At 33.0% G+C, this 72,089-nt stretch overlaps 2 protein-coding genes across 2 annotated transcripts; one reads left to right on the forward strand and one right to left on the reverse strand.

Annotated features, from left to right (window-relative positions):
• Positions 1-4,756: 4,756 nt before the first annotated feature.
• On the reverse strand, positions 4,757-26,022 carry LOC139842789 (uncharacterized). The gene is made up of 15 exons (XM_071832893.1): positions 25,928-26,022; positions 25,799-25,859; positions 25,484-25,600; positions 25,153-25,398; positions 24,802-24,885; positions 24,233-24,592; positions 24,161-24,174; positions 23,858-23,957; positions 23,708-23,767; positions 23,533-23,619; positions 22,991-23,119; positions 22,679-22,901; positions 5,250-5,263; positions 5,068-5,157; positions 4,757-4,909 (listed from the first exon to the last, which is right to left on the reverse strand). Exons 1-15 carry the CDS (start codon positions 26,020-26,022, stop codon positions 4,757-4,759), a joined length of 1,833 nt encoding a protein of 610 aa, XP_071688994.1.
• Positions 26,023-28,602: 2,580 nt separating this feature from the next.
• On the forward strand, positions 28,603-29,212 carry LOC139842790 (uncharacterized). The gene is made up of 2 exons (XM_071832894.1): positions 28,603-28,781; positions 28,891-29,212. Exons 1-2 carry the CDS (start codon positions 28,603-28,605, stop codon positions 29,210-29,212), a joined length of 501 nt encoding a protein of 166 aa, XP_071688995.1.
• Positions 29,213-72,089: the final 42,877 nt, after the last annotated feature.

Below are 72,089 nucleotides of genomic sequence, written 5' to 3' on the forward strand. Positions count from 1 at the left end.
CCTTACGGATTAGGACAAGTCGCTTCATGTGGTATCAGAGAGGTGGTCTTAGCGAACCAGGTCTTGCATTAGTGTGTCTAACTGATAGTTGTTAAGATGCATTAGTGAGTCTGGACTTCGACCGTGTCTACATATCAAAAGTTTTGCTTATCAATTTTGTCGGAAATAATATGCTTATCATTCTTAGTCTAGACACATCTTATTGCATTAATTGCATGAATAGTGTATAGACAAAATTCATATCTTAGCGTATCGGCTAATTCATATCTTAGCATATCTGTTACTGTAAACTTTGCCTGACATATTCCGTAAATTCCTCCGTAATCTATGAAATCTTTTGATCTATATATATAGATATTCTATGTAATTAGAATACTACCCGATAGCCGGAAAATCATTTCATATCGAAAAATCCTTTATTCAATCGTATGAAATGGAATTCGTCATTAGTTCAAGTCCCTCGGATTTCGAAATGGAATCCCGCTCAAGCTCCGAAAGCAGTGTGACTGGAATGGATCAACCAATCAGCCATCATCTATTCTGGATGAATTGGGAATGGGTTCGTAGCCTCCTTAATCATTGGAGACAAGAAGAAGTCGATTCTTTCCATCCACCACATTGCCCTCTTGGCGAAAAACCTGAAGCACTTACCGGCGAACCTATCCGAAACACCATTTTCTCTCTCATTTCCAGAGTATCTCGTCATGATTATATACTATACCAAATTCTAGATCTTATTTATCCGCTTGTCCGAACCGACAATCACCCCGGTGTAATAGAAGAAGTCAACGAGCTTCGCGCTCGGGTAGTGGCTTGGAGAATATGGTGCAAAGATTACAAGCACCAGCAGCAGCACCGGCAGCAACAGTACCACCATCAGCAACACCAACAGTACCGTCACCACCACCACCAACAACGTCCGCATCCCACACCGCAACATCACAATCTGTACCTTAAACATCAACATCATACGCCTTGTAGATATCAAGGAATACCCACAACAACAAACGATGAAGTATTAATTCATAACTTTATTGAAGAGATATCTTTGCGGCGATTATGTAATCTCCAAAGTCTTAGAGATTATTTAATTCTAATCGTAAATCAAATGAGTGAACGGAGACGGTAGAGTAGAAACTTTGATCGGAAATGGTGCATGATTTACAAGCTAGACTTGTTTTACCAACAGCATCAACAGTACAGTCAGCATCGTCTGAATCAGTAGCACCTCTAACATCACAAGCTTCGCCAGTTCAAGAATCACCGTGGAAATCATTACAAATCAATAACGCGTATATTGTATCAATGAGTTATGAAGTATTAACTCATTCCCTCTGAAGAAATTATATGTATATTTTATATATATATATAAATTTTGAGATCAGAATAAATCTTTCCGTACTAAGCTATTATGTGTGAATCTTAACTACTCGGTTAATTCATATTACAAATATGCAATGATGTACGTCCTTAGTCAACAACTTAACCATCGTTAACTACAATCTCTGTTTTAATTCAATGAATTCCATCTCATAATAAAACAAGTGCATTAATCAAATATATGTTTGATTTTACACTTTCATCATCGATGTACTTGAAACTTTTCAAATAACATCATTCGTACCTTGCGAAGTTCACAAGAATTTCACGAAAATCAACATCATACATCAACAAATAACAAAGTATTGATTCATAGTTTCAATATCATTGAAGAAATACTTATGTGATTTCTAAAGTTTTAGGGATTACTCAATTCTAGTTTCAACCATAAACCAAATGAGTTTAATTTAATATTAACTCATTAAATCTATGTTACATCTGAAGAAAATATACACATATATATTTTCATAAAGACTGTAATAAAAATTCTTTTGTACAAAATATTAATTGTGAAAAAAAATTAACGGGTAGGTAATACCCGAGAGATATATATAAATTCACAATTAATATGTTACATTCTTTGAACCTGATTAAGCAAATCATCAACTATATTCCCTGCTTTCACAACAATATACATTCTTGTATAGAAATCAAGACAACCATACTCATACCAATCTAATTACATATTCTGATTTTTGAAATCTTAGAATTCAATTCGAGATATAATCGAAATCATCACTCTTAGATTCCTACAAAGCTATACTTTGACTTCAAAAATGTGTTAGAGCATCATAGGTATATTAACAATTACAATTTGCGTTCAAACCCTCCGAAATCCCTGAAGACACTTCAAATAATGAACAATCGAGATGATGATCCAACCACATATTACCCACAGTCTTGTACCTGAAAAACCCTCGAAACCAAAGTCATAGTTTAACACGTATCCGTGTCAGACCCTTTGGCATTTATTAGCTAATATAATTTTTCAATTCCTTTTCAAAATAGACAGTTTTGTCACAGCTCCAACAAGTCAACTTCGACTTTTCAATTGAAATAGTCTTATTATAACCTCGATATATATGATGCTCTTTCGCCATCGTTATCGGAGAATCGTTTATAATCCACCACATTAGCAGTAAACTTATCAGCAACCATAATGATCTAAGATATTTTTTTTTTCTAAAAAAAAATCATTATATTCATCAAAACCCCATCACTTACTCATCTGCATCTTGTAACGAGGATTGCCAAACGAATCATCGGGAATTAGCAATCAGTATTTTGAAATCTCGCAGCAAGTCTACGCCAACAGTTATATGTGTACATATAACGTCTATCTCCTGGATTTACATACTTCGAATGTGAAGTTTCTGAAAAACACCCTAATCTACGATTGAGTTCTCCAAATTTTTTTTGAAAAGCTGAATGAAGCAGCAGAAACTGTAGACAACCATAACAGTCAAAAGTTTTAATAGTGTGTTGGCAAAGCTCAGAAAAAGAGAAGGTTTGGAACTGGAAAACGGATTGAGCAAAGTATGAAGGAGGCTGTGGACAAATCACAAGGACGAAATCTACCTTCAAAGAATCCAAATGATTCAGTGTCTGCTGAAGTCATTAACGAATACCTTGCTACTGACTCTAAACCCTTGCGGACAATATTCTTCATTATCCTCTGATATTAGAAATTCTAAGATATCATCGTATCTTTCATTATAAATATCCTCCATATTTCTGAAGATATTCCATAATTATTTTTACCTGAAATCATTTACCTCTTCGCACTATCTGTATTACATCATAAAAGAAACTATTTTAGTTTCTAAATTCTGAAACCTTCGAGTTTAAAATAAGAATGTTTTTGAAGTAGTGTTGGGAACTGAAGCATGAGTTAGTATAATAAATGACACTTGATCAACGTGATTATATTACAATAAGTCATGCTGAGTTTCTAAATGAAACGTGATGATTCACAGATTATAACGTCACCATGTGCCATGTTACACGACTCTTACATTCTATCTAATATATAAACATATCAAGAACATAATTTCTTGATAGTTCTGTCTTTTCTCTTAAATTCTGGTAATTTAACCAATCAAGATCGTGCTGTTACAATCTTTCTTAGAACATTAGTTATGTTCATTCCAAACTTCATACCTACGAATTCTGGACCACTATTCGCTTGACTTAAAGTCGGGAAGAGAAAATAAAAAGATGAAACTCCAAAATATAAAGGAAATGAAGAGGGTGGATTTATAGTAAAATATCCGACAGAGCAATCAAAACAGATTATCGCATTTAATCAAAGAAGATCCTAATTTTCTTAAGTTCTGAAGAATCAAATCTTATTACAAAGATTTTCTCCAAAACCCTTGAACTCCGGAAATCAATCTTATCTACGTCAAAAGATATGACAAATCTACATTTACTCATTTCACTCTTTTGTATTAGCTTCACTCGTACTCTTCACATAAACGAATTATTTTATCCATATTACTCAATGATGATAAAACTCTATATATCAACTCATATTCATCATGAAAACATTCTTATTGTTACCTATGACGACCTCGATCAAATTTCGGGGACGAAATTTCTTTAACGGGTAGGTACTGTGACAACCCGAAAAATTCCTACCAAATTTACACTTAATCTTTATATGATTTAATGTTTCTGACATGATAAGCAAAGTCTGTAATGTTGAAACCTCAAAAACTTTGAACTGTGTTCATATAATCAATTACCCTTTGACTATTTCCGACGATTCAAGAACAATTAATTGTAAGTAGTTATGTGTGTATATATTTATATATAAATAATAAGTGGAAATATAATTTGAAATATTATATGTTGTTATTAAAAGTAATTATGTGAAATAAAAATAAAAATATGATATTATGATAACTATTATTTAAAATATATCTATATATATAAATAAAGTATATTAAATATATATTTTGTGATTTTGAATCTATTTAGTAAACGACTGTAACGCTAAATTTCCATTCGATGAATATTAAGCAAGTTAAATTCAAACTTATATGATTTTAAAATAAACGGTGATCCGAAAATAAGTTAAAATATAAAGGTGCTAGTGACACAGTGTTAAATCATTGAATCCCACTTTTGTTTAATTCACCCGTCCCTTTTGTCAAAAAGATTAAAAATATATTATTATTATAGTATTCTAATTTACATATTCTATGTATCCATATCTATATATAAACATATATATGGCACTTAAATATATAGACAAACCCATCACCACAACCACTTGAACTTTGCATATGTTTCTTTTACTTTCCCGTTGATGCTCAACAAACCCCACAACTCAAATTCTTTTAGGTTAATTATACATATAGATATCATATAGTTACACATCCCTATCACTTCCTCCCTCTTGTCCACACAACAAACAAATCAACAAATCCTTCACTGTGCTTAATTGATCTAATTGTTTGAGTTTATTGTTTCCAAGATTCACTTTCTGTTGCATATCACTATCATCTATATCTGTCTCTAATATCTATAGGATGCATATACATAACATAATATACTAAGATATGTTTAGGAATACCAACTAAAACCAACACACTTCCGGTCTAGATCACCGCTTCTCTTCTTTTGTTCTTGACAACACCTTGCACCACTTTGAACTCACCACAGCGAGTTCATCATCATCACCTCACCGGCCATCTCCACCACGAAACCACCTTCTACCATCTTCATCACTAAACAACCACCACCATTATACCTCTGCTTTCTGTTTATTTTCTGTTCGAATAACATCACCGAACACCACATCGATAACCACTAATGAATGACCACGATCAAATCATCTTTCACCATTGAAAACCGTTACCCACCACATGGTCACCACCTGCATCATTTAAACGAAAACAAATCAATCACCATAGAAAATTTGCTAGTATCTATTTTCTTTTTAATCGATGGAGAGGATTCCCCTAAAGACTCTGCCAATCCCTAATCCACTTGCACCAATCTACCTTATATGAATCTAGTTCAAGGAACCATTGTAGAATATCTCAAATTGGTGTCCCATTGTATGAAGCCTCCATCAAACATGATTGGAGTGCTGCTAATGCTATTCTAGTTGGGAGATCAGAATTAGTGAGGTTTAATATCACTGAAATGGGAGAAACAACACTTCAGGTTGCTGCATCCATGAAAGGTGATCTCAAATAGATGGTACAGTTTATAAATAATCTAGTAGGCATGATGACTAACAAAGACTTGGAACTTCAAAATAAGAATCTTTCACCCGCCATCCTCATCACCTCCACAACCATCACTTTTGTTTCTAAATTTTCTTCCTTATGTTTCTTGATTCCATCGTGTAGTGACCCGGACTTTTTCATGTTTATATATATTAAATGAAATTGATATTTACATGATTAAATGTTTCCAACATGTTAAGCAATCAAACTTGTTAAGACTTGATTATTTGAAATGAGTGTCATGTAGACAGTTGACCACCCAAGTTGACCGGCGATTCACGAACGTTAAAACTTGTAAAAACTATATATATATATATATATATATATATATATATATATATATATATATATATATATATATATATATAGTTAACATGATATTTTGATAAGTAAGTATATCACTGGGTATATTAACAATGAGTTATATACATAAAAATGAGACTACTAAGTTAAGAAACTCGAAATGATATATATAACGATTTTCGTTATAACAACGTCTTACTAAATACATATGTATCATATTAAGATATTGTTACACTATATTTAACATGATAAAATGATAATTATATATATATCATTAAGTATATTAACAATGAACTACATATGTAAAACAAGACTACTAACTTAAGAATTTCGAAACAATATATATACGTAACGATTATCGTTATAATAGTATTTTAACATATATATATATATATATATATATATATATATATATATATATATATATATATATATATATATATATATATATATGATGTTAAGATATATTCATAAACCATGTTATCATGTTAACATAAAAATTTAACATCTCATTTAAGTATAATAACAATGAATTAATTACATTTAACAAGATCGTTAACTTAAAGGTTTCAAAACAACACTTACATGTAACGACTAACGATGACTTAACGACCTAGTTAAAATGTATATACATGTAGTGTATTTATATGTATTAGTACACTTTTGAAAGATTTCAAGACACATATCAAAGCACTTCTACTTAACAAAAATGCTTACAATTATATCCTCATTCATTTTCATCAACAATTCTACTCGTATGCACCCGTATTCGTACTCGTACAATACACAGCTTCTAGATGTATATACTATTGGTATATACACTTCAATGATCAGCTCCTTAGCAGCCTATGTGAGTCATTAAACATGTGAGAACCATCATTTGGCAACTAGCATGAAATATCTTACAAAATTACAAAAAATATTATAAATCATTCATGAATTATTTACATGAAAACAAACTTACACATCCTTTATATCTAATCCATATACCAACGACCAAAAACACCTACAAACACTTTCATTCTTCAATTTTATTCATCTAATTGATCTCTCTCAAGTTCTATCTTCAAGTTCTAAGTATTCTTCATATATTCTATAAGTTCTAGTTTCATAAAACCAAGAACACTTTCAAGTTTGCAAGATTACTTCCAAGCTTTCTAATCCATTCCAAGTAATTATCCAAGATCAAGAAACCTTTGTTACTTAGAGTTGGTTATCTCTCTAATTCAAGGTAATACTCATATTCAAACTTGTGATTCAATTTCTATAACTATAACAATCTTAATTCGAGCAGAAATCTTACTTGAACTTGTTTTCGTGTCATGATTCTACTTCAAGAACTTTCAAGTCATCCAAGAATATTTTGAAGCTAGATCATTTCTTTTCACTTCCAATAAATTTACCTACTAAACTTAAGGTAGTAATGATGTTCATAACATCATTCTATTCATACATATAAAGCTATCTTATTCGAAGATTTAAACTTGAAATCACTAGAACATAGTTTAGTTAATTCTAAACTTGTTCGCAAATAAAGTTAATCCTTCTAACTTGACTTTTAAAATAAACTAAACATATATTCTATATCTATATGATATGCTAACTTAATGATCTAAAACCTGAAAACACGAAGAACACCGTAAAACAGGACATACGTCATCGTAGTGAAATCGGGGGTTGTTTTGGGTTAAAAAAAATAAAAAGTATCTTAATCTTTGAATTGGAAGTTCGTTTTCTGGAAAAATGATATTACATATGAACATGATACTATATCCAAAAATCATGGTTAAACACAAAGTGGAAGTATGTTTTTTCAAAATGGTCATCAAAATGTCGTTTTTTCGACGGAAATGACTACCTCTTTAAAAAATGACTTGTAACCTGTATTTCCGACTATAAACTTATAATTTTTCTGTTTAGTTTCATAAATTTTAGTTCATTATAAAACTATAGCAACTTGAATCACTCAAAACGGATTTGAAACGAAGAAATGACGGGTAAAACAAAATTGGATAAACTTGCTAGTTTTAACTACGAAAATTTTGTAACAAAACTAGACTAAACATATCCTAACTAATTTATATTGTATTATACATATTATGTAATCTTGGGATACCATAGACACGTATACAATGTTTTGACATATCATATCGGCCCATCTATATATATTATTTGGAACAACCATAGACACTCTATATGCAGTAATGTTTGAGTTAGCTATACATGGTTGAGGTTGATTCTAAAAATATATATACTTTCAGTTGTGATCTAGCCTGAGACATGTATACACTGGGTCGTGGATTGATTCAAGATAATATATATTGATTTATTTCTGTACATCTAACTGTGGACAACTAGTTGTAGGTTACTAACGAGGACTGCTAACTTAACAAACTTAAATCATAAAAAACTAATAATAAATGTTGTGAATATATTTCAATCCTACTTTGATATATATGTACACATTTGTTATAGGTTCGTGAATCGACCAGTGGCCAAGTCTTACTTTCGACAAAGTAAAAATCTGTGAAAGTGAGTTATAGTCCCACTTTTACAATCTAATATTTTTTTTGGGATGAGAATACATGCAGCTTTATAAATATTTTATAAAATAGACACAAGTACGCAAAACTACATTCTATGGTTGGATTATTAAACTGAATATCGCCCCTCAAGTCTGGTAACCTAAGAATTAGGGAAATGGCCCCTAATTGACGCGAATCCTAAAGATAGATCTATTGGGCTTAACAACCCCCATTCAGGTTATGGATGGTTTAGTACTTTGAGATTATTATACAGACGATAGGTTCTGTTTTGGGGATATTCTATGCATTAAGTTAATGTCGGTTACCAGGTGTTCAACATATGAATGATTTTTATCTCTATACAGTTTGCGAAATGCCTGATATGGGATGTGTTATAAAAATGAAATCTTGTGGTATATTATTATGATTTGATAATATATAGGTTAAACCTATAACTCACCAACATTTTTGTTAACGTTTTAAGCATGTTTATTCTCAGGTGATTATTAAGAGCTTCCGCTGTTGCATACTAAAATAAGGACAAGATTTGGAGTCCATGCTTGTATGATATTGTGTAAAAACTGCATTCAAGAAACTTATTTTTGATGTAATATATTCTTATTATAAACCATTATGTAATGGTCGTGCGTAAATGATATATTTTAGATTATCATTATTTGATAATCTACGTAATGCTTTTTAAACCTTTATCGATAACATAAAGGTTATGGTTATTTTAAAAATGAATGCAGTCTTTGAAAAACGTCTCATATAGAGGTCAAAACCTCGCGACGAAATCAATTAATATGGAACGTTTATAATCAATATGAATGGGACATTTCAGTTGGTATCCGAGCGTTGGTCTTAGAGAACCAGAAATTTGCATTAGTGTGTCTTATCGATTTCGTTAGGATGCATTAGTGAGTCTGGACTTCGACCGTGTTTACTTGAAAAACGATTGCTTAACATTTTTGTTGGAAACTATGTATTGTTAACATGTAAATATTATGTGATATATTAATCTCTTAACGTGTTTGATATTGTGTGTTAGATGTGTACCTCTAGTAAAAATCTCATCGACTCACCTAATAATAATGAAGAGTCGAATATAGGTTGGGAAGATTCACAAATTCCCGAAGAGGAACCGGAAGAGGAGGAACCGGAAGAAGAGGAACCGGAAGAAGAGGTTCCGGAGGAGGAAATATTAGGAACCATAGAAAAACAGATAAATAAAAGAAAATCCTCAAACAATGGACCAAAGTTAAAAATGGTCAATGGTGTTTCCGCTGAGGAAGAAAAATATTGGGAAGATTACCAATTTTCCGATGAAACGGATCTCGATGAGGATTCCGATGATGTTATAAAAATTACCTCGACCCAATTTGAAGAGGCAAAAGAAAATAATAAGGGAAAGGGCATCAAAATAGAGAAACCTGATTCCAACCCCGATGAACTTTATATGTATCGTCAACACCCGTATTTCTTAAGTTGTAACAATAACCCGGGAACCTCTAAGCCACCAGGTTTTTCTAAACCATTTGTGAAAACAACGGCTCGTATTAGAGGAACATCATATATCCCTAGAAAATTAGCAAAACGAAACAGGTCCGAAGAGGAAGAAACTAGTGAGTCGGAATAAAGAATTGTAATCATGAGGTGTAAAATATGTAAAATAAGTGTGCTTGTACTTTTCTTGTTGTATGTGAAAATTGCTTGTATTATTTGATAATTATCTTTTACGAATGTAATTCTCGTCTGTTTTACAGTATAAAAATACAATGGACGTTAAGGATAGACAACCAACAATTTTAGAAGATCTACCCGGGGACATGATTGATGAAATCTTGTCTAAAGTCGTTCAGAATTCGTCGGCACAATTATTTACGGCAAAATTAGTTTGTAGAACATTTGAAGAACGTTCCAGGCATGCCTTAGTTTATAAAAGGCTTTCATTTGAAAGATGAGGTATATCACATTGGGGACACCGTAAGTTACGCCGTGTTTTCTTTAAAGCGTTAAATGCGGGGAACCCAAATGCAATTTTATGCTACGGGTTAAGAACCTATTTTGACTCAACATATCCCAACGTAGGACTTCGTGAGTTAGAAATAGCTTCTAACATGCAACATAAAGAAGCATGTTATGCTTACGGGTTAGTGATGTTCGCTTCTCACCAAAGTGAGAAAAAGAACATCGAATTACAACTTTTAAATAAAACCTTCCCACAAGTGACGGATTCAGTAGTTGGGGTGAGAAATAAGGTTTTTAGATTATTACGGTGCTGTTGGACATTACGAAACCCTCATCCCTTTGACGATGTTACAACATGTTGTCTTGTCAATGGCCACAACGGTTATGTTTCACAAGACCAAGGATGAGAAGTAGTCTTAGTAAAACCAGAATGCATGACTTGTTTCTGGACTTATAAATTACGTGTTTTTATTGCCTTTGCTGAACTACTTGCGTATTAACTAGGATTGTTGTCACAACTGTTTTGTATCAAAGTTATTGTGTGCTATATTTCATACTATATGTATAATAGCGGTATTGTAAGTTTGTAAAATATTGTATAAAAGTTTGAACGCGAAATATTATTATAATCAGTTTTTCATATAGAATTGTAGTAGTTGAATTGTATATTAGCTACTAAGTATGAACTTAACGGGTAGGTACTACCCGAATTAAAACTATAAAATGCTAATATGAAGAAAAAACTTTTATAAATGAGTTCATATTATGCTACGAAATACTATTGACTACTCTTAATATTCTATATGATTAACTTAATTCTTTTGAGCTATTTTTGAAGGAAATGGCACCGACGACTCGTCAGAATTTGAACATGAGCGAGGAAGACTTCCGTGTTTTCTTTGCAGCAAACATAGCCGTGGTACAGGCTGCAATGCAAAACAACAACAATAACTCTGAATCTAGCAATACAAATAACGCCACAAGAAATCGTGTAGGATGCTCCTACAAAGAATTCATTGCCTGTAAACCTTTGGAATTCGATGGAATCGAGGGTCCAATCGGATTGAAACGGTGGACCGAAAAGGTTGAATCGGTGTTTGCCATAAGTAAGTGTACTGAAGAAGACAAAGTAAAGTACGCTACGCATACCTTCACAGGTACTGCGTTAACATGGTGGAATACCTACCTAGAGCAAGTGGGACAAGATGCTGCGTACGCACTACCGTGGTCAGCATTCAAACATCTAATGACTGAGCAGTATTGTCCCAGAAATGAGGTCAATAAGCTCAAAGTAGAGCTTAAAGGATTACGAACACAAGGTTTCGACATTACCACATACGAACGATGATTCACGGAGTTGTGTTTATTGTGCCAAAGAGCGTTCGAAGATGAAGAGGAGAAAATCGACGCATTTGTAAAAGAGTTACCAGAAAGGATCTAAGAAGATATAAGTTCACACGAGCCCGCCTCCATACGAAAGGCGAGTCGAATGGCTCATAAACTCATAAATCAGATTGAGGAAAGAGTTAAAGAGCAGGTGGCCGAAGAAGCCAACACGAAACAAATCAAGAGAAAGTGGGAAGAAACCAGTGACAAGGGTCACAATTTTAACAATCAACACAACAATCACACCAATTTTCGCAACAACAAATGCAACAACAACAACCAACCCATCAACAACTACAACAACCGTTTCAACAACAATAACAACCGCAACAACAACAATCCCAACAATAACAACAAGAGGCAGAAACCATGTCACAGGTGTGAAGGATACCATCCGACTGGGCTCTGTACGGCAGTGTGTACTAAGTGTAAAAGAAAGGGCCATGGTGCGACAAAGTGCGAAATCTACGGATCAATGGCTAAGGGAACAAATAATTTCGGAACAAGTTATGCCGACATTACCTGTTTCGGATGCGGGAAGAAGGGCCATTACAAAAATGCGTGTCCAAATCAGGGGGATAATAATGGGCAAGGCCGAGGAAGAGTCTTTAACATTAATGCGGTTGAAGCGCAGGAAGACCCGGAGCTTGTTACGGGTACGTTTCTTATTGACAATACATCTGCTTATGTTTTATTTGACTCGGGTGCGGATAGAAGCTATATGAGTAGGGATTTCTGTGCTAAAATAAGTTGTCCATTGACGCCTTTGGATAATAAATTTTTACTCGAATTAGCAAACGGTAAATTAATTACAGCAGATAAGATATGTCAGAATCGAGAAATTAAACTAGTTAGCGAAACGTTTAAGATTGATTTGATACCAGTAGAGTTAGGGAGTTTTGATGTGATAATCGGCATGGACTGGTTGAAAAAGGAGAGAGCGGAAATCGTATGTTACAAAAATGCGATTCGCATTGTAAGAGAAAAAGGAAAACCCTTAATGGTGTACGGAGGAAAGAGCAACGCGAAGCTAAATCTTATTAGTAATTTGAAGGCACAAAAACTAATAAGAAAAGGTTTCTATGCCGTTCTAGCACACATCGAAGAAGTCAAAACTGAAGAAAAGAACATCAATGATGTTCCCGTCGCAAAAGAATTTCCCGATGTATTTTCGAAAGAATTACCGGGACTACCTCCACACCGATCTGTTGAATTTCAAATAGATCTCGTACCAGGAGCTGCACCAATAGCTCGTGCTCCATACAGACTCGCACCCAGCGAAATGAAGGAACTCTAAAGCCAATTACAAGAACTTTTAGAGCGTGGTTTCATTCGACCAAGAACATCACCTTGGGGAGCTCCTGTTTTGTTTGTCAAGAAGAAAGATGGTACATTCAGGTTGTGTATCGACTACCAAGAGTTGAACAAACTTACCATCAAGAACCGTTACCCACTACCAAGAATCGACGACTTATTTGATCAACTACAAGGTTCGTCAGTTTATTCGAAGATTGATTTACATTTCGAATATCATCAAATGCGGGTGAAGGAGGATGATATTCCGAAAACAGCTTTTAGGACGCGTTACGGTCATTACGAGTTTATGGTTATGCCATTTGGTTTGACTAACGCACCAGCTGTGTTCATGGACCTTATGAACCGAGTGTGTGGACCATATCTTGACAAGTTTGTCATTGTTTTCATCGATGACATACTTATCTACTCAAAGAATGATCAAGAGCACGAAGAACATTTGAGAAAAGTGCTAGAGTTGTTGAGAAAAGAAAAACTGTACGCTAAGTTTTCAAAGTGTGCATTTTGGTTGGAAGAAGTTCAATTGCTCAGTCACATAGTGAACAAAGAAGCTATTCAGGTAGATCCGGCAAAGATTGAAACCGTTGAAAAATGGGAAACCCCGAAAACTCCGAAACACATACGCCAATTTTTAGGATTAGCTGGTTACTACAGAAGATTCATCCAAGATTTTTCCAAAATAGCAAAACCCTTGACTGCATTAACGCATAAAGGGAAGAAATTTGAATGAAAAAATGAACAAGAAAAAGCGTTTCAATTGTTGAAGAAAAAGTTAACTACTGCACCTATATTGTCATTGCTTGAAGGGAATGATGATTTTGTGATATATTGTGATGCCTCAAAGCAAGGTCTCGGTTGTAAATTAATGCAACGAACGAAGGTAATTGCTTATGTGTCTAGACAATTGAAGATTCACGAGCAGAATTATACGACGCATGATTTGGAATTAGGCGCGGTTGTTTTTTCATTAAAGACTTGGAGGCACTACTTATATGGGGTCAAAAGTATTATATATACCGATCACAAAAGTCCCCAACACATATTTAATCAGAAACAACTAAACATGAGGCAGCGTAGGTGGATTGAGTTATTGAATGATTACGATTTAGAGATTCGTTACCATCCGGGGAAGGCGAATGTGGTAGCAGACGCTTTGAGTAGAAAGGACAGAGAACCTATGCGGATAAAAGCTATGAATATAATTATTCGTACTAACCTTACTACTCAAATAAAGGAGGCGCAGCAGGGTGTCGTAAAAGAAGGGAATTTGAAGAATGAAATACCCAAAGGATCGAAGAAACACCTTAATATTCGAGAAGACGGAACCCGGTATAGAGCCGAAAGAATTTGGGTACCAAAGTTTGGAGATGTGAGAAAAATGGTACTTGGGGAAGTACATAAAACCAGATACTCAATACATCCCGGAGTGGGAAAGATGTACAAGGACCTCAAGAAACATTTTTGGTGGCCGGGTATGAAAGCCGATATTGCGAGATATGTAGGAGAATGTTTGACTTGTTCTAAGGTCAAAGCTGAACATCAGAAACCATCAGGTCTACTTCAACAACCTGAAATCCCAGAATAGAAATGGGAAAATATTACCATGGATTTCATTACTAAATTGCCAAGAACTGCAAGTGGTTATGATACTATTTGGGTAATAGTCGATCGTCTTACCAAATCAGCACACTTTCTGCGAATGAGAGAAGATGATAAAATGGAGAAGTTGGCGCGATTATATTTAAAGGAAATTGTCTCCAGACATGGAATACCAATCTCTATTATCTCTGATAGGGATGGCAGATTTGTTTCAAGGTTTTGGCAGACATTGCAACAAGCATTGGGGACTCGCCTAGACATGAGTACTGCTTATCATCCACAAATTGATGGGCAAAGTGAAAGGACGATACAGACCCTTGAAGACATGCTACGAGTATGTGTTATCGATTTCAGAAACAGTTGGGATCGACACCTACCGTTAGCAGAATTTTCCTACAACAACAGTTACCATTTGAGTATTGAGATGGCGCCGTTTGAAGCACTTTATGATAGAAAGTGCAGGTCTCTAATTTTTTGGAGTGAAGTGGGGGATAGACAGATTACGGTTCCGGAGATAATACAAGAAACTACCGAGAAAATCATCCAAATTCAACAACGATTGAAAACCGCCCAGAGTCGACAAAAGAGCTACGTGGACAGTAAAAGAAAAGATATAGAAATTGAGATTGGAGAGATGATCATGCTTAAGGTTACACATTGGAAAGGCATTGTTCGATTTGGTAAATGGGGGAAACTAAATCCAAGGTACATTGGACCATTCAAGATTATAGATCGTGTCGGACCAGTAGCTTACAACTTGAGTTACCTCAACAACTCGCGGCAGTACATAACACTTTCCACGTCTCGAATTTGAAGAAATATTTTGCTAAAGAAGATCTCACTATTCCATTAGACGAAATCCAAATCAACGAAAAACTTCAATTTATTGAAGAACCCGTCGAAATAATGGATCGTGAGGTTAAAAGACTTAAGCAAAACAAGATACCAATTGTTAAGGTTCGATGGAATGCTCGTAGAGGACCCGAGTTCACCTGGGAGCGTGAAGATCAGATGAAGAAGAAATACCCGCACCTATTTCCAGAAGATTCGTCAACACCTTCTACAGCTTAAAATTTCGGGACGAAATTTATTTAACGGGTAGGTACTGTAGTGACCCGAACTTTTCCATGTTTATATATATTAAATGAAATTGATATTTACATGATTAAATGTTTCCAACATGTTAGGCAATCAAACTTGTTAAGATTTGATTATTTGAAATGAGTGTCATGTAGACAATTGACCACCCAAGTTGACCGACGATTCACAAACGTTAAAACTTGTAAAAACTATATGATGATATATATATGGATATATATATATATATATATATATATATATATATATATATATATATATAGTTAACATGATATTATGATAAGTAAGTATATCACTAGGTATATTAACAATGAGTTATATACATAAAAATGAGACTACTAAGTTAAGAAACTCGAAACGATATATATAATTATTATCGTTATAACAACATCTTACTAAATACATATGTATCATATTAAAATATTGTTACACTATATTTAACATGATAAAATGATAATTATATATATCATTAAGTATATTAACAATGAACTACATATGTAAAACAAGACTACTAACTTAAGAATTTCGAAACAATATATATATACGTAACGATTATCGTTGTAATAGTATTTTAACATATATATATGATGTTAAGATATATTCATACACCATGTTATCATGTTAACATAACAATTTAACATCTCATTTAAGTATAATAACAATGAAATAATTACATTTAACAAGATCGTTAACTTAAAGGTTTCAAAACAACACTTACATGTAACGACTAACGATGACTTAACGACCTAGTTAAAATGTATATACATGTAGTGTATTTAGATGTATTAGTACACTTTTTAAAGACTTCAAGACACATATCAAAGCACTTCTACTTAACAAAAATGCTTACAATTACATCCTCATTCATTTTCATCAACAATTCTACTCGTATGCACCCGTATTCGTACTCGTACAATACACAGCTTCTAGATGTATATACTATTGGTATATACACTTCAATAATCAGCTCCTTAGCAGCCTATGTGAGTCATTAAATATGTGGGAACCATCATTTGGCAACTATCATGAAATATCTCATAAAATTACAAAAAATATTATAAATCATTCATGAATTATTTACATGAAAATAAACTTACACATCCTTTATATCTAATCCATATACCAACGACCAAAAACACCTACAAACACTTTTATTCTTCAATTTTCTTCATCTAATTGATCTCTCTCAAGTTCTATCTTCAAGTTCTAAGTGTTCTTCATATATTCTATAAGTTCTAGTTTCATAAAACCAAGAACACTTTCAAGTTTGCAAGATTACTTCCAAGCTTTCTAATCCATTCCAAGTAATCATCCAAGATCAAGAAACCTTTGTTACTTACAGTTGTTTATCTCTCTAATTCAAGGTAATACTCATATTCAAACTTTGATTCAATTTCTATAACTATAACAATTTTAATTCGAGTGATAATCTTACTTGAACTTGTTTTCGTGTCATGATTCTACTTCAAGAACTTTCAAGCCATCCAAGAATCTTTTGAAGCTAGATCATTTCTTGTCACTTCTAGTAGGTTTATTTACTAAACTTAAGGTAGTAATGATGTTCATAACATCATTCGATTCATACATATAAAGCTATCTTATTCGAAGATTTAAACTTGTAATCACTAGAACATAGTTTAGTTAGTTCTAAACTTGTTCGCAAATAAAGTTAATCCTTCTAACTTGACTTTTAAAATCAACTAAACACATGTTCTATATCTATATGATATGCTAACTTAATGATTTAAAACCTGAAAACACGAAGAACACCGTAAAACCGGACATACGCTGTCGTAGTGAAATTGGGGGCTGTTTTGGGTAAAAAAAAATAAAAAGTATCTTAATCTTCGAATTGAAAGTTTGTTTTCTGGAAAAATGATATTGCATATGAACATGATACTATATCCAAAAATCATGGTTAAACACAAAGTGAAAGTATGTTTTTCAAAATGGTCATCAAGATGTCGTTTTTTCGACGGAAATGACTACCTCTTAAAAAAATGACTTGTAACCTGTATTTCCAACTATAAACTTATACTTTTTCTGTTTAGTTTCATAATTTTTAGTTCATTATGAAACCATATCAACTTGAATCACTCAAAACGGATTTGAAACGAAGAAATGACGGGTAAAACAAAATTGGATAAACTTGCCAGTTTTAACTACGGAAATGTTGTAACAAATCTAGACTAAAAATATCCTAACTAATTTATATTGTATTATACATATTATGTAATCTTGGGATACCATAGACACGTATACAATGTTTTGACATATCATATCGACCCATCTATATATATTATTTGGAACAACCATAGACACTCTATATGCAGTAATGTTTGAGTTAGCTATACAGGGTTGAGGTTGATTCCAAAAATATGTATACTTTGAGTTGTGATCTAGCCTGAGACATGTATACACTGGGTCGTGGATTGATTCAAGATAATATATATTGATTTATTTCTGTACATCTAACTGTGGACAACTAGTTGTAGGTTACTAACGAGGACTGCTAACTTAACAAACTTAAATCATAAAAACGTAATAAAAAATATTGTGAATATATTTCGATCATACTTTGATATATATGTACACATTTGTTATAGGTTCGTGAATCGACCAGTGGCCAAGTCTTACTTCCGGCAAAGTAAAAATATGTGAAAGTGAGTTATAGTCCCACTTTTACAATCTAATATTTTTTTGGGATGAGAATACATGCAGCTTTATAAATGTTTTACAAAATAGACACAAGTACGCAAAACTACATTCTATGGTTGGATTATTAAACCGAATATCGCCCTTCAAATCTGGTAACCTAAGAATTAGAGAAATGGCCCCTAATTGACGCGAATCCTAAAGATAGATCTATTGGGCTTAACAACCCCCATTCAGGTTATGGATGGTTTAGTACTTCGAGATTATTATACAGACGAGAGGTTCTGTTTTGGGGATATTCTATGCATTAAGTTAACGTCGGTTACCAGGTGTTCAACATATGAATGATTTTTATCTCTATGTAGTTTGCAAAATGCCTGATATGAGATGTGTTATAAAAATAAAATCTTGTGGTCTATTATTATGATTTGATAATATATAGGTTAAACCTATAACTCACCAACATTTTTGTTGACGTTTTAAGCATGTTTATTCTCAGGTATTATTAAGAGCTTCCGCTGTTGCATACTAAAATAAGGACAAGATTTGGAGTCCATGCTTGTATGATATTGTGTAAAAACTGCATTCAAGAAACTTATTTTTGATGTAATATATTCTTATTTTAAACCATTATGTATTGGTCGTCCGTAAACGGTATATTTTAGAATATCATTATTTGATAATCTACATAATGCTTTTTAAACCTTTATCGATAAAATAAAGGTTATGGTTGTTTTAAAAATGAATGCAGTCTTTGAAAAATGTCTCATATAGAGGTCAAAACCTCGCGGCGAAATCAATTAATATGGAACGTTTATAATCAATATGAACGGGACATTTCACATCGATCACCAAACCTACTTAGAGCAACATCACTCCTTTACTTGTTTTGTCCCCTATTTAAACTAATCACCATCACCAATATTACTACACTGTTCGATTTTTGTTGCTGCTATATTTCGTTCAAACTACTCTACTCGATCCTGTTGTCTACTACTCAAAATAGAACTACCCAATAAAACCCAACCAAATACCTATCACAATTTAATGCTATGTAAACAATTACAGCTACAGCTTATTGTTTGGTTTGAAAAGAAAAAGAAACAGGACCCATTGATCTACACAACCATCATCATCGGACCTGTTTGCAATTTAGCGAAATAAAACAAAATATTACAATCTTTCATATACAAATCAAACATATAGTTACATCGCGATAAATTTGAATGAATTGAATAATAACTTACGATGATGACGATGAATCGATGACCTATTATACCTCGATGATTGTTGTTTGATTGTTTGATCGATTAAAGAACCGAAGGTCCCATGAACCGTTATTTATCCTGCGTTTTGTTTCTGCCTTTCTCGATCCGTTTGTAGCCGCCAACAAAACCACAGATCCCCTTTTTATTAGGTAATATAATAATAATAATAATAATAATAATAATAATAATAATAATAATAATAATAATTATTATTATTATTATTATTATTATTATTATTATTATTATTATTATTATTATTATTTTTATTATTATTATTATTATTATTATTGTTATTATTATTATTATTATTAGTTTTGAACATGTTAATACTACAAACATATTTATATTAAGAAGTTAATAAAAAGATGATATAGCAAAGATTATGTAAAGAGATTTCAAATATATTAATACATGTATGATTATGATTATGATTGTGCTTATGAATTAGAATTTTGAGAAGTTATAATTAAAAGTTTAGGAATTAACAACGAAGATTTTTATGACCATTAATATTATTATTACTATTATTATTATTATTATTATTATTATTATTATTATTATTATTATTATTATTATTATTATTATTATTATCATTATTATCATTATCATTATCATTATTAGAATTAATATTAATATTATTGGTATTATCATTATTATTAGTATTAACATTATTATTATCACTTTTATCATTATAATTATATAGTATCATTATTATTATTATAATTATTAAATTTCACAATCACATTATTCATATAAAAATATATTTAAAATACATAACTTAACTATATTAATATTTTTTAAAATCAATATACTTAATAATGAAATATATAAATATTAATTACATCACTAATAATAATATATATATTGTTAGATTACAAGTATATGTTTTAATATATATATATATATATATATATATATATATATATATATATATATATATATATATATATATATATATATATATATATATATATATATATATATATATATATATAACTGATTTAGGTTCGTGAATCCGAGGCCAACCCTGCATTGTTCAGTTCCGTCGTAGGCATATTTTTACTACAAAATATCGTATCGTGAGTTTCATTTGCTCCCTTTTTAAATGCTTTTGCAATATATATTTTTGGGACTGAGAATACATGCGATGCTTTTATAAATGTTTTACAAAATAGACACAAGTACTCGAAATTACATTCTATGTTGGATTATGAATACCGAATATCACCCTTTTAGCTTGGTAACCTAAGAATTAGGGAACAGACACCCTAATTGACGCGAATCCTAAAGGTAGATCTACGGGCACTAACTCCCCCATACTGGAAAATGGTATGCTTTAGTACTTCGAGTTATTAATACAGATGGATTTATGTTTTGGGGATATTCTATATGCATTTTGTTAATGTCGGTTACCAGGTGTTCAACATATGAATGATTTTTATGCAGATTGCTATATGCATACATGATGTTTATGAAAAATGGAAATGAAATCTTGTGGTCTATTAATATTATGGAAATGATTGATTATAATAAACTAATGAACTCACCAACCTTTTGGTTGACACTTTAAAGCATGTTTATTCTCAGGTATGAAAGAAATCTTCCGCTGTGCATTAGCTCATTTTAAAGATATTACTTGGAGTCATTCATGGCATATTTCAAAAGACGTTGCATTCAAGTTGTTGAGTTCAATAGAGATTATTATTAAGTAAATGACAGATTAGATCATTTATAGGTTGGATATTATGAAATGGTATGCATGTCTGTCAACTTTCGATATAATAAAAGTTTGTCTTTAAAAACGAATGCAATGTTTGTAAAATGTATCATATAAAGGTCAAATACCTCGCGATATAATCATATGTTATTGTATTCGTCCTTACGGATTAGGATGGGTCGCTTCACAAACACTCAAATTCGGGTCAAATGGGTCAAGCTTTCGGGTCAATTGGGTCTTGAGAAAAATTAGGCCTAACAATGTAAATCAAAACTTAAAAAAAAGATTTAAATGGGTTTCTCTCCAACCTATTAAGTCCTATACAAAAAATGAATGAATGAGTCTAATTGGTATCAATACTCAAAGATCAATAAATAGAAATAGGTCTAATGGGTTTTGTGAATGGGTCAAATGGGTCGAGCATAAAAAGTTTCATCCGTCAAAAATTTATAAAGCATTCATGTTTATATCATTTATTATGTATATTAATGTTTCTTATGTATATTTAATGAATAATAATAATTAAAATAATGCAATAAATGTAAAAAAAGCGATGTAACCCGTTTGACCCATTTGACTTGTGACCCGTTTCGACCCGTTACCCAAACTGACCCAACATGACCCATTTTGACCCGTTTAAAAAATTGACCCGTTTGACCTCTGACCCATTTCAACCCAAAACTATTTTGACCCGTTACCCAAACCGACCCAACCAGACCCGTTTGCCAGGCGTACATATTAGAGACACGAAAGAGAGATGAAGTGCAGATGAAGATGAAGAGAACCTTAAAAAGACAAAAATACTTTCATGTGCCTTGCGTGTGATAGTAGTTAACAGAATAATTTAATGGCTTTTACTAACAGAGATCATCCACACGCGTTTTGAAAACCACAGGGACAACCACTCGAAAAAAAATTCAGGGACCATCAACTTCATTTCAAGTAAACCACAGGGACAAACCGTGCAATTTTCTCTTTATTTTATACAAACCTTTCAAGCTTCAGGTATAGAAACTTACATATACAGATACCATGAAACTCTTATGTTTGTTACCTTGCTACGAAAACTTACATATGCAAGAGAAAAAACACAACTCTCAATCATTCAATGTAGAAAATTCATCTCCAATATGTAATTTTAAACACAAACAAATTCTGAAGGAATCAGATAACGAAAACCAAAGTTATGCGGGACCCATTCGATCTTCTTGGAAGATTTACCTGTTCGAATCACCTTGAAGCTCTTAAGATAAAATTCAGGCATAGAGTGTTCAATTATATCCATCAACCCATTAACACACAAACTTGAATCTTTCATGTACAATTCCAAAAGTTTCGGCACAAACAGCTTATGTCCTTGGTGTATTCTTACGTTTGTATGAATATACTCTTCTCTAGCCACTTCAAGATCATGGAAAATGCTTTTTGGCGTGTAGATTCGTAACTGAAACAAATTGTGACGAATAATAAGAAAAAAACAAGATAGCGATTATTATTACAGGCATCAAGATTTTAAGATTCGGTCTTGTGTACCATGGGATCAGAATGACTTCCAGAACAAAGTGCAAAGTATAAAAGAGGCTGCGCATCAACAATTGCATAATCTTTTCGTGCATCTCTTGACTTGCCCCTAGGCATCGGAAATAATAAAGATTGAAGCCACTACAGGCAAAAAATAATAATGTTAGCTTAATTCGCAATAAGCGGAGTTGTAAATATAGCCAAGTAAGGTGTGTTGAGGTACAGTCCCAAATCAGTACTACTTTTATCTCCGTTTAAATGGGCAGGTCGGGTTGACCCAAACATTATTATAAGTTATTTCAATTTTCATAAACATCTAAGGTTTTAAATAAGATTACTTGGAAGGTTTTATGCATTAAGAATAGTAGAAGTGTAGAATACAGTTTGAGCTACTTTGACCCATTTGACCCGTTTTCCCTGTTTGACCCATCAGATATAAGCCAACTTGGCCCATTCATAATAACAGGTAACAACTCGAAATTGATATCTTATCTTATCTTATCTCTAAAAAATAATATTGTAAATTGTAAATGTTAATAGTTGATGAAACTTACTTGTCCCGGACGAGGCAGCCTGCATCCCAATATCGTTCTTTGGATGTCACCAACGCTAATATTGTGACCACCAATGTTATACGAAGCCTGAATTATACATAAATATGTCATAGTCTATGCTGCACAACTCACAAGACTAGTTTGATATACATGTTTATATATAATTATATTTTACCTTTAAGACTGCAGATATCCTCTTTAAAGTGCTGCTTGCAGTTCCATAAACTAAGTATGCCTACAAAAACAGAATTACAATAATAGTTACATCCCATATCATCCCATTAATGCTTAAAACAAAAATTTTATAAAAGTTTTGTAAAATTACATGCATCACAAGTGCGTTATGAACATTGATCCAAAATGCTAGCTTTTCCTCATACTTCAACATTCTTGGATCAACTTGTTCCAACTGAGAAACTAGAGACCTGCAAAAAGATTGTGGTTTTTTCACATCATATAATAAATTTAATAAGGTCAGGAACTTGAACCCGACTAGAGGGGTGAAACTAGTGATAGAGGTAAACACTAAAAAAACAAGGTTTTTTTAGTAAAAAGTTATCTTTTTTATTTATTTTTTTTTGTTTTTTTTTTTCAAATTCAGTTGGAGCGGATACTCCCTTTTGGTTACCTTACGTTCCGTCCCTGAATAAGGTAAAATAAAACATTGGTAGACAATAAAAGCTTCAAGGGTGCCTAATACTTGCCTATAGTTTCGTTGTTTACGTTCAACTTTACTCGATCTTTGATCATTTTTGCAAATACCTTGCACCTCAACCACACTTGAGCAAGAGTCACTAAACTCCATTGATGGTTCCGAATCATTATGCTTATGCAACCACGTTTTTTCAACCTCGCGTTGTGGGCTCCACACACCAAACTCATCTCTTGGTGAAAAATCACTAGGTGATGAAAGGGGACAACGATCGACCAAGGGCGGATCGGCAATTTGACAGTATATGGAACAAATGCACTTAACCATCTCTTCAGATAGCTGATTTGCAGACGCGCAAATTTCACGATGCTCAGCTAGACTAGTACTCGATAAATCATCAATAGGACGCTGATAAACAACATTAAAATGATACAAAAATGTTAGAATTCAAGCCTTTGCTTTGTGGGTGATTTTAGTGTCATCTAATAATCGTTTTAGGTAATCTTGATTTACTTGAAAGTAAGAATATTACTGGCAATACTTAACAATGACTTTGGAGAATGTGGAGTACACGCCGCAAGAGTTTACTAGAATGTAGCCAAAATTTGCACACGTACGATTAACGGTTTTTCCCGCCACAAAGGGTTGCACCCTTTCTTTTTGTGAGCAAATTTATTTAACTGTTTTTCCTTCGAAAAACACTGTCATAGCCTTTCATACAAAAAAACATAAACAATAGCATTCTCTCTAGTATACTGATTTGAATTGTTATTGCCTACAACCAAACCAAATCTGATTTCTTTTTTCATCCAAATTGAATTTTCATGAATCAAGGTTTGTAATGATCAAAATACTTAAATAGAAAAGTGTTTCACGATTCAAGAAACAATCAGGATTATCAATTTCATACCCAGATTTCTAATATGCTTCACCTTTCAAAGCTTTAGAAAGTAAGATTTGGTTATTACCTCAAGCAATGTTAATGGCAATGTATGATATGAATCTAGAGCTTCACGAACGATATTTCCACGAAGATTTATTCTTGATGAAAGCGAAGACTGACTACGTTGAACATAAGACTCTTTAGTCGGTCCTTTTGCGATTGGATTAAAAAATTCTTGGAAAGCGTTACGATACAGTGAGAGTAGATGCTCTTCCAAATGCTTAACTTCAAATTCTAGTATTGATATCTCCTTAATAAGATCTTTTGCACGCTGTGATTAACAAGACGAAATCCGGTTAAACATATACTCCATAACATTGTTAAGATTTATATTCATTTTTTATATTTTTTTATACCTTCGGAAGTGAGCTTTCATCTATAAGATCGTTTACCGGGGGCTGATCAGCCGTTGCTTTCTCCAATTCTTTTCGTATTACGAACTGATCCATGAGTTCCTTTTGAAGTTGTAGAATCTGTAACATGATACCCAAAGGATTATGATTAATCATAAAAAAATCTTTATGAAATAATCAATATTTTTTACCTCTTTCTGTATAGAGTTTTTGGTACTTTGAAACTGGTTTTCTTTGTGTTCTTCGCCATTTTTTACCTGTTTTACTAACAATTTAATGATGATTCTACACTTTAAAATACTAAAAATTAAATCTTACCATCTTCACAGGCTGAGAAGCTGTGAACATTGTCTTGTTATGTTCATATGTTCTTCCCTCACTGTCAACAAACAAGAAAATATTTCAAATTAACTGTGTGCACAACCGCACGTGTGAAGACTGATATACCTCTTACAGCGCTTGTGCATTGCAGCACATGATTCCATTTTTGCTTCAAAAGAAATAGGTGTACTGGAGATGGACCCACTTCCATAAATCATCATTATTTGCAAACATAAAATAACACGCACACACAATTCTAATTCTAATACTAGAACATCAAGAAAACAGAGTAAATGCTTAGAAACAGAGAAAATTTTGTAACCCTTGAAAGTTTTACTAAAATCTTTAAGAAAAATCAAATCTTTTTATAAAATAGTAGTTGGGTTCTTTTTATATTAATTAAAGATCACTAAATAGCCCCGTAATATTTACTTCCATTTTTTTTATTTTGAACTATTTTGGTAAAATATATCCCCCAATAAATAAATTAAATAACCCGACAATATATATACTCCGTATATCTTTTTTACTATAAGTAAAGAAAATGTTAATTTGGTTAACGTAAATATGTTTGACCAGTTACTATCTACTATTGGAAAGTGATTTTACCTTTGTGTATGCGCCTTTTGCAAAGTGTTGGCTTTTTTATTTTTCTTTTATTGCATCAAAAGAAGTAATTCACGTCCATAAAATTGACACTTTGAAGCAATACTTCACTATCTAGTGTTTTGACATATACATCTTCAAATATACTTCTCAGTTCTCACCCATAATAAATTTATAAAGTTCTTTTTCTTTTTGCTTTTCAATAATGTAGCTCTAAATGATTTGACCTACAAACTATTAACATGCTTGGCTGTGTTATAAATAAAGCAAACAATAACAAGTCCAAATAACTAGACAATAATGAAAGTTACATATATTTTCAAGTATATTTTGACTCTTTTATATAACACCTTGAAGATCGTTTAAAAGTAGATATGGTACTATGGGTAATATTTCCGTTCCCAACTTACCAACCACAATAATTTCATGATGAATGTTGTCAAATACAAAAATAAAGATCATATGATTCCAATTTCAAAGCCTAGTAATATTGACCCAATAGGACCAAAAAATGTTGGACTAATGTTCTAACTTTGAATTATTTAATATAAATTGACTTTGCATTTGCTGGTATATGAAAAATCTCAACTGCAGTTTGATTTTTTAGCTAGAGATATGATATAAGGTGGTTGTAGTGCAGAATGTGTGATGTATAAGTTGTAGATTAATGGGAAACTAAAGGAACCTCAAAAGGGGTGAAAGGTGAAGGTCAATATGCAAAGCAAAAGGAATTGAAAAGAAGTTGACTGTTTAGGGTAGTCTAGCCTTTTGTCTAATTCCAAATTAAAGTTCTCCACTAGCTTCTTGATTAGATGCATAATATATGCATGCATGGTGCACCAAGGTCCCATTTTTATGGGCTGGAAAAACACACACACACACAAAACATGAAAGATTTCCAAGCTTTTTAATATCATCTCCCAAGAAAATAAAGATAGCAATAGGCAACTCTAGCATCTAAAACTTTTTAATTTTGTATGAGTCAAATAAAGTAATTCACATATATTTGGTTTAGTCTTTTGCAATGAAATCATTTTTTAAGAAGCAGACAAGAATTACCATTAGAAACGAAAACAACACATAGAATTCAAGCTCCTAAAGAAGGATACAGTCCAAACTAAACAATAATAGCAGCAAGCTAGGAAAGAAATCAAAACCATCCCAAGCCAATGAAATCTTTATTGGTAGACGGGTAAGGTTTCTTTTATTTAGGTAAGGAGAGTAGTTTTTTAACCGGTTATATGCGGTATAGCCGAGTTATACTGTAATTGTTTTCGTAAAAAATTTCTACTCAGAGGACTATATTTATATGACTAGACTTAACCGGATTATTTAGATATACATGACTAGACTTAACCGGATTATCTAGATATACATGATTTAACCAGATTATTCAGTGACCGTTTATGACAAAATCTTTATTAGTGACATGCCTCATTTGTGAGAACGACCCATTTAGTAGTACATCGGCATAACCTTAAAGTTGGAGGCTTGTATTGAGCACGTTATGATAGTACAAGGTGGTTAAATGTAACTTTATTACACCCGGGTCAAGGTTTATGATGTAAATGTAAATTATTAATAGTTCAGGGACTAGTTCTGTAATTTAATATTAACCGGATTAAATAGTTGTTAGCATTCTGTAAGTAGAATAACAGTAGTTTTGATCTTGATGAACACTATGTGAAATTCTTGTAATAAGTTTAGTGATTCAATCAATTAATCATTTCTATTTCAATTGTATTCCGTTTCTACATGGTATCAGAGCGCATGGATGCGTGATTTCTCTGCTCTTCAAATCGTCATTTTCGTGCCCTAATTAGCAGAAATTGATCTATTCAATTGATTGAATCGAAATTGATCCGTGTTTTGATTACTAGTTGATCAATTACTTCTTCTGTTACGAGCAATTCGAAGATATGGTGATTACTGAAGGAAATCCTAATAATGATGTTCGTACGACTAATGATCCGTTGCATCTTGCTAGCTCCGATCATCCAGGAATGGCTTTAACAAGCACGCCGTTTAATGGCACTAATTTTCTCGGATGGAGTCGCACTGTGAAAATGGCACTACGTGCTAATTTGAAGTTAGGGTTCATCGATGGAACGATGACTAAAACTGCTATTACTGATTTGACTTTTCCTAGGTGGACCAGATGTGATTATATGGTGACTTGCTAGATTCTCAATTCTATGGTTGCAGAACTTTCTGAATCGTTTCTTTATGCACAATCAGCTTGTGGATTGTGGAAGGAATTGCAAGAAAGGTATGGACAAAGCAATGGTCCATTGATATATCAGATTGAAAGAGAGCTTAGCAAGGTCAATCAAGGAATTCAAACTGTAGCTGCTTACTCTAATAAGCTGAAAAGGTATTGGGATGAACTGTTGAGTCTCAATGGTGTTCCAATGTGTGATTGTGGTAAGATGAAAGAATGTACTTGTGGTATCATTGAAAAAGTACATTGAAATTGATAATAGAGGGAAGCTGATTCAATTTTTGATGAAGCTTGATGATGAATATGAGTATGTTAGAGGGCAGATCTTGTCCATGGATCCATTACCAACATTGAACAAGGCTTATGACATTGTTCAGCAGGTGGAAAAGCAAAAACAAGTCACACTACATGAGCATGATCGTACTGCCTTTTATGCTAATAACAAAGGTGGTGGTAGTTCTGGCAATATCAAGAAGTCTACAAAAGATGAGAAGAAATGCACATTTTGCAGTCAGGAGGGACATGTGTTTGAAGAGTGTTTTGAAAGGATAAGGTATCCAGATTGGAATAAGGGCAGAAAATAAAAGAAAGGTAACAGAATGGCTGCTCAAATTGCTACTGATTTCAGTCCGTACATGTACAGGGATAGTCCTTTTGATTTTGAGGGAGAAGCTGAGGTTAATGGAGGAAAGCATGAATTGGATCAAAAATTTGTCAATGGAGTTTGTCAAGAGATGATGAAGATGTTTAAAGAAAAAGGATAAGAGCATGAGGGTCGTAGCACTTCTAGACCACATACAGGTATATCTTTTCATACCTCTTTGCAAATATTGGCTAAAAGACATAGTGACTTTAATTTCAAAATAGATTGGATCATTGATATAGGAGCATCTGATCATATGTCCCCACATATTGGCTTGTTTCAGTCAATAAGAGAGTTAGATAGACAATAAGATTAAAATTGGCAGATGGAACTAGTAAATGGGTCAAACAGGTTGGTAGTGTCAAAATTAACCCTACATTAACCCTAACTCAAGTTTTCTATGTTCTAGATTTCAAAGTCAGCCTTTTATCTGTTGGAAAGTTACTCAAATCCAAATTCCTCTTAGCCATATTCTTTCCTACCTGGTTTGTATTTCAGAACCCTTCAATTAAGCAAGTGGTAGCTGCTGGAGAAGGGTTCAACAATCTGTACATATGCAAACCTACTGCAGTTGTACTTTCAAAACCTTCATTCATAGTTTTATCTTCTTTTGTAAATAATGCCATTGTTCAGAATAAAGTTTCAAATGTATTTGTGAACTTTTCCATTTTAGACTTGGACATACATTTGTATCCAAGCTAACTCATGTATTTGATTGTGATCAATCAAAAGTATCTCACCTTTCTTGTGATACTTGTTTGGTAGCTAAGGCTCATAGGCTACCATTTCCCAAGAGTCAACATAAGTCAACTGCTATTTTTCATTTAATACATGTTGATTTGTGAGGGCCTTATAAAACTGCAGCTCTAAATGGTGAACATTATTTTTTCACTATAGTAGATGATTGTTCTATATGTACATGAACTTATTTAGTACATCATAAGGATAGTATTCTTTAGATTTTTTTCCAACTTCTTTGCTTATGTGAAGAATCATTATGATGCTAAGCCTAAGTTTCTAAGGTCAGATAATGGAACTGAGATTGTTAATAGGGTTTGCAGTTCTTTTTTAAAACAGAATGGAGTAATCCATCAAAAATCCATGGTGTACACTCCACAACAAAATGGGATAGTGGAAAGAAAATATAAGCATCTTTTAGAAACAGCTAGGGTGTGACGATCCGGAGATTTCTGACCAAATTTAAACTTAATCTCTATATGATTTCGACACGATAAGCAAAGTCTGTAATGTTGAGTCTCAAAATTTTTGGAACTATATTCATATAATCAATTACCCTTTTGACTGTGCTCGACGATTCACAAACATTTATGTATATATAGATATGTATATATAAAATATAGTTATATTAATTGAAAACGTCAACAAAGTATTCGATGTATAATACTTTACATGAACGTATTTGTTTCAATATATGTTTAATATATTTATCGACAAAATTAAAAGATAATATCAAATGATTGAATTAACGGATTCATTGTGATATGATTACGGGTCTCTGTTGAGAGGTCCACTGTGATTTAAGAAATTCGTCCTTTTTATCAATATTCGAAAAATGGTAAAGTGATTTACAAGTAAGAACGAACGTGTCAATTAACGAGAGTTAGACAAAAGTTAGTGGAGAACTAAATTTCATAATATTCAATTGATTTAGTTTCAAACGTACGAAAATGTTTTTCGATATAATTGAATTTGATTATTAAAATATTTTTGTTTAAATAACGTAAGTTGGAATATTAACTGTAGAACTAAGTGTATAAATAACTTGCAACGTGTATTTAAAACATGTTTATATATATATATATATATATATATATATATATATATATATATATATATATATATATATATATATATATAGTTTCGAATTATTTATTAAACGACAGTAGCATTCGTTTATTGATTTGATTGATATTTAAATAAGTTAAATTGAACTTATAAACGCTAATACATATATGAAATATATCAATTTAAGCTTTAAAGTATAAATATTATGTGATATAATAATTTCTATTATTTAAACGATTTTAAATTATAATGAACTATGAAATATGATTAGTTTGAAAAACTAAATATTATATTATTAAATAAATATTTCAATTGTACATAATATGTACAAATTTATATTTCTAAATGAAAATATATATATATTTTACAATGTGATAAAATATAATATTAACTTAGTTATAAAACGTTTTGATTTAAAATAATATTATATATATATATATATATATATATATATATATATATATATATATATTAGTAAATAACGAGACGATGATTTAGAGAAGCAAATGACCAAAACACTCGAACGTTCAAGTTACACTTCGAGTAATATAAGTTATCGATGAAATAAGTCTATTTATTGACGAATGTACGTGACACGAAACGTAGAGTACAAGTTTTCTAAGCATACAAAATGACGTTCGAAAAACCGGAACCAAGACATAAACCGAGCATCAACGTACAAGACAACAGAACTAAATTTACAAGTCACCTATGCACAAGAATATAATATAATATATAAATAATTATATAAATTATATATATATATATATATATATATATATATATATATATATATATATATATATATATATTTAAAAATTACGTCGACAAGCTAGGAGTTAAAACTGCATGAGCTGGAAATGGGAATGTCGCGATCGCGGCGATATTACACACGAAGCTCCGCGATCGCGGAGGAAGCTGGGTCCATAATTATTGTATATATCGACTGCTTCTGCTTGAATCTTTCAATCTATCTATCCCATTTCTGTTCACTATTTCTGTTCTCCCCATGAACTCGTCACCATGTACAACCATCTTCAACCTCAAACCTTCTCCACCACCTTCCTTCAACCGACACCCTCACTCCATGGTAACCACCTCTCTCTCTCTATCCCTCTTTTTCTCTCACTGTAACCATGTAACCACCACCACAGCTCCACCATCACCTCACTTTCGCTACCACTACTGTTTTCTCCTGTTCGAACATATGATGATTTGATGTCTAGGGAAGAAGATGAATAGTAATTATGATGATAATGACGATGAGTGTGTGATGGAAAGTCGATGATTATGAGAAGCACGATGATGATTATGATGTAGAGATGATGATCATGATACGGATGGTCATGGTGAGGATGATCACGATACAGTAATAATGATGAATAGTATGATGATGATAAACGTGTGAGATGATGATGATGGTACGGTGACTGTGATGATCATGATGATAACGAAGTGATGATGATGGTATTATGATAGGATAAAATATGATGGGTGATGATCCGATGACATGATGATGAGCCGAGATGATGGATGACGATGATGCTAGGGTCGATGATGATGATAATGTCCATGATGATGTTAATGATACATGATGGTATAATTTATTTATATCATTATTATTATTATTATTATTATTATTATTATTATTATTATTATTATTATTATTATTATTATTATTATTATTATTTTTATTAATTATTATTACCATTATTAATATTATTATTATGATTAGAATATAAAAATTTGAGATGTTATTAGAAATTGAATCTGTTATGCTAAATGTTAAATGTATAGTTATAAAAAGATGATTAAAGTGTATGATTATAATGAAAAATTGATATAATAATATAATTACAAAAATTATGATTATTATATGTAATCACTAAAAATTATAGGATTTTTAAAGTAATGAAAATGATGATATTATAATTATATATAAATTTTGATAATTGATAATCACATGTACTATTAATATTATTATTATTATTATTATCATAATTAGTATTATTATTATTATTAGTATTAGGTATTATTATCAAGATTATTGTTTATATTATAAAAATAAAATAACTTATTATTATCATTATTAAAAATTATCATTTTTATTACCATTAAAACTATCATTATTATTATTATTATTATTATTAGAATTATCATTATTATTTTTTTATTATTATTATCATTATTATTATTTTTATGAATATTAATATTATTTTTAAATTTTCTATTATTATTAATTTTATGAATATTAATATCATCATTATTATTTTTAACATTAAAATTATTATTTTTTTACATTATTATTATTATTATTTTTTTACATTATTATTATTATTATTATTATTATTATTATTATTATTATTATTATTATTATTATCATTATTTGTATTACTAATATTACCATTAGTATTATTATTATTACGACAAATATTATTTATATAAAATATAATTATTATATATAACATAAATATAACTAATATTACAAACTACCATATTTTAATATATTAACTAATATATTATTATTTTAACATTAATTAAATTATATACATAATATAACCTATTATAAATACTAATATAATTATATATAAGGATATTAATCATGATACATTATAAAATATATAAACTTAGTTGATTAATATTGTGTGTTAATATATATATATATATATATATAATTGATATAGGTTCGTGAATCCGAGGCCAACCTTGCACTTGTTCTGTGCCGTCATATGCGTAAATATTACGAAATACAATATTGTGAGTTTCATTTGCTCCCTTTTTACTCATTACATTTTTGGACTGTGAATTCATGCATAGTTTTAATAACTGTTTTACAATATTTATATGCGTGAGTTTCATTTGCTCCCTTTTTAAATGCTTTTGCAATATATATTTTTGGGCTGAGAATACATGCGCTGTTTTTATAACTGTTTGACGAAATGCACACAATTACTTAAAACTACATTCTATGGCTGGATTATTATACCGGATATCACCCTTTTTAGTCTGGTAACCTAAGAATTAGGGAACAGACATCCTAATTGACGCGAATCCTAAAGATAGATCTATCGAGCCCAACAAGCCCCATCCGGGTTACGGATGCTTTAGTACTTCGATTTATCATATCCGATGAGAGTCCCGGAATGATGGAGATATTCTAGATGCATTTTGTTAATGTCGGTTACTAGATGTTCACCATATGAATGATTTTTATACACAGGTTATGTGTGCGGTTAAATATTTGAAATCTTGTGGTCTATTAAAATTATGAAAATGAATGATCATGATAAACTAATGAACTCACCAACCTTTTGGTTGACATTTTTAAGCATGTTTATTCTCAGGTATGAAAGAAATCTTCCGCTGTGCATTTGCTTATTTTAAAGATATTACTTGGAGTCATTCATGGCATATTTCTATAGACGCGCATTCGAGTCGTTGAGTTCAAAAAGGATTATTATAAGTAAATGGCAGATTAAGTCATTTATAGTTTGGTTATTTTGTGAAATGGTATGCATATTTGTCAACTATCATTGTAATGAAAGATTGTCTTTTGAAATCGAATACAATGTTTGTAAAACGTATCATATAGAGGTCAATATCTCGCAATGAAACCAAATGTTATTGCATTCATCCATATGGATTTGGACGGGTCGTCTCATAGGGCATTAAAAATACATGCTAATCTCCCAAATCAATTCTGGGCAGAATGCATATTAGCTGCTACTTTTTTGATAAACAAGATGCAAATGAAGATTTTGAATTGGAAAACACCTTATGAAGTTTTAAATGGTAAACCACCTGATTATATGTAACATCCCAGGTAAACGTTCCCCGTAGCATGATATTGTCCGCTTTGCCCGTAGGCGCACTGATTTTTCTTGGCAACCACACACGACGAGCACTTTCCTAGGAGGTCACCCATCCTGGTAGTGCTCTCGTCCGAGCACGCTTAACTGCAGAGTTCTCATGAGATTTGATGCGTTTGTGGGAAATGAAGAATCAAGTGTGATATTTATAGTGGTGGTGGGATGAACTGCAGAGTTCTTTAGATTCGATACGTGGAAAGTGGGATGAACTGAGCTTAATTGAGTCGGAAGGTCCAAACGATAAGCAACGAGTCCAACACGCTCCAAGATTTCAAAAGGACCAATATATCGCGGATTTAGCTTCCCACGCTTTCTGAAACGGATTACACATTTCCAAGGTGCGACTTTCAACATTACACGGTCACCTACTTGGAATTCGAGATCTTTACGTTTAAGGTTGGCATAGCTCTTTTGACAATCACGGGCCGTCTTGAGCCTTGCTTGAATCTGGACGATCTTCTCGGTTGTTTCATGGACGAGTTCGGGTCTGGTGATTTTCTTTTCACCTACTTCGGCCCAACAAATAGGAGAATGACATTTACGGCCATATAAAGCTTCGAAAGGTGCGGCATTAATACTCGAGTGATAACTATTGTTGTAAGAGAATTCGGCTAGGGGCAAATGCTTTTCCCAAGTTTTTCCGAAATCAATAACATAAGCTCGTAACATGTCCTCCAAGGTTTGAATTGTGCGTTCGCTTTGTCTGTCGGTTTGTGGGTGATACGCGGTGCTCATGTCTAGACGTGTTCCCAAGGATTCCTGTAAGGAACGCCAAAATCTAGAAGCGAAACGGGCATCTTGGTCGGAAATAATCGATAAGGGTACGCCGTGACGAGATACAATTTCCTTTATGTATAGTTGTGTAAGCTTGTTCATTATATCGGTTTCTGCATGGCTAGGAAATGAGCAGATTTGGTGAGACGGTCAATAATAACCCAGATGGTATCATAACCGCCTACCGTTTTTGGTAGTTTCGTGATGAAGTCCATCGTTATCCTTTTCCACTTCCATTGCGGGATCTCGGGTTGTTGAAGCAACCCAGATGGCTTCTGATGTTTGGCTTTAACCTTGAAACAAGTTAAACACTTTCCAATGTAAGTAGCAACCTCCTTCTTTAAGGTTTGGCCACCAATATTGCTCCTTGAGATCGTGGTACATCTTACCGGCTCCTGGATGAATTGAATACCTTGTGTAACGACCATACTTTTTCCGTTATCTTTTACCGTTAATTATTTAACGACCGTTAACTATTGTTCGTGCCACGTCATTTCTATGACCTATATTATTATTTTTGTAATAATATATATTAATTATTAAGTGTTATGTGAATATTTGTATTCATATTCTAAGATATACGTTTCTACTTGTTGCGGATTTCCATCCGGCGAATCTTTTCGGTTTTCAAACCAACGGTCGAGCTTTTGGGATTTTTAAGTCCTAATTATTTTAAATATGATATTTTTATGTCATATGGTTATATATAGTATTTATATATATTTTTCGTCGCGTATGTGTTATCTCTCCGAATTTTCAATCGCGTAGTCGTGTTTTCGCGTTTCGGGTTTCGTTCGAGCGATCGGGCCACAAGAAATTTACCAAATTACAAATTTTGGCCATGAGGAGCCCACCCTACACCCCATTCGGCCGAATTCAAGGGGAGGGGGGTAACCCCTTTTGATTTCATTTTGTTAGTCTTTTTTTTTTTTTTTCATTCTACAGTTTATCACTTAAACCTAATTCCATATTTTGCTCTCTCCTTCTCCTTCCTCCCTCTATAGCCGACGCCACCACCACCATAATCCACCATCATCTTTATCAAATAATACTTGGATCAAGAAATCATTCACATATTCGTATTCTACGCGTTCTTCTCTACACATCTACATCTCTTGATTCTTGATTAGGGTATAAACCCTAACCCTAGATTTTTAATTTTTCTTATATTTTCTGTATTTTGATGTTATATTGATAGTATGATGCTTACATGTTATTGTATTGATGATTGTATGCGTAGAAATGCTCGATTATACATGTTTTCGGTTTGATTAATTTGGGACAGCAGCATTTTTGTTCATTTCTGATTATATAACTGATATAAAAGTGAAATTAAAGTGTTTATATGAGTTCCCCTCATCAAGACATTAATTTTAGACTCCGGATTCATGTCATTTCGATTCCCGGAGCTCTAGTTATGATTAAAATGGTGTTATGTTGAGATTAAATTATGAAAACGAATTGAACCAGGTGTGGTCTGACTTTGTGACCATTTTTAGAGTCCTTAGGGTGTACTAGTGTGTTAGGATTGATGATTGGATGAACTTTCATGTTCGGGTCATCGAAATCCGAGCCACGGATCACCCGTTATGACTAAAACGCGTTTTTGAGCGGATTAAAGGTCCAAACTGATTAAGGGCTATAAGTCATGACTTGGTTGAAATGTCCCGTTCATATTGATTATAAACGTTCCATATTAATTGATTTCATCGTGAGATTTTGATCTCTATATGAGACGTTTTTCAAAGACTGCATTCGATTTTAAAACAAACCATAACCTTTAAAATATTACGACGATTATCAAATAATGATAATCTAAAATATAGCGTTTTTTACACGACCATTACATAATAGTTTACAATAATATTACACATGAACATAAGTCTTCGAATGCAGTTTTAAACAATATTATACAAGCATGGACTCCAAATCTTGTCCTTAATTTAGTATGCAACAACGGAAGCTCTTAATAATCACCTGAGAATAAACATGCTTAAAACGTCAACAAAATTGTTGGTGAGTTATAGGTTTAACCTACATATTATTAAATCATAATAATAGACCACAAGATTTCATTTTTATAACACATCTCTTATCAGGCATTTCGCAAACTACATAGAGATAAAAATCATTCATATGTTGAACACCTGGTAACCGACTTTAACTTAATGCATAGAATATCCCCAAAACAGAACCTCTCGTCTGTATAATAATCTCGAAGTACTAAACCATCCATAACCTGAATGGGGGTTGTTAAGCCCAATAGATCTATCTTTAGGATTCGCATCAATTAGGGGCCATTTCCCTAATTCTTAGGCTACCAGACTTGAAGGGCGATATTCGATTTAATAATCCAACCATAGAATGTAGTTTTGCGTACTTGTGTCTATTTTGTAAAACATTTATAAAGCTGCATGTATTCTCATCCCAAAATATTAGATTTTAAAAGTGGGACTATAACTCACTTTCACAGATTTTTACTTCGTCGGAAAGTAAGACTTGGCCACTGGTCAATTCACGAACCTATAACAAATATGTACATATATATCAAAGTATGTTCAAAATATATTTACAACATTTTTTAATACGTTTTAATGTTTTAAATATTTTCAGTCAGCTGTCCTCGTTAGTAACCTACAACTAGTTGTCCATAGTTAGATGTACAGAAATAAATTAATATATATTATCTTGACCCAATCCACGACCCAGTGTATACACGTATCAGGCTAGATCACAACTCAAAGTATATATATTTTTGGAATCAACCTCAACCATGTATAGCTAACTCCAACATTACTGCATATAGAGTGTCTATAGTTGTTTCAAATAATATATATAGATGGGTCGATATGATATGTCAAAACATTTGCATACGTGTCTATGGTATCCCAAGATTACATAATATATTAGAATACATGTATAATACAATATAAGTTAGCTAGGATATGATTTGTATAGATTTGTTACCAATTTTCACGTAGCTACAACAAGTAAAAATATCCAATCTTGTTTTACCCATAACTTCTTCATTTTAAATCCGTTTTAAGTGAATCCAATTGCTATGGTTTCATATTGAACTTACGTTTATGAATCTATACATAAAAAGTATAAGTTTATAGTCGGAAATATAGGTTACAAGTCGTTTTTGTAAAGGTAGTCATTTCAGTCGAAAGAACGACGTCTAGATGACCATTTTGGAAAACATACTTCCATTTTGAGTTTAATCATGATTTTTATATAGTTTCATGTTCATAAGAAAAATCATTTTGCCAGAAGAACGACTTTTAAATCAAAGTTTATCATAGTTTTTAATTAACTAACCCAAAACAGCCCGCGGTGTTAATACGACGGCGTATATCCAATTTTACGGTGTTTTCGTGTTTTCAGGTTTTAAATCATTAAGTTAGCATATCATATAGATATAGAACATGTGTTTAGTTGATTTTAAAAGTCAATTTAGAAGGATTAACTTTTGTTTGCGAACAAGTTTAGAATTAACTAAACAATGTTCTAGTGATTACAAGTTTAAACCTTCGAATAAGGTAGTTTTATATATATAAATTGAATGATGTTATGAACATCATTACTACCTCAGGTTTTGTGGATAAACCCACTGGAAATGAGAAAAATATATCTAGCTTCAAAGGATCCTTGGATGGCTTGAAAGTTCTTGAAGCAGAATCATGACACGAAAACAAGTTCAAGTAAGATTTCCACTCGAAATAAGATTGTTAGAGTTATAGAAATTGAATCAAAGTTTGAATATGAGTATTACCTTGTATTAGAAAGATATCTTACTGTAAATAATAAAGATTTCTGGAGGTTGGATGATCACTTTACAAGATTGGAAGTAAGCTAGCAAACTTGGAAGTATTCTTGATTTTATGAAACTAGAACTTATAGAATTTATGAAGAACACTTAGAACTTGAAGATAGAACTTGAGAGAGATTAATTTGATGAAGAAAATTGATGAATGAAAGTGTTTGTAGGTGTTTTTGGTCGTTGGTATATGGATTAGATATAAAGGATGTGTAATTTTGTTTACATGTAAATAAGTCATGAATGATTACTAATATTTTTGTAATTTTATGAGATATTTCATGCTAGTTACCAAATGATAGTTCCCACATGTGTTAGGTGACTCACATGGGCTACTAATAGCTGATCATTGGAGTGTATATACCAATAGTACATACATCTAAAAGCTGTGTATTGTACGAGTACGAATACGGGTGCATACGAGTAGAATTGTTGATGAAACTGAACGAGGATGTAATTGTAAGCATTTTTGTTAAGTAGAAGTATTTTGATAAGTGTCTTGAAGTCTTTAAAAAGTGTATAAATACATATTAAAACACTACATGTATACATTTTAACCGAGTCGTTAAGTCATCGTTAGTCGTTACATGTAAATGTTGTTTTGAAGCCTTTAGGTTAACGATCCTGTTAAGTGTTGTTAACCCATTGTTTATTATATCAAATGAGATATTAAATTATTACATTATTATGATATTATGATATATTAATATATCTTAATATGATATATATACAATTAAATGTTGTTACAATGAAAATCGTTACATATATGTCTCGTTTCGAAATCATTAAGTTAGCAGTCTTGTTTTTACATATGTAGTTCATTGTTAATATACTTAATGATATGTTTACTTATCATAATACCATGTTAACTATATATATATATATATATCCATATATATGACATCATATAGTTTTTACAAGTTTTAACGTTCGTGAATCACCGGTCAACTTGGGTGGTCAATTGTCTATATAAAACCTATTTCAATTAATCAAGTCTTAACAAGTTTGATTGCTTAACATGTTCGAAACACTTAATCATATAAATATCAATTTCATTTAATATATATAAATATGGAAAAGTTCGGGTCACTACAGTACCTACCCGTTAAATAAATTTCGTCCCGAAATTTTAAGCAGTTGGAGGTGTTGACGTATCTTCTGGAAATAAATGCGGGTATTTCTTCTTCATCTAATCTTCTCGTTCCCAGGTGAACTCGGGTCCTCTACGAGCATTCCATCGAACCTTAACAATTGGTATCTTGTTTTGCTTGAGCCTTTTAACCTCATGATCCATTATCTCGACGGGTTCTTCAATGAATTGTAGTTTTTCATTGATTTTAATTTCGTCTAAAGGAATAGTGAGATCTTCTTTAGCTAAGCACTTCTTCAGATTCGAGACGTGAAAGGTATTATGTACATTGGCGAGTTGTTGAGGTAATTCAAGTCGGTAGGCTACTGGTCCGACACGATCTAAAATCTTGAATGGTCCAATGTATCTTGGATTTATTTCCCTCGTTTACCAAATCGAACAACCCCTTTCCAAGACGAAACCTTAAGCATGACTATCTCCCCAATTTCAAATTCTATATCTTTCCTTTTAAGGTCCGCGTAGCTCTTTTGTCGACTCTGAGCGGTTTTCAACCGTTGTTGAATTTGGATGATTTTCTCTGTAGTTTCTTGGATTATCTTCGGACCCGTAATCTGTCTATCCCCCAATTCATTCCAACAAATTGGAGATCTGCACTTTCTACCATAAAGTGCTTCGAACGGTGCCATTTCGATACTCGAGTGGTAACTGTTGTTGTAGGAAAATTCTGCTAATGGTAGATGTCGATCCCAACCGTTTCCAAAATCAATAACATATGCTCGTAGCATGTCTTCTAGAGTCTGTATCGTCCTTTCGCTCTACCCATCGGTTTATGGATGATAGGTAGTACTCATGTCTAGATGAGTTCCCAATGCTTGTTGTAATGTCTGCCAAAACCTTGAAACAAATCTGCCATCCTTATCAGAGATAATAGAGATTGGTATTCCATGTCTGGAGACGACTTCCTTCAAATACAGTCGTGCTAACTTCTCTATCTTGTCATCTTCTGTTATTGGCAGGAAGTGTGCTAATTTAGTGAGACGATCAACTATTACCCAAATAGTATCAAAACCACTTGCAGTCCTTGGCAATTTAGTGATGAAATCCATGGTAATGTTTTCCCATTTCCATTCCGGGATTTCGGTTTGTTGAAGTAAACCTGATGGTTTCTGATGCTCAGCTTTGACCTTAGAACACGTCAAATATTCCCCTACGTATTTAGCAACATCGGCTTTCATACCTGGCCACCAAAAATGTTTCTTGAGATCTTTGTACATTTTCCCCGTTCCAGGATGTATTGAGTATCTGGTTTTATGAGCTTCTCTAAGTACCATTTCTCTCATATCTCCAAATTTTGGTACCCAAATTCTTTCAGCCCTATACCGGGTTCCGTCTTCCCGAATATTAAGATGCTTCTCCGATCCTTTGGGTATTTCATCCTTTAAATTTCCCTCTTTTAAAACTCCTTGTTGCGCCTCCTTTATTTGAGTAGTAAGGTTATTGTGAATCATTATATTCATAGCTTTTACTTGAATGGGTTCTCTGTCCTTTCTACTCAAAGCGTCAGCTACCACATTCGCCTTCCTCGGGTGGTAACGAATCTCAAAGTCGTAATCATTTAACAATTCAATCCACCTGCGCTGCCTCATGTTCAGTTGTTTCTGATTAAATATATGTTGAAGACTTTTGTGGTCGGTATATATAATACTTTTGACCCCATATAAGTAGTGCCTCCAAGTCTTTAATGCAAAAACAACCGCGCCTAATTCCAAATCATGCGTCGTATAATTTTGTTCGTGAATCTTCAATTGTCTAGACGCATAAGCAATCACCTTCGTTCGTTGCATTAATACACAACCGAGACCTTGCTTTGATGCGTCACAATAAATCACAAAATCATCATTCCCTTCAGGCATTAACAATATATGTGATATCCCCCATCTTTCGAATGAAAGCCTTTTATAAACCAAGGCATTCTTGGAACGTTCTTCGAATGTCTTACAAACTGATCTCGCCTTAAATAGTTGTGCCGAAGAATTCTGACCGACTCTAGACAAGATTTCATCAATCATGTCTCCGGGTAGGTCTCTTAAAATATTGGGTTGTCTATGCATTTTGTGTTTTTATACTGTAAAATAGACAAGAGTTAGATTCATAAAAAAAAATACTTATTAATACAAGCAATTTTTACATATATCATAAAGCATAAGCACACTATATTACATATATTACACCACACGAATACAACTATCTTATTCCGACTCGCTTGTTTCTTCTTCTTCGGTTTTGGTTCGTTTTGCCAAGTTTCTAGGGATATATGATGTTCCCCTAATACGAGCCGTCATTTTCCACATTGGTTTAGAAAAACCTGGTGGTTTAGAGGTTCCTGGGTCATTGTTACAACTTAAGGACTTCGGGGGTTGACGATACATATAAAGTTCATCGGGGTTGGAATTAGATTTCTCTATTTTTATGCCCTTTCCCTTATTATTTTCTTTTGCCTTTTTAAATTCAGTTGGGGTAATTTCTATAACATCATCGGAATTCTCGTCGGAATCTGATTCATCGGAGAATTGGTAATCCTCCCAATATTTTGCTTCCTTGGCGAAAACACCATTGACCATAATTAACCTTGGTCGGTTGGTTGAGGATTTTCTTTTACTTAACCGTTTTATTATTTCCCCCACCGGTTCTATTTCTTCATCCGGTTCCGATTCTTCTTCCGGTTCCGATTCTTCTTCCGGTTCCGACTCTTCTTCCGGTTCCTCTTTGGGAACTTGTGAATCAGTCCACGAATCATTCCAATTTACATTTGACTCTTCATTATTATTAGGTGAGTCAATGGGACTTGTTCTAGAGGTAGACATCTATCACATAATATCAAACGCGTTAAGAGATTAATATATCACATAATATTCACATGTTAAAAATATATAGTTTCCAACAAAATTTGTTAAGCAATCATTTTTCAAGTAAACACGGTCGAAGTCCAGACTCACTAATGCATCCTAACAAAGTCGATAAGACACACTAATGCAAAATTCTGGTTCTCTAAGACCAACGCTCGGATACCAACTGAAATGTCCCATTCTTATTGATTAAAAACGTTCCATATTAATTGATTTCGTTGCGAGGTTTTGACCTCTATATGAGACGTTTTTCAAAGACTGCATTCATTTTAAAACAAACCATAACCTTTATTTCATCAATAAAGGTTTAAAAAGCTTTACGTAGATTATCAAATAATGATAATCTAAAATATCCTGTTTACACACGACCATTACATAATGGTTTACAATACAAATATGTTACAACAAAATAAGTTTCTTGAATGCAGTTTTTACACAATATCATACAAGCATGGACTCCAAATCTCGTCCTTATTTAAGTATGCGACAGCGGAAGCTCTTAATAATCACCTGAGAATAAACATGCTTAAAACGTCAACAAAAATGTTGGTGAGTTATAGGTTTAACCTATATATATCAAATCATAATAATAGACCACAAGATTTCATATTTCAATACACATCCCATACATAGAGATAAAAATCATTCATATGGTGAACACCTGGTAACCGACATTAACAAGATGCATATATAAGAATATCCCCATCATTCCGGGACACCCTTCGGATATGATATAAATTTCGAAGTACTAAAGCATTCGGTACTTTGGATGGGGTTTGTTGGGCCCGATAGATCTATCTTTAGGATTCGCGTCAATTAGGGTGTCTGTTCCCTAATTCTTAGATTACCAGACTTAATAAAAAGGGGCATATTCGATTTCGATAATTCAACCATAGAATGTAGTTTCACGTACTTGTATCTATTTTGTAAATCATTTATAAAACCTGCATGTATTCTCATCCCAAAAATATTAGATTTTAAAAGTGGGACTATAACTCACTTTCACAGATTTTTACTTCGTCGGGAAGTAAGACTTGGCCACTGGTTGATTCACGAACCTATAACAATATATACATATATATCAAAGTATGTTTAAAATATATTTACAACACTTTTAATATATTTTGATGTTTTAAGTTTATTAAGTCAGCTGTCCTCGTTAGTAACCTACAACTAGTTGTCCACAGTTAGATGTACAGAAATAAATCGATAAATATTATCTTGAATCAATCCATGACCCAGTGTATACGTATCTCAGTATTGATCACAACTCAAACTATATATATTTTGGAATCAACCTCCACCCTGTATAGCTAACTCCAACATTCACATATAGAGTGTCTATGGTTGTTCCGAAATATATATAGATGTGTCGACATGATAGGTCGAAACATTGTATACGTGTCTATGGTATCTCAAGATTACATAATATACAATACAAGTTGATTAAGTTATGGTTGGAATAGATTTGTTACCAATTTTCACGTAGCTAAAATGAGAAAAATTATCCAATCTTGTTTTACCCATAACTTCTTCATTTTAAATCCGTTTTGAGTGAATCAAATTGCTATGGTTTCATATTGAACTCTATTTTATGAATCTAAACAGAAAAAGTATAGGTTTATAGTCGGAAAAATAAGTTACAAGTCGTTTTTGTAAAGGTAGTCATTTCAGTCGAAAGAACGACGTCTAGATGACCATTTTAGAAAACATACTTCCACTTTGAGTTTAACCATAATTTTTGGATATAGTTTCATGTTCATAATAAAAATCATTTTCTCAGAATAATAACTTTTAAATCAAAGTTTATCATAGTTTTTAATTAACTAACCCAAAACAGCCCGCTGTGTTACTACGACGGTGTAAATCCGGTTTTACGGTGTTTTTCGTGTTTCCAGGTTTTAAATCATTAAGTTAGCATATCATATAGATATAGAACATGTGTTTAGTTGATTTTAAAAGTCAAGTTAGAAGGATTAACTTTTATTTGCGAACAAGTTTAGAATTTACTAAACTATGTTCTAGTGATTTCAAGTTTAAACCTTCGAATAAGATAGCTTTATATGTATGAATCGAATGATGTTATGAACATCATTACTACCTTAAGTTCCTTGGATAAACCTACTAGAAAAGAGAAAAATGGATCTAGCTTCAACGGATCCTTGGATGGCTCGAAGTTCTTGAAGCAGAATCATGACACGAAAACAAGTTCAAGTAAGATCATCACTTGAAATAAGATTGTTATAGTTATAGAAATTGAACCAAAGTTTGAATATGATTATTACCTTGTATTAGAATGATAACCTACTGTAAGAAACAAAGATTTCTTGAGGTTGGATGATCACCTTACAAGATTGGAAGTGAGCTAGCAAACTTGAAAGTATTCTTGATTTTATGAAACTAGAACTTTTGGAATTTATGAAGAACACTTAGAACTTGAAGATAGAACTTGAGAGAGATCAATTAGATGAAGAAAATTGAAGAATGAAAGTGTTTGTAGGTGTTTTTGGTCGTTGGTGTATGGATTAGATATAAAGGATATGTAATTTTGTTTTCATGTAAATAAGTCATGAATGATTACTCATATTTTTGTAATTTTATGAGATATTTCATGCTAGTTTCCAAATGATGGTTCCCACATGTGTTAGGTGACTCACATGTGCTGCTAAGAGCTGATCATTGGAGTGTATATACCAATAGTACATACATCTAAAAGCTGTGTATTGTACGAGTACGAATACGGGTGCATACGAGTAGAATTGTTGATGAAACTGAACGAGGATGTAATTGTAAGCATTTTTGTTAAGTAGAAGTATTTTGATAAGTGTATTTAAGTCTTTCAAAAGTGTATAAATACATATTAAAACACTACATGTATATACATTTTAACTGAGTCGTTAAGTCATCGTTAGTCGTTACATGTAAATGTTGTTTTGAAACCTTTAGGTTAACGATCTTGTTAAATGTTGTTAACCCAATGTTTATAATATCAAAAGAGATTTTAAATTATTATATTATCATGATATTATGATGTACGAATATCTCTTAATATGATATATATACATTAAATGTCGTTACAACGATAATCGTTACATATATGTCTCGTTTCAAAATTATTAAGTTAGTAGTCTTGTTTTTACATATGTAGTTCATTGTTAATATACTTAATGATATGTTTAATTATCATAATATAATGTTAACTATATATATAACCATATATATGTCATCATATAGTTTTTACAAGTTTTAACGTTCGTGAATCACCGGTCAACTTGGGTGGTCAATTGTCTATATGAAACCTATTTCAATTAATCAAGTCTTAACAAGTTTGATTGCTTAACATGTTGGAAACATTTAATCATGTAAATATCAATCTCAATTAATATATATAAACATGGAAAAGTTCGGGTCACTACAGTACCTACCCGTTAAATAAATTTCGTCCCGAAATTTTAAGCTGTTGAAGGTGTTGACGAATCTTCTGGAAATAGATGCGGGTATTTCTTCTTCATCTGATCTTCACGCTCCCAGGTGAACTCGGGTCCTCTACGAGCATTCCATCGAACCTTAACAATTGGTATCTTGTTTTGCTTAAGTCTTTTAACCTCACGATCCATTATTTCGACGGGTTCTTCGATGAATTGGAGTTTTTCGTTGATTTGGATTTCATCTAACGGAATAGTGAGATCTTCTTTAGCAAAACATTTCTTCAAATTTGAGACGTAGAAAGTGTTATGTACAGCCGCGAGTTGTTGAGTTAACTCAAGTCGGTAAGCTACTGGTCCGACACGATCAATAATCTTGAATGGTCCAATATACCTTGGATTTAATTTCCCTCGTTTACCAAATCGAACAACGCCTTTCCAAGGTGCAACTTTAAGCATGACCATCTCTCCAATTTCAAATTCTATATCTTTTCTTTTAATGTCAGCGTAGCTCTTTTGTCGACTTTGGGCGGTTTTCAACCGTTGTTGAATTTGGATGATCTTCTCGGTAGTTTCTTGTATAATCTCCGGACCCGTAATCTGTCTATCCCCCACTTCACTCCAACAAATCGGAGACCTGCACTTTCTACCATAAAGTGCTTCAAACGGCGCCATCTCAATGCTTGAATGGTAGCTGTTGTTGTAGGAAAATTCTGCTAATGGTAGATGTCGATCCCAACTGTTTCCGAAATCAATAACACATGCTCGTAGCATGTCTTCAAGCGTTTGTATCGTCCTTTCACTCTGCCCATCAGTTTGTGGATGATAGGCAGTACTCATGTCTAGACGAGTTCCTAATGCTTGCTGTAATGTCTGCCAGAATCTTGAAATAAATCTGCCATCCCTATCAGAGATAATAGAGATTGGTATTCCATGTCTGGAGACGACTTCCTTCAAATACAGTCGTGCTAACTTCTCCATCTTGTCATCTTCTCTTATTGGCAGGAAGTGTGCTGATTTGGTGAGACGATCAACTATTACCCAAATAGTATCAAAACCACTTGCAGTCCTTGGCAATTTAGTGATGAAATCCATGGTAATGTCTTCCCATTTCCATTCCGGGATTTTGGGTTGTTGAAGTAGACCTGATGGTTTTTGATGCTCAGCTTTGACCTTAGAACACGTCAAACATTCTCCCACGTATTTAGCAACATCGGCTTTCATACCCGGCCACCAAAAATGTTTCTTGAGATCCTTGTACATCTTCCCCGTTCCAGGATGTATTGAGTATCTGGTTTTATGAGCTTCTCTAAGTACCATTTCTCTCATATCTCCAAATTTTGGTACCCAAATCCTTTCAGTCCTATACCGGGTTCCGTCTTCCCGAATATTAAGATGCTTCTCCGATCCTTTGGGTATTTCATCCTTTAAATTTCCCTCTTTTAAAACTCCTTGTTGCGCCTCCTTTATTTGAGTAGTAAGGTTATTATGAATCATTATATTCATAGATTTTACTCGAATGGGTTCTCTGTCCTTCCTGCTCAAGGCATCGGCTACCACATTTGCCTTCCCCGGGTGGTAACGAATCTCAAAGTCGTAATCATTCAATAATTCAATCCACCTACGCTGCCTCATATTCAGTTGTTTCTGATTAAATATGTGTTGAAGACTTTTGTGGTCGGTATATATAATACTTTTGACCCCATATAAGTAGTGCCTCCAAGTCTTTAATGCAAAAACAACCGCGCCTAATTCCAAATCATGTGTCGTATAATTTTGTTCGTGAATCTTCAATTGTCTAGACGCATAAGCAATCACCTTCGTTCGTTGCATTAATACACAACCGAGACCTTGCTTTGATGCGTCACAATAAATCACAAAATCATCATTCCCTTCAGGCAATGACAATATAGGTGCCGTAGTTAGCTTTTTCTTCAATAACTGAAACGCTTTCTCTTGTTCATCATTCCATTCAAATTTCTTCCCTTTATGCGTTAATGCAGTCAAGGGTTTTGCTATTCTGGAAAAGTCTTGGATGAACCTTCTGTAGTAACCAGCTAGTCCTAAAAACTGGCGTATGTGTTTCGGAGTTTTCGGGGTTTCCCACTTTTCAACAGTTTCTATCTTTGCCGGATCCACCTTAATACCTTCTTTGTTCACTATGTGACCGAGGAATTGAACTTCTTCCAACCAAAATGCACACTTTGAAAACTTAGCGTACAATTCTTCCTTCCTCAATACTTCTAACACCTTTCTCAAATGTTCACCGTGTTCTTGGTCATTCTTTGAGTAAATAAGTATGTCATCAATGAAAACAATGACAAACTTGTCAAGGTATGGTCCACACACTCGGTTCATAAGGTCCATGAACACAGCTGGTGCATTAGTTAAACCAAACGGCATGACCATAAACTCGTAATGACCGTAACGTGTTCTGAAAGCAGTCTTTGGAATATCATCTTCTTTCACCCGCATTTGATGATACCCGGAACGTAAGTCAATCTTTGAATAAACAGACGAGCCTTGTAGTTGATCAAATAAGTCGTCGATTCTCGGTAGTGGGTAGCGGTTCTTGATGGTAAGTTTGTTCAACTCTCGGTAGTCGATACACAACCTGAATGTACCATCTTTCTTCTTGACAAACAAAACAGGAGCTCCCCACGGTGATGTGCTTGGTCGAATGAAACCACGCTCTAAAAGTTCTTGTAATTGGCTTTGCAGTTCTTTCATCTCGCTGGGTGCGAGTCTGTAAGGAGCACGAGCTATTGGTGCAGCTCCTAGTACAAGATCTATTTGAAATTCAACGGATCGATGTGGGGGTAATCCCGGTAATTCTTTCGGAAATACATCGGGAAATTCTTTTGCAATGGGAACATCATTGATGCTCTTTTCTTCAGTTTGTACTTTCTCGACGTGTGCTAGAACAGCATAGCAACCTTTTCTTATTAGTTTTTGTGCCTTCAAATTACTAATAAGATGTAGCTTCGTGTTGCCCTTTTCTCCGTACACCATTAAGGGTTTTCCTTTTTCTCGTATAATGCGAATTGCATTTTTGTAACAGACGATCTCTGCTTTCACTTCTTTCAACCAGTCCATACCGATTATCACATCAAAACTCCCTAACTCTACTGGTATCAAATCAATCTTAAATGTTTCGCTAACCAGTTTAATTTCTAGATTCCGACATATATTATCTGCTGAAATTAATTTACCATTTGCTAATTCGAGTAAAAATTTACTATCCAAAGGCGTCAATGGACAACTTAATTTAGCACAAAAATCTCTACTCATATAGCTTCTATCCGCACCCGAATCAAATAAAACGTAAGCAGATTTATTGTCAATAAGAAACGTACCCGTAACAAGCTCCGGGTCTTCCTGTGCCTCTGCCGCATTAATATTAAAAACTCTTCCGCGGCCTTGTCCATTCGTGTTCTCCTGGTTCGGGCAATTTCTAATAATGTGGCCCGGTTTTCCACATTTATAACAAACTACATTGGCATAACTTGCTCCGACACTACTTGCTCCGCCATTACTCGTTCCGACACCATTTGTTCCTTTCGTTCTGTTAACCCCTGGTCCGTAGACCTCACACTTCGCCGCGCTATGACCATTTCTTTTACACTTGTTGCAAAATTTGGTGAAGAACCCCGAGTGATACTTTTCACACCTTTGGCATAGCTGCTTCTGATTGTTGTTGTTGTTGCGGTTATTATTATTATTGGGATGATTGTTGTAGTTGCTGTTGTTGTTGTTGTTGTTGTTGTTGTTGTTGTTGTTGTTGGGCCGTTTGTTGTAGTTACGATTGATGTTGCGATTGTTGGGATAATTGTTGCGATTATTGTTGTAATTGCTGTTGTTGTTGTATTGGTGATTCTTATCACCGTTTTCCTCCCACTTTCTTTTGACTTGCTTCACATTGGCCTCTTCAGCAGTCTGTTCTTTAATTCTTTCTTCAATCTGGTTCACTAGTTTGTGAGCCATTCTACATGCCTGTTATATGGAGGCGGGCTCGTGTGAACTTATATCTTCTTGGATTCTTTCCGGTAATCCTTTCACAAACGCGTCGATCTTCTCTTCCTCATCTTCGAAAGCTCCCGGACACAATAGGCACAATTCTGTGAATCATCTTTCGTACGTGGTAATATCAAATCCTTGAGTTCGTAACCCTCTAAGTTCTGTCTTGAGCTTATTGACCTCGGTTCTGGGACGGTACTTCTCGTTCATCAAGTGCTTGAATGCTGACCACGGTAGTGCGTACGCATCGTCTTGTCCCACTTGCTCTAGATAGGTATTCCACCATGTTAACGCAGAACCTGTGAAGGTATGCGTAGCGTATTTCACTTTGTCCTCTTCAGTACACTTACTTATGGCAAACACCGATTCGACCTTCTCGGTCCACCGTTTCAATCCGATCTGTCCTTCGGTTCCATCGAATTCCAAAGGTTTGCAGGCAGTGAATTCTTTGTAGGTGCATCCTACACGATTTCCTGTACTGCTAGATCCAAGGTTATTGTTGGTATGTAGCGCAGCCTGTACTGCGGCTATGTTTGAAGCTAGAAAAGTACGGAATTCCTCTTCATTCATATTCACGGTGTGTCGAGTAGTCGGTGCCATTTCCTTCAAAATAGTCAAATGGAACAAGTTAATCATACAGAATATTAAGAGTAGTTAATAGTATTTCGTAGCATAATATGAACTCATTTATAAAAACTTTTTCTTCATATTAGCGTTTTATAAGTTTAAATTCGGGTAGTACCTACCCGTTAAGTTCATACTTAGTAGCTAATATACAATTCAACTACTACAATTCTATATGAAAAACTGATTATAATAATATTTCGCGTTCAAACTTTTATACAATATTTTACAAACTTACAATACCGCTTATTTTACATAAAGCATGAAATATAGCACACAATAACTTTGATACAAGATAGTTGTGAAGATAATTCTAGCTAGTACACAAGTCGTTCAGCAAAGGCAATAAAAACACGTAATTCATACATTCAGAAATAAGTCATGCATTTTGGTTTTACTAGGACTACTTCCCATCCTTGGTCTTGTGGAACATAACCGTTATGGCCGTTGATAAGACAGCGTGTTGTAACGTCGTCAAAGGGACGAGGGTTACGTAATGTCCAACAGTCCCGTAATAATCTAAAAACCTCATTTCTTACCCCAATTACCAACTCCGTCACTTGTGGAAACGTTTTGTTTAATAGTTGTAGCCCGATGTTCTTGTTCTCACTTTGGTGAGAAGCGAACATTACTAATCCGTAAGCATAACATGCTTCTTTATGTTGCATGTTAGCCGCTTTTTCTAAATCACGAAGTCCAATATTCGGATATATTGAGTCAAAATAATTTCTTAACCCGTTGCGTAAAATAGCATTTGGGTTCCCCGCAATATATGCGTCAAAGTAAACACATCGTAACTTATGGGTTTCCCAATGTGATATCCCCCATCTTTCAAACGAAAGTCTCTTATAAACCAAGACATTCTTGGAACGTTCTTCGAATGTCTTACAAACTGATCTCGCCTTAAATAGTTGTGCCGAGGAATTCTGGCCGACTCTAGACAAGATTTCATCAATCATGTCTCCGGGTAGGTCTCTTAAAATATTAGGTTGTCTATCCATTTTGTGTTTTTAAACTGTAAAATAGACAAGAGTTAGATTCATAAAAAAAATACTTATTAATACAAGCAATTTTTACATATATCATAAAGCATAAGCACACTATATTACATATATTACACCACACGAATACAACTATCTTATTCCGACTCGCTTGTTTCTTCTTCTTCGGTTTTGGTTCGTTTTGCTAAGTTTCTAGGGATATATGATGTTCCCCTAATACGAGCCGTAATTTTCCACATTGGTTTAGAAAAACCTGGTGGTTTAGAGGTTCCCGAGTCATTGTTACAACTTAAGGACTTCGGGGGTTGACGATACATATAAAGTTCATCGGGATTGGAATTAGATTTCTCTATTTTTATGCCCTTTCCCTTATTATTTTCTTTTTCCTTTTTAAATTCAGTTGGGGTAATTTCTATAACATCATCGAAATTCTCGTCGGAATCCGATTCATCGGAGAATTGGTAATCCTCCCAATATTTTGCTTCCTTGGCTGAAACACCATTGACCATAATTAACCTTGGTCGGTTGGTTGAGGATTTTCTTTTACTTAATCGTTTTATTATTTCCCCCACCGGTTCTATTTCTTCTTCCGGTTCCGATTCTTCTTCCGGTTCCGACTCTTCTTCCGGTTCCTCTTCGGGAACTTGTGAATCAGTCCACGAATCATTCCAATTTACATTTGACTCTTCATTATTATTAGGTGAGTCAATGGGACTTGTTCTAGAGGTAGACATCTATCACATAATATCAAACACGTTAAGAGATTAATATATCACATAATATTCATATGTTAAAAATATATAGTTTCCAACAAAAATGTTAAGCAATCATTTTTAAAGAAAACACGGTCGAAGTCCAGACTCACTAATGCATCCTAACAAACTCGATAAGACACACTAATACAAATTTTCTGGTTCTCTAAGACCAACGCTCGGATACCAACTGAAATGTCCCGTTCTTATTGATTAAAAACGTTCCATATTAATTGATTTCGTTGCGAGGTTTTGACCTCTATATGAGACGTTTTTCAAAGACTGCATTCATTTTTAAAACAAACCATAACCTTTATTTCATAGATAAAGGTTTTAAAAAGATTTACGTAGATTATCAAATAATGATAATCTAAAATATCCTGTTTACACACGACCATTACATAATGGTTTACAATACAAATATGTTACAACAAAATAAGTTTCTTGAATGCAGTTTTTACACAATATCATACAAGCATGGACTCCAAATCTCGTCCTTATTTAAGTATGCAACAGCGGAAGCTCTTAATAATCACCTGAGAATAAACATGCTTAAAACGTCAACAAAAATGTTGGTGAGTTATAGGTTTAACCTATATATATCAAATCATAATAATAGACCACAAGATTTCATATTTCAATACACATCCCATACATAGAGATAAAAATCATTCATATGGTGAACACCTGGTAACCGACATTAACAAGATGCATATATAAGAATATCCCCATCATTCCGGGACACCCTTCGGATATGATATAAATTTCGAAGTACTAAAGCATCCGGTACTTTGGATGGGGCTTGTTGGGCCCGATAGATCTATCTTTAGGATTCGCGTCAATTAGGGTGTCTGTTCCCTAATTCTTATATTACCAGACTTAATAACAAGGGGCATATTCGATTTCGATAATTCAACCATAGAATGTAGTTTCACGTACTTGTGTCTATTTTGTAAATCATTTATAAAACCTGCATGTATTCTCATCCCAAAAATATTAGATTTTAAAAGTGGGACTATAACTCACTTTCACAGATTTTTACTTCGTCGGGAAGTAAGACTTGGCCACTGGTTGATTCACGAACCTATAACAATATATACATATATATCAAAGTATGTTTAAAATATATTTACAACACTTTTAATATATTTTGATGTTTTAAGTTTATTAAGTCAGCTGTCCTCGTTAGTAACCTACAACTAGTTGTCCACAGTTAGATGTACAGAAATAAATCGATAAATATTATCTTGAATCAATCCACGACCCAGTGTATACGTATCTCAGTATTGATCACAACTCAAACTATATATATTTTGGAATCAACCTCAACCCTGTATAGCTAACTCCAACATTCACATATAGAGTGTCTATAGTTGTTCCGAAATATATATAGATGTGTCGACATGATAGGTCGAAACATTGTATACGTGTCTATGGTATCTCAAGATTACATAATATACAATACAAGTTGATTAAGTTATGGTTGGAATAGATTTGTTACCAATTTTCACGTAGCTAAAATGAGAAAAATTATCCAATCTTGTTTTACCCATAACTTCTTCATTTTAAATCCGTTTTGAGTGAATCAAATTGCTATGGTTTCATATTGAACTCTATTTTATGAATCTAAACATAAAAAGTATAGGTTTATAGTCGGAAAAATAAGTTACAAGTCGTTTTTGTAAAGGTAGTCATTTCAGTCGAAAGAACGACGTCTAGATGACCATTTTAGAAAACATACTTCCACTTTGAGTTTAACCATAATTTTTGGATATAGTTTCATGTTCATAATAAAAATCATTTTCTCAGAATAATAACTTTTAAATCAAAGTTTATCATAGTTTTTAATTAACTAACCCAAAACAGCCTGCTGTGTTACTACGACGGCGTAAATCCGGTTTTACGGTGTTTTTCGTGTTTCCAGGTTTTAAATCATTAAGTTAGCATATCATATAGATATAGAACATGTGTTTAGTTGATTTTAAAAGTCAAGTTAGAAGGATTAACTTTTATTTGCGAACAAGTTTAGAATTTACTAAACTATGTTCTAGTGATTTCAAGTTTAAACCTTCGAATAAGATAGCTTTATATGTATGAATCGAATGATGTTATGAACATCATTACTACCTTAAGTTCCTTGGATAAACCTACTGGAAAAGAGAAAAATGGATCTAGCTTCAACGGATCCTTGGATGGCTCGAAGTTCTTGAAGCAGAATCATGACATGAAAACAAGTTCAAGTAAGATCATCACTTGAAATAAGATTGTTATAGTTATAGAAATTGAACCAAAGTTTGCATATGATTATTACCTTGTATTAGAATGATAACCTACTGTAAGAAACAAAGATTTCTTGAGGTTTGATGATCACCTTACAAGATTGGAAGTGAGCTAGCAAACTTGAAAGTATTCTTGATTTTATGAAACTAGAACTTTTGGAATTTATGAAGAACACTTAGAACTTGAAGATAGAACTTGAGAGAGATCAATTAGATGAAGAAAATTGAAGAATGAAAGTGTTTGTAGGTGTTTTTGGTCGTTGGTGTATAGATTAGATATAAAGGATATGTAATTTTATTTTCATGTAAATAAGTCATGAATGATTACTCATATTTTTGTAATTTTATGAGATATTTCATGCTAGTTGCCAAATGATGGTTCCCACATGTGTTAGGTGACTCACATGGGCTGCTAAGAGCTGATCATTGGAGTGTATATACCAATAGTACATACATCTAAAAGCTGTGTATTGTACGAGTACAAATACGGGTGCATACGAGTAGAATTGTTGATGAAACTGAACGAGGATGTAATTGTAAGCATTTTTGTTAAGTAGAAGTATTTTGATAAGTGTATTTAAGTCTTTAAAAAGTGTATAAATACATATTAAAACACTACATGTATATACATTTTAACTGAGTCGTTAAGTCATCGTTAGTCGTTACATGTAAATGTTGTTTTGAAACCTTTAGGTTAACGATCTTGTTAAATGTTGTTAACCCAATGTTTATAATATCAAAAGAGATTTTAAATTATTATATTATCATGATATTATGATGTACGAATATCTCTTAATATGATATATATACATTAAATGTCGTTACAACGATAATCGTTACATATATGTCTCGTTTCAAAATTATTAAGTTAGTAGTCTTGTTTTTACATATGTAGTTCATTGTTAATATACTTAATGATATGTTTAATTATCATAATATAATGTTAACTATATATATATATAACCATATATATGTCATCATATAGTTTTTACAAGTTTTAACGTTCGTGAATCACCGGTCAACTTGGGTGGTCAATTGTCTATATGAAACCTATTTCAATTAATCAAGTCTTAACAAGTTTGATTGCTTAACATGTTGGAAACATTTAATCATGTAAATATCAATCTCAATTAATATATATAAACATGGAAAAGTTCGGGTCACTACATTATTCCTCAAGAAAGACAAGCTTTTAGTTGCAATTGTTCTATTTACAAGTGATATTCGTTTAAATAATAAAAGGTGAAGACAAAAGACAGATTCGACGAATTGAAGACGCAAATGACCAAAAAGCTCAAAAGTACAAAAGACAATCAAAGAGGTTCCAATTATTGATAAAAACGTCTCGAAATTACAAGAGTACAAGATTCAAAACGCAAAGTACAAGATATTAAATTGTACGCAAGGACGTTCGAAAATCCGGAACCGGGACATGAGTCAACTCTCAACGCTCGACACAACGGACTAAAAATTACAAGTTAACTATGTATATAAATATAATATAATATATAATTAATTATATTAATTATATATATATTATATTTATAAATAAATCGTCGGCAAGAAAGACTCCAAAGAATGTGAGCTGTATTTTCAATCTCCGCGACTCGCGGAGTTTGAAGGCAAAAATGCCGCGAGTCGCGGAGCCCCAATTTCTGAAACTCCCTATAAAAGCAACCGAATTCTGATCGCAAAAACCATCTTTTTTCCTTCTTCTCTCAATATATACGTAATATATATTTATAATTTATATTTTAATTTTAATTTTAATTTTAAATCCTAATAATAAGGGTATGTTAGCGAATATTGTAAAGGTGTAAGTCGAAATTCTGTCCGTGTAACGCTACGCTATTTTTAATCATTGTAAGTTATGTTCAACCTTTTTAATTTAATGTCTCGTAGCTAAGTTATTATTATGCTTATTTAATCCGAAGTAATCATGATGTTGGGCTAATTACTAAAATTGGGTAATTGGGTTTTGTACCATAATTGGGGTTTGGATAAAAGAACGACACTTGTGGAAATTAGACTATGGGCTATTAATGGGTTTTATGTTAACTAAACAATACCTTGTTAATTTAATATACAAACTTATAATTTGACGTATTTATATATAACCACATACGCTTGACTGGGTACGGTGGGTGGGATATCTATAAATACCAATAATTATTCATTTTACCGGACACGAAACTGGATTAATAGTTAATAGACTTGTTGAAACAGGGGTGAATTACATTCAAGGGTAATTGGTGTAATTGTTAACAAAGTAGTAAAACCTTGGTTTACACGCAGTCGATAACCCGGTGTATTCATTAAACAAAGTATTAAAACCTTGTTACAATTCGAATCCCCAATTAGTTGGAATATTTGACTTCGGGAATAAGAATAATTTGACGAAGGCTTTCGCTCTTTATATTTATGACTGATGGACTATTATGGACAAATCCGTATGGACATATTAAATAATCCAGGACAAAGGACAATTAACCCATGGGCTTAAAAATTAAAATCAACACGTCAAACATCATGATTACGGAAGTTTAAATAAGCATAATTCTTTTATTTCATATTTAATTTCCTTTATTTTATATTTAATTGCACTTCTAATTATCACATTTTTATTGTTATTGTATTTAATTGCACTTTTAATTATCGTAATTTTTAATTATCGCAAGTTTATTTTATCGCACTTTTATTATTCGCAATTTCATTATCGTTATTTACTTTACGCTTAATTTAAGTCTTGTATTTATTTATTATTTTACATTTGGTTTTAACTACGACTAAAGTTTTAAAATCGACAAACCGGTCATTAAACGGTAAAAACCCCCCTTTATAATAATAATATTACTTATATATATATTTGTATTTTTATAAAAGTAAACTAATATAGCGTTAAGCTTTGTTTAAAAAGATTCCCTGTGGAACGAACCGGACTTACTAAAAACTACACTACTGTACGATTAGGTACACTGCCTATAAGTGTTGTAGCAAGGTTTAAGTATATCCATTCTATAAATAAATAAATATCTTGTATAAAAATGTATCGTATTTAATAGTATTTCCTGTAAAAATATAAGCTATTTTATATACTACTCTGCTAAAATATCAAGTATTTTTGGCGCCGCTGCCGGGGAATCGCTTAAAAGTCGGAAGCGTAACGCTAATATAAAAAAAAAAAAATTTTAGTTTACTTTTATTAAAATTCGTTTTTATAAAAATACGTTTTAAATATTCGAAAATATAAAAAGAAAAACAAAAATATAAGTATTTTTAAGATTTTGTTAAATATTTAAGTTTTATAAAGTTTCTTTAGTTTGTAAAAATATAAGTTTTATTTAATTTATTTTATAAATATATTTTATAAATATAAAAAAACCGAAAAAAAAATATAAATATATATAAATCTATTTTTATTTAGATTGTTATAAAGTATTTTATTTTTATCTTAGTTATTAAAGATAAGTTTTATTTAAATTATATAAATATTTTAATTAGATTTTAAAACAGAAAATATAAAAACAGAAAATAAAAAAAAAAGGAAAAAAACGTCGAATTTCAAACTGTACCAGAGTTGAAAACTGGAACCCCGCGACTCGCGGGGTTTGTAGCTACCAGAACCGCAACTCGCGGAGCTAACCTGACACAGCTGACCAGAACCCTAAACTGCATTAATTACGGGGTATTTATTAATTATTATTATTATAAACCCTAATTACCTATTAATATTATAATTAGTTTTATTTTAAAGTTTCTTTTTATTTAATTTGTTTTATTTTGTTTAATTAGTTTAATTAAATTGTAAAATTAATAGTTTTAATAAATAAATAATATAAAAATAATATTTTTATAAAAATTGTAATTTTTACAACTTTTTGTATATTTTTATATTTTATCCCTTTTTAATTGTTTTAGCGTAATATTTGTATTTTTAGCTCATATTTAGTTTTAAACTTAGTTTTTGCCATAGTTATTTTTACTTCTAGATTTTTAGGCTTTGCCGTAGAATTCCTTAAGTGCTTTTTCTTTAGACTAAGATTTAGGTGCTTTAGAATTTTGCGACGCCTTTTTAAGTTATTTCCATTTGGGATTTAGTTTTTCCTATAAGCTTTAATATTTTTAGACGACTTTTACCTATGTATCAATTATCATTCCAATTAGTAATCTCAATTTGCGATTATAATTTTAAGTTAGTTGTAGTAATAAGGTTAGGTTAGTCAAGTATTTTTAAGTTTTATAAGTTTCTTTTATTTTTCCGTCACCTTTTATTTTTCAACCATTTTTCTTTTTCGACCTTTTTCGACGAACTCTTTTTCTTTCTTATTTCTCGCTATTCTAGTTTTTAGAACATAGATTTTTATTCTACTTCTTATCTAAATTTCTTAAAATTACGAAAATTTATTTTAAGTGGTTAAATTGATAGACATCAAAATTTTCTGGTTCGTAGTAATAGTTGGATTTGTACGTGGACCGGGTTATTGGAGCCAAACAGTCCTCAATTATATTGAGACCAAACGAATCCTGCCCCTCTGCTGCATCTTTTGGCTATTCGAAACGTGGGCAAAATCAGAAAAGTCTATTGATTGGATAACTTATTATAATTTTTCTTTCCTTTTAAAAAACTAATAGGATATTCAGTGAATGCACCGAGCAAGACGTTCACCACCTTTTGTACGTTTACCACCTGTAACTAGATCAAGACATTTAGCAAATATTACTGCCGTTGATTTTTCTTTAGAATCGTCATCCAGTCGACCAAGTACTCCAGTTCAAATTTCCGATAATTCATTTTTTGAACCCGACCTCACAATTGAGAATCCGGAGAATATTCAGGAACGATTCGTAGATCCTGGACCACTAAACTTTCCTCCGGAACCACCAATCATTCAAACAGAGATTGTTGAGGAACGAACCATTAAATCAGAATCCTCTAGTGATTCTGATTCAACAAGTTCAATTATGGAGAATCTGGAACCTTTAAGTATGGAAGACCGAATGAGAGCTAAACGCACTGGCCAAGGTCACGCAATTACTCATCCAGACATTAATGCGCCAGATTATGAAATCAAAGGACAAATTCTACACATGGTGACTAATCAATGCCAATTTAGTGGTGCGCCGAAGGAAGATCCAAATGAACATCTACGTACCTTTAATAGGATCTGCACACTATTTAAAATCCGAGAAGTGGAGGATGAACAGATATATCTCATGTTATTTCCCTGGACTTTAAAGGGAGAAGCCAAAGATTGGTTGGAATCGTTACCTGAAGGGGCGATTGATACATGGGAAATTTTAGTTGAAAAATTTCTTAAACAATTCTTTCCTGCATCTAAAGCCGTAAGACTTCAAGCAGAAATTGTTACGTTTACACAGAAGCCGAATGAAACTCTATATGAGGCATGGACAAGATATGGAAAGTTATTAAGAGGATGTCCGCAACATGGTTTAGACACCTGTCAAATAGTACAAATATTCTACCAAGGATGCGACATCACTACAAGGAAAGACATAGATATAGCAGCTGGTGGTTCTATTATGAAGAAAACCGAAACTGATGCTTACAAAATTATTGATAACACTGCTTCCCACTCACATGAGTGGCACCAAGAAAAAGATATCGTTAGATCATCTAAAGCAGCTAGAGTCGATTCTAGCCATGACTTAGATTCCATTTCCGCAAAGATAGATGCTGTCGAGAGACGAATGGAAAAGATGACTAAAGATATTCACTCAATACGAATTAGTTGTGAGCAGTGTGGAGGACCACATTTGACAAAAGATTGTCTCAGTATTGAATTAACAATGGAACAAAGAGAGAATATTTCATACATAAACCAAAGGCCTGGAAATAATTATCTGAATAATTATCAACCGCCAAGACCAATTTACAATCAAAACCAAAATTATAACAGAAATATTCCATACAACAACCAACAAGGTCCTAGCAATCAACAAGTATCCAATAATACTTACAACCAGCAAAGACCTAATTTTCAAAATAAACCACCACAACAAACCGATGAGAAAAAGCCGAATTTAGAAGATATGATGACGAAGCTAGTTGAAACTCAAACGCAGTTTTTCACATCTCAGAAACAAACTAATGAACAAAATGCTCAAGCATTTAGAAATCAACAAGCTTCTATTCAAAATCTGGAACAAGAAGTAAGTAACCTAGCAAGGTTAATAGGTGAAAGAAAACCGGGAAGTCTACCTAGTGATACAAATGCTAACCCCCGGAATGAAACAGCTAAAGCTATTACCACAAGAAGTGGTACAACACTTAAACCACCTGAAATACCTGTAACTTCTGATGAAGCTATTCCTACTCCACAAGAACCACAACCTGATCAAGATAAGGAAAAAGAACCGGTAGTTGAAAAGATTAATGAAGATAACACAGTTAAGGTTAAACCTTATGTTAAACCATACCAACCACCACTTCCTTACCCAAGTAAAATGAAGAAAGAGAAACTTGAAGCCGAGCAATCCAAATTCTTGGATATGTTTAAACAGATAAATGTAAATCTTCCTTTCATTGATGTAATTTCAGGAATGCCTAGATATGCTAAATTCTTGAAAGATCTAATCTCAAATAGAAAGAAAATGGAAGAACTCTCGGCTGTTACTATGAATGCTAATTGTTCAGCAGTGCTGTTGAATAAGATACCAGAAAAACTATCTGATCCAGGAAGTTTCACAATTCCATGTTTTCTGGGTAGTCTTAGTTCAATAGAAGCATTGGCAGACTTAGGTGCTAGTATAAATCTAATGTCGTATTCACTATACGCTAAACTAGACCTTGGAGAATTGAAACCAACCAGAATAAACATACAACTAGCCGATAGATCAATAAAATATCCTAGAGGGATAATGGAGAACATGCTAGTTAAAGTTGGTACTTTAGTATTTCCAGTAGATTTTGTTGTTTTGGACATGGAAGAAGATTCTCAAGTTCCTCTCATATTAGGAAGACCATTCTTAAACACGGCTAAAGCAATGATAGACGTGTTCGGTAAGAAACTGACCCCAAGTATAGAGGATGAGAGTGTTACCTTTTCAGTTGATAGAGCAATGCAACAACCACAATCTGCAGATGATACATGTTATTATATTCAAACTATAGATGCACATGCAGAATTATTAGAAGAATTTCCAGAATTACAAGGAACAGGAGAATGTTCTTTAGGAGAAGGTAATGAACCAATTGATGAAGCTGAAATGTTAGCTACACTTATAGCTAATGGATATGAACCAACAACAGAAGAAATTCAAATGCTAAAAGAAGAAGACAGATATCGATACAAATCATCGATAGAAGAACCTCCGAAATTAGAGTTAAAGCCACTTCCAAACCATTTGGAATACGCTTATTTACATGGTGAATCTGAATTACCTGTAATAATATCGTCTTCTCTTACTGAAAATGAGAAATCACAACTCATTTCTGTGTTGAAAGCTCATAAACCAGCCATTGCATGGAAGATTCATGATATTAAAGGAATAAGTCCTTCGTATTGCACACATAAAATCCTTATGGAAGAAGGTCATAAAATGTATGTGCAACGCCAACGAAGACTAAATCCTAATATGCAAGATGTAGTTAAAAAAGAGATTATTAAACTGCTAGATGCAGGTTTAATTTATCCAATCTCTGATAGTCCATGGGTAAGCCCAGTTCAATGCGTACCTAAGAAGGTTGGCATGACTGTCATTACAAATGAGAAAAATGAGCTTATTCCTACTAGGACTGTAACAGGATGGCGTGTATGTATTGATTATAGAAAATTAAATGACGCCACCAGAAAAGATCACTTTCCCTTACCTTTCATAGATCAAATGTTGGAAAGATTAGCCGGAAATAGTTACTATTGTTTTCTAGATGGATTTTCCGGATATTTTCAAATTCCAATAGCACCCGAGGACCAAGAGAAAACCACATTCACGTGCCCTTATGGTACTTTTGCTTACAAACGCATGCCATTTGGACTTTGCAACGCCCCTGCAACCTTTCAAAGGTGTATGATGGCGATTTTTCACGACATGATAGAAGAATGCATGGAAGTTTTCATGATTGACTTTTCAGTCTTCGGTGATACATTTGAATCATGTCTAGTTAATTTTGAACGAATGCTTATTAGATGCGAACAATCAAATCTAGTTCTTAATTGGGAGAAATGCCATTTCATGGTTAAAGAAGGCATCGTTCTTGGTCATAAAATTTCAAAAGAAGGAATTGAAGTGGATAGAGCTAAAGTAGATGTAATTGCTAAACTTCCACATCCCACCAATGTTAGAGGAGTTAGGAGTTTTCTAGGGCATGCCGGTTTTTACCGACGTTTCATAAAAGATTTTTCTAAAATTGCCACTCCTATGAATAAACTCCTAGAAAAGGATGCTCCATTCATCTTTTCAGATGAGTGTATCAAATCTTTTAATATTCTTAAAGAGAAACTCACTAATGCGCCGATCATGATAATACCAAATTGGAATCTACCATTTGAACTAATGTGCGATGCAAGTGATTTTGCAATGGGAGCCGTTTTAGGACAAAGGATTGAAAAACGATTTCAACCTATATATTATGCTAGTAAGACATTACAAGGAGCACAAACGAACTATACAACTACTGAAAAAGAACTCCTTGCTATTGTCTTTGCTTTTGACAAATTTCGATCATATCTCGTTCTAGCAAAAACGGTGGTCTATACCGACCATTCTGCTCTTAGATACCTATTTTCAAAACAAGATGCTAAACCAAGATTAATCCGTTGGATCTTACTCTTACAAGAGTCTGATATTGAAATCCGAGATAAAAGAGGAGCAGAAAATCTCGCCGCTGATCATCTTTCTCGTCTTGAAAATCCCGAATTAGAAGTTCTAAATGAATCGGCCATACAAGACAACTTTCCTGATGAATATCTATTGAAGATAGATTATAAAGAAATTCCTTGGTTTGCAGACTATGCAAACTACTTAGTTTGTGGATTCCTTGAAAAAGGATTATCGTACCAAAGACGAAAGAAATTTTTCAGTGATATAAAACACTATTTTTGGGAAGATCCACATTTGTTTAAAAGTTGTCCCGATGGAATAATACGCCGATGTGTATTTGGAGATGAAGCTAGTAAAATTTTAAACCATTGTCACACAGGACCAACAGGAGGGCATTATGGGCCTCAACTAACAGCAAGAAAAGTTTATAATGCTGGATTCTATTGGCCTACAATTTACAAAGACGCACACCTTCTTTTCAAATCCTGTGATGCTTGTCAAAGGGCCGGAAAAATAAGTCAACGTGATGAAATGCCACAAAATGTCATCCAAGTATGTGAAGTATTTGACATTTGGGGTATTGACTTTATGGGTCCATTTCCAAAATCTCATAATAATCTATATATACTCGTAGCCATTGATTATGTATCTAAATGGGCGGAAGCACAAGCTCTCCCAACTAACGATGCACGAGTTGTAGTCAACTTTTTAAAACGTCTTTTTGCAAGGTTTGGAACACCGAAAGCTTTAATAAGTGATCGGGGAACTCATTTCTGTAATAATCAACTTGAGAAAGTTCTTAAAAGATATGGAGTAACTCATAAAATCTCCACCGCATATCATCCACAAACAAGTGGACAAGTTGAAAATACCAACCGAGCTTTAAAACGTATTCTAGAGAAAACCGTAGGATCAAATCCGAAGGAATGGTCCATTAAATTGGAGGATGCACTCTGGGCTTTTAGAACAGCCTACAAAACTCCAATTGGAACCACACCTTTTAGACTTGTTTATGGAAAAGCATGTCATCTTCCAGTAGAAATTGAACACAAAGCATTTTGGGCTTTGAAGACATGTAATCTTGATTTACATGAAGCCGGACGTCTACGATTAAGTAAACTAAACGAATTAGAAGAATTAATACATGAAGCATACGATAATTCGTTAATCTATAAAGAAAGAACGAAGAAATGGCATGATAAAAGAATCAGAAGTTCAAAAGAATTTAAGGAAGGAGACAGAGTTCTTCTTTTCAATTCACGATTCAAGCTATTTCCTGGAAAATTGAAATCAAGATGGTCTGGACCATTCATAGTCAAAAGAGTTTTTCCATACGGAACGATAGAATTAATAAATTCAAATGGGATTGAATTTAAAGTTAATGGTCACAGAGTTAAACATTACATACATGGTCCGATGGAAGTCGACAACGAAGTTAATCACAATTTCGACACCACAGCTAACTAAGTGTGGGGAGAATCAAGTCTTTAAAGGATAATATGTATTTCTGTTAGAGTTAGATTGTCTGTTTTCGTGTAGTTCTCGAAAATAGAACCCGAATGGTCTTTCCCTAGCAGACCCTAAAGAACTAGTCTTCTCCCCCCATTCTGAATTTTTAATTTTTTTAGGTTTTTACAAAATGAAGACTGCCTGTGAACTAAACCATGGTCTAATGCTACACGCTTTGATCACTAAACGTAATAATGACACACTACCGAGTGAAATAGTATCAGTAATCAGAGAAAGAATGGACGGAGTTAGAAAAGAATCCAGATGCGAAGATAATAAGTTACAATTTGGTAAAGGAAAATCAAAATCCGCAGCAAAAAGAAGAGCACGACACCTAGAGCGATGTCACAAATGCGGAAAATGGTCACATGGAGGTAAATGTTCAAATAATCAAACCTATTCAAACACCGAATTTGTTACTTTATGCAGAGACGGACCGTTCATATGTTTAGAAGAAAAGACACTGAATGCTCGAGGTTACGCCTATGTAGCTATGGAAAACCAATTAAACCGACTATCTTATGAATGAGATAGATCATATAACTAAGAAATCTATTTCACAGGTAAGTTTGTACAGTTTTTATTTTTTATTTTTTTATTTTTAACCTTTTGATAATAAACGCTAATTTGTTCGCTATAAAGTATTAAATTGGTATTGAATAAAATTAGGTTTGGCGACCGAAATTATTGATATCATTCAAAAAAATTTATTACATCACTACGAAATTTAACGTTTATTCTTAAGGTATAAATATCTTTAATCAATCAACCCAAAATATTTCAAAAATTCGTCATGAGTTAAATTAGGTCTTGGAACCGAAATTACTTTACCGAAAAGAGGGGCGCATATTTTTGATAATATTTGATTGATAAAAGTGGGATGAAAAGCCAAAAAGATTTTTAATTTTATTTTTACCATGTTTTTAAAATTAATATATAAATCTTAAATTAATATTGTAAACTTTGTAAAAACAATATATTTAAAATTGTAAATATTTGAAAAATTAATATAAGTTTGTTGTGAATTTATAATATGAATTTTTAAATTAAGTTTGGTGTGAATTTTTAATTATTAAAATATGAATTTTTAATTTTATGCATTTTAAATTTTAAGTTTGGTGTGAATTTTTAATATTAATTTCGAATTTTATATTTAAGTTGTGTGAATTTAAAAACAAAAATTTACTTTATCTCATTAAGTTAAAAATATGATTTTTAAAATTCGTCGTAAGTTGAAGACTAGGTCTTTGAACCGAAATTGCTTTACCCAAGAGAGGGACGAGAACTTTTATTATCATTATTTTTAATCTTATTGAATTAAAGTATGCCAAAAACATAAAAAAAAAAAACTCAAAAATCTTAGCTTTTAAAACAATCGCTACACAAAGACAAATTTTAAAATTTTGTCGAAGGACGGACTAGGACATCGATCCGAAACGACCTCGTCCTAAATAACAAGGGAAACAAAATTTTAAAATTAATTACGTAATTGTTTTAATTAGTATAAGTTATTAAAAAAAAAAAAAAAAAAACCAAACTCCGCGACTCGCGGTGTTTGAGGGTTTAAACCCCGCGACTCGCGGGAGGACCAAAATACAGAAAAAAATAAAAACGAGCTAAACTGATCAGTTGCACACCACACCAAAAATACTGCGAAGAACACAGCAAAAATACTCCGAAAAAAACCCTAAAAACACCCCCAAAATCACAATTTTTAACCGTTAATCATCAAATCTTTTACTAAAATCATGTTGAGAAGGATGCTATCAAGGAATTACTCAAGAAAAATGGTAAATTTCTACACCTAAACACCATTTAATTCAAAAATTAGTGTTCTTGAGCAATTTTTTCCCCAATTTGATTTTGATGCTTTTTAGTGTAATTATGCTTAAATTGTTTATGTATTATGCTTGTATAACCTAGATTGATGCTATTTAACATGATTAGAAGCCTTAAACTTCAAATTTTGAGTAATCTAGGGTTTGTGTTCTTGAGCAAATTTGGGGCTTTTTGATATAAACAGGTTATGGCCGATTTTTGTCATGAATTGTTGCTAAATTAAGTAGTGTAACATGTTTAGGTAGTTAAATGATCCAAACTTTGAGCCTAAACATGATTTTGAGAATTAAAGTGGACTTTTTCAAGTCTAAAATTCATGAACTTGATTTTTGAGAGATAATGCCATTTGAAACTTGTTTAATTGCTAGTGATGATTATTTTGACATGTTATTTGAGTTAAATGCTTATGAACTTGGCGAACATTTTCGTATATGCTTATTTGAAAAAGTGTAGATTTGATAAAAATGTGAAAATGAGCTTAAGTTTGATATAAATTGATCATGTCATTGTAATTATTTTGATTGATGATTTTGCTGACACTAATGCATATTTGGATGCACAAAAATTATGTTTGATGTGTTTTGCAGACTGAAAGGGGTGAATCTTCATCCCAAGCTCGCAATGCTCCTGCTAAGAATGCGGAACAACAGGAGGTGGATAACTACTACAAGCAAGATATACCTCATCCAGTCATGACCTTTTCTGATATGCACTTGGAAGATTTGCACCCGAACCTGAGATTTGACAGACTTTGGATAGATTATCCAAAATACCAAAGGGGTTTGCATACTCTTCATTCTAAGGTTGTTGATGTACCGAGGGTCATAGAATGGGGACCCTTAGAAGCTGTAGAATTGGCCAGGCCAATTAGGGAATTACTTGTACAGAGGTATGGTAATTCTACTTTTAATGACTGGGTACGTTTATTCACCATGCGTAGACCTGTATATAAAGTATGGTGTGAAGAATTGTTGTGTAGTATAGAATTAAATGATCGGGTAGCTAGTTTAACCGATCGATCTTTTATTAGATTTTTGTTAGGAGGTTCGATGCGACACATGTCTTTACTAGACATGGCTCAGGCTTTACGTATATATACGCCTGAGGAGTTAGCATCTGCCGATTGTAGAGGGTTGATACTAAATGGTAGAAAGATAGATGAAAATTTTGATACACACGGTGTATGGAGTCAAATGACAAGCCATCACTGATTCAAAGGGGGAAATTACTCTTATTTGGATATAGATAGAGCTGAATTAAGAGTAATTCATAGGTTTTTAGCTAATTCGATTACACAAAGAGGTAAGAACAAGGAAAAGGTAAATGAACAGGATTTGTTTTACCATATGTGTATTCGAGACCCACAAAGCGCTGTAAGTATACCTTATTGTGTGGGTTATTATTTATCAACTATGGTTAGGGGGATGAGACCGCATAGCATAATAGGAGGTGGTATTTTTTTTACTTTGATTGCTGAATATCTCGGTGTGGATATAAGTCGGGGGGGATTATTAGTCGAAGAACCAGAACCCCGCGATACTATAGGTTTAAATGTATACCATGGTGCGAAAGTTTTGAAGAGGCGAAATAACGCCGCAGTACAATACCATGGTAGACATCCACAGGTTGAGAGAAACCAACAGCAAGGTAATGTAGGAGGGGGAAATGAAATGCAAGAAATGCAAAGGTTTATAGCTTCACAGGAGTACGAAAATGCTAGACAGAGAGCATTTGAAGATTGGCAAGTTCATCAAAACCAAATCATAGCTCATTGCCAACATATAGGTAGAAACTATATTCCTACACCAAAATCCATCTTCCCTCCCTGGTCTATAGAGATGCAACCACCGTATCCTACGTATAACCCTGCCGAAGCATTCTATAGCACCTATGGTTATGCTTGGAACCCCTATTGGTACCAGTATCATCCCTAGTCTACTTAGTTTTATTTATTTTGTAATTTGTAATATTGATACGTTTATTACTTATGTTAATATTGTAATAGTTTTTATAATTTTCTAACTTTTATTCTTAGATTTTAATAATTTTTGAATGTGGGGTAATATACCAAACTTCAAAAATATGTATATATGTTTGCAGTTTATCTTATGTACACAACGGGGTAAAACAACGCATTTTCAAAGACTGGCATTAAGTTCAGCAAAAGCAACTAATTTTGACGACAAGATGCAAAATATATGTGAAATAACAACAAGACGGAATGAACAAATGATGTGCACCATTTATCATTCAGCAAACAAACGCCAATATATTTGGAAACTTTGGTAAAAATTTAATCATTTTCACACAAATCACCCTCAATAATTTAAATTGTTACTGATTTCTTGCAAATGAGGGCATTGCAAGATCTTAAGTGTGGGAAGGGGTTAAATTCTTTCGGATTTTAAAATTTTTATCTTAAACACTGGGTTACCATTAAAAATACTAGTAAAGCAGTAGTTGTATTAGAATCTAGTGCTCTCTGATAATAAAGAACAGCCCTAGTCTTATATACTGACTACCCAATTCTAGTAAAAAATTTTAAATTTTTTTTCAATTAATTGAACTCAAAATCATGTTTATACATATTTATGAACGATAAAATTAGGTTTTAACACCGAAATTATTGTTACCTCAGAAAGGACATAAATTGAGAAACAAACCAAAATGTTAAAATTCATTTAAAATGGAATAGAGGACGATAAAAAGGAAAATAAAAGCCAAGTGTGGGAAAATTTACCAAGTTATCTTAAACATATGTCACATATATCTGTAACAAATAACTGAAAATACTTTTGCTTTGGACTAAACTAAACTGTTTTACCCAATGAAAGAAAAGAGAAGATGGATCTACATGATGAATCAATTCCATCATTAAAAGGAAGTAAAGTCTTCCGAAAAAGAAACGTGCTTATTGGTTTAGGTCAAGAAGTTGTCGTCCAGACCAGCTGTAGGTTGACGAAAAATCTAGAAAAGTCATCAATAAAATCAGCAGGAAATCCACGGACCTCAGTATTAAACAGGGTCGCCAAGTGGTCAGATTTATCCTAACCATGAGAAGGATTTATCTCGTAAAATGGGGGGGCACCATGCAAATTAGCTGGATAAGACTAATAAATCAGATCCCCAGAAAGGATAATCTCCTTAAAAGATCAAAAATCAGCTTTTAAGCCTGATATTACTCAATCCTTGAGATTGACCTTAAAGATTGAGAATTACAAACTCATGGAATTCAATGATATCTAAACTCGAGCTTGAACGAGAAAATATTTTGATCAAAATTACAAACCAATTTGTTTTCTGAAAACCCTATTTTCAATGCGTTCATTACCATTGAACGTAAAATCCTAGGAATTCACCTGGAATTCATTAGGTCACCTGAACCAAATCGGGTGTCAACCGTAAGAACGGTGGTTGCATAGCATGGTCGAAGACAGGACCTTGTGCCAGACCGAAAAATCATAAGGGTGAGCTTTACTATTGCTCCTACCAAGGATAGTAATTGCGTCAGACACATTATAGACCATAATTAAAAGCATGTCAGGGGACATTGCCTTAACAGTTGCTTGTTCAACGCTTTCCTTTACAACCGGACGGTAGTTTACTGAAAGGTAATATGCGGGACAAGTAAACTGGACGTGTTGCTTTCCAAATACAAGGTTTGCAAGTGGGTGACACAAAACCATAAGTTTTGAGCTAAAATTTTCAAATCTGAAACCCACCAAGCCCATAAAAATATTTTGCAAACACCGGTAAAGGGTTATTCCGGAAAACTTATCTAGGGTAAAAACTAGATTTAATTTTCAAAAGATCAAATGTTTTCATAAAGATCCAATTTCCTTAATGGATCTAAATTTTTATAGTCATGTGGGACTGTAAACCATATCGTTACTACCATTGTTTATACCACCGTATAGAAATCACTGATGTACAAAGTGTGAAGAATAAAGAAGTGATTCTAGTATTTCAAGACGATATTGCTTGAGGACAAGCAACGCTCAAGTGTGGGAATATTTGATAATGCTAAAAACGAACATATATTTCATAGCATTATTTCTCAAGAAAGACAAGCTTTTAGTTGCAATTGTTCTATTTACAAGTGATATTCGTTTAAATAATAAAAGGTGAAGACAAAAGACAGATTCGACGAATTGAAGACGCAAATGACCAAAAAGCTCAAAAGTACAAAAGACAATCAAAGAGGTTCCAATTATTGATAAAAAACGTCTCGAAATTACAAGAGTACAAGATTCAAAACGCAAAGTACAAGATATTAAATTGTACGCAAGGACGTACGAAAATCCGGAACCGGGACATGAGTCAACT

Source organism: Rutidosis leptorrhynchoides, chromosome 4 (assembly GCF_046630445.1).
Source record: "Rutidosis leptorrhynchoides isolate AG116_Rl617_1_P2 chromosome 4, CSIRO_AGI_Rlap_v1, whole genome shotgun sequence".
NCBI classification, from domain to species: domain Eukaryota; kingdom Viridiplantae; phylum Streptophyta; class Magnoliopsida; order Asterales; family Asteraceae; genus Rutidosis; species Rutidosis leptorrhynchoides.

Coding starts and splice junctions, on each gene's coding strand:
- LOC139842789 (XM_071832893.1), bottom strand. CDS start 26,022: ATGATGATTTATGGAAGTGGGTCCATCTCCAGTACACCTATTTCTTTT. Junction 25,860..25,927: donor ATGCACAAGCGCTGTAAGAG/GTATATCAGTCT, acceptor GTTTGTTGACAG/TGAGGGAAGAACATATGAAC. Junction 23,768..23,857: donor ATAACGCACTTGTGATGCAT/GTAATTTTACAA, acceptor CTGTTTTTGTAG/GCATACTTAGTTTATGGAAC.
- LOC139842790 (XM_071832894.1), top strand. CDS start 28,603: ATGGTTGCAGAACTTTCTGAATCGTTTCTTTATGCACAATCAGCTTGT. Junction 28,782..28,890: donor TACTCTAATAAGCTGAAAAG/GTATTGGGATGA, acceptor AATTGATAATAG/AGGGAAGCTGATTCAATTTT.